Source organism: Leopardus geoffroyi, chromosome A1 (genome assembly GCF_018350155.1).
Source record: "Leopardus geoffroyi isolate Oge1 chromosome A1, O.geoffroyi_Oge1_pat1.0, whole genome shotgun sequence".
Taxonomy (NCBI): domain Eukaryota; kingdom Metazoa; phylum Chordata; class Mammalia; order Carnivora; family Felidae; genus Leopardus; species Leopardus geoffroyi.
The window spans coordinates 188,379,616-188,451,704 of NC_059326.1; the positions used below are offsets into that span (position 1 = coordinate 188,379,616).

The 72,089-nt window shown below is 42.6% G+C and overlaps 1 long non-coding RNA gene across 2 annotated transcripts; it reads right to left on the reverse strand.

Moving 5' to 3' along the window:
- Window positions 1–19,881: 19,881 nt before the first annotated feature.
- Window positions 19,882–31,228, reverse strand: LOC123611375. 2 transcript variants are annotated; one of them, XR_006718632.1, is made up of 2 exons: window positions 30,906–31,228; window positions 19,882–20,297 (listed from the first exon to the last, which is right to left on the reverse strand). It is a non-coding gene; the product is annotated as an uncharacterized LOC123611375 (long non-coding RNA). The 2 variants fall into 2 exon arrangements; XR_006718635.1 differs by lacking the exon at window positions 19,882–20,297 and adding an exon at window positions 22,303–23,220.
- Window positions 31,229–72,089: the final 40,861 nt, after the last annotated feature.

Sequence of the window (72,089 nt, forward strand, 5' to 3'; positions counted from 1 at the left end):
CCTCTCAAAGCTGCACCATCTACTACAATATCTGTGTCTATCTGTAGACGCATGTGGCTACTGAGCCCTCAAAATGTGGTAAGTCCAACTGAGAAGTGCTGATATGTAAAATACAGACTAATATATATAAAAAGGAAGGGATACTATCTCACGGATAAGTTTCCATATTGATTATATACTAAAATTATAGCATCTGGGATATTTTGAGTTAAAAAAAATACTATTAAGATTCATTTTACTTTTTTTTAAAAGAACTTTCGAAAAATACCGCTCTTGGAAAATTTTAAACCACATATATGACTCACGTTTGTGACTTGCATGCTATTTCTATTTCACGGCTCTGTCTTCTCAATGTCTAATCCAATATAGTCAGCAAACTATGGCCCATGGGCTAAATCCCAGCCGACTGTTTTTATAAACAAAGTTGCATTGGAACACAGCTACACCCATTTCTTTACATATCGTCTGAGTATTTTCACACCATAATGGTAGATTTGAGTTGTGGCAAATTCAAATGTATGGGCTGTAAAGCCTGAAATATTTATTATCTGGACCTTTATAGAAAAAGTGTGCTCACTTCTGGTAATCCAACTCTCTGTATCTTGCAAGTAAGGAAGTGAAACCCAGAGAAAGCAAATGACTCACCCAAGGGCACATGAACAAGTGAGTCGGAGGCAGGGCCACACCCATCGCTGTCCTCTGTGCTGCATTGTGCCTGGACTTATTTGTTGGGGGTGAGATGGAGAAAGTTGTTCCATGCGTGAGGGCGGCCTCAGCCTCCACTTGATAGTGAGCCATGCAGCACCATCCCAGGGTTGGCGTAGGGCACAGCAGAGCCCTCAACAAGGAGCAAGGCGTAGGAAAAGTCTCACAGAGAGAAGGCTGGAGCCCATCTAGGGATCAGGGGTTAAGGGGTGAGAGTTCTTATGGCAACCCTCCTGCCGTACTACTTTGTTTCACACGATTCCAGAAATATCTTCATTGGGTCACAACCTAATGCCTTCTCCTCTGCATCTAAGAGAAGTGATACGAAAACTTCATTTAAAAAACACTGCTGAATTCTTTGCAGAATCCTTTTCTAAAATATTGGCCATTATATTACTCAGTGGTCTCCAATAAGGATAAACCACATGAGACATTTCTCCTAGGACTCAGTGACAGGAAAAATGTTGTTCTCCAGATGGACTTGTATAGGTTTTTAAATTATAAAATGAGAACTCTATAACCAAACATGCTGCTCATTTCATGTTGGCTGCCAGGATGATTAGAGCTAAAATCTGTGCTTAATTTCAGTTACCAGCTCATCCAAGGGGGCTTGTGATGGTTAATTTTATATGTCAAATTGACTGGATCACACAGTGTCTAGATATTTGGCTAAACATGATTTCTGGGTGTGTCTGTGAGAGTGTTTCCAGATGAAATTAGCATTTAAATCAGTGGCTTCAGTAAAGCAGATTGCCCTCCCAATGTTATGTGGGCATCATCCAATCCATCCAATCCATCCAATCCATTGAGGGCCTAAATAGAACAAAAGGTGGAGGAAAGGAGAATCCATCCATCTTCTGCCTGACTGCTAAGCTGAGACATCGTCTTTTCCTGCCCTTGGACTGAGACTTACACCATCAGCTCTCATGGTTGTCAGGCCTGTGGGCTTGGACTGAATGACCTCATGGGCTTTCCTGGGTCTCCAGCCTGCAGAGAGCAGATCTTGGGACTTCTCAGCCTCCACAATTGCATAAGCCAGTTTCTCATAATAAACAAACAAATAAATAAACAAATAGGTAGATAGATAGGTGGATAGAAGATAGATAGATAGATAGATACATACATACATACATACATACATACGTACATACATACATACATATAGATGATAGGTAGGTAAGTAGGTAGATAGATAGATAGATAGATCTGTCCCATTGATTGTGTTTCTCTGGAGAGCCCTGACTAATATAGGTCTGTTAGATTATACGGTTCCTTCAGCCTTGCTCAGCTTTAAACTTTTATTTTGTAACTCATGTCTTTACACACTTACAATGTTACCTCCTTTATGGTTTTTCAACAAATATTTATTTAGGGCTCACCAAGAGCCACACCCTTGAGATACAAAAGGAAATAGTTTCTATTCTCAAGGAATTTATAGGATCATGTTGAAGTAAAGAAAAACACTTAGTCACCGGAAATATCAATAGTGGTGGCCAACCTTTTAAACAGGACAGGTGATACTCTGAACAGTGTGATTTCATGAACCCTGACAAGCTTTCCCTACTATCCCATCTACAACTGGGATTGTAGATACATGATTTATATATAGCAACTCTCAATTTCTGTGCCTATGGCAGACATCACCATATATCACGGCATTATTTTTCACAAATCTATTGTATATAAGCTGTGGCATGAGTCAAGTAGCCACTGCCAATTAATTTAAAAAAAAGGCTATATATGCCATCTTCTACAATCGACAAATAGAGGATCACTCGCTGGAATATAATTTCAGCTTCCTATTAAGGAATAAATAACTGTGGGAGGAGTAAAGCTTGGTGGAAAATGATATCAGTCACTAACAATTTAGCATAAATTAAATAACTCTCTCTCTCTCGCTCTCTCTCTCTCTCTCTCCCTTTCAACAGCAGTTTCACATATAGAGTTTTGAATGATCTTGAAAACACTGGCCACCAGAGGCTAGTAAAGAAAAAAAAATTAGAATCTTGAGGATGGTTCAGAACAAACTTTGTATACTCCACCATTTTGTAGATTAATGATATTCTACCTGAATAATAAAGGATCTCCAAATTTTCTCCCTGTTCCTCAAGGGCAAGATTTTTGCCTCAAATTGATACCTTGTTCCTTTTCCCTTTGCTTTCTGTCTTCTTTCTCATTATACATTCTTCCTAACTGTAAAACTCCTGAACACATGTGTATTTAAAGGAGATTAATCATTCAAATACCATAATTAGTTCAAGAATTGTGTCTTTTCGAGATGGAATGAGCTAATTAATTTTTTTTTTTCTCCCAGGGAACCTGCTCTCAGATGTGAGCTAATTAGCGAGCTGCACATCAAAAGAAGTGAAGTGTATCTTGTAAATAGGATTTCATTTAAAACAGATCAAAGAACTATTTGCCCAAATCACTCCCCCATCCTCTGATTTCTACAAGCACCAGGCAGATGGCAAAGAGAACAACAAATCACCAGCATGATAAACGTAACTCCAGAAGGATGACTGTGGTGCCCAAGTCAAATATTAATGAGGAGAGAGAACCAAGTACGTCCAGAGGTGGAATTTCACTTCTTAGAACTTTCGTGGCTGGGTTTCTGATGCAAACCAGCAGGGCAATGATCCATGTTTGTGATCCAGCCTATGTCAAAAACTAGATGAGGATTGGAAATACGGCCTCTAGACTTGGTTCTCTCTGACTGGAAAGCTGTGTGACCTTGGGCAAGTTGTTTAACTTCTCCGGGACTCACTTCCCTCACCTGTAATGTGTGATCCCAGTCCCTTCTCTCCACACCTCTCTAGAGATTTGTAGAGATCAAGTGAGATGATTAATGGGACAAGGGTTTGGAAAAAAATCTAAAATGGCTATACAAATGCGAAACATTTTTGGCATGATTAACAAGGTCTCTATAGGCAGAATAAATTAGAAGAAGGGAAAGTTTCCCAGATGCTTTTGGCCAAAACTATAGATCCTGAGGAAAAAAACATCCCAGGTGGCTGCCCCGGCAGATCAGATTCACAGCGTAATTGCTCAAACCTCCTTTCTCTTGTGATTACAGTTAGAAATTAGCTTCCAAAGAGGAAACAACTCAAACCGAGGAAGGAAAAGCAAAGGTCTTTTTGTTTTGCTTTGAAGTTCCAGATTTCTGAACAAGACAGATTTCATAAGAACGGGCTTACTTGTCCTTCTGAACATTTAGTCATGCATCCATCGGCCTAGAAAGACAAACAGGGCCAAAGTAGCTGGTGACTGATGGTGAGAAGGGCCCTTTACCTTGAATTTAAAATGCAAACTGATGGAAAGGAAATCAATAAATACATATATATATATATATATATATATATATATATATATATCTACTGCTGTAAAAATAGCATCATGTCATTTTTTTGGTGGTGGTCATGGAACACTAAGAATTTCAAGGTAGACAAAGAAGTGGGTGGGGTATTTCCTAAAGAAAAGCCCTGCCCAGGGGCGCCTGGGTGGCGCAGTCGGTTGGGCGTCCGACTTCAGCCAGGTCACGATCTCGCGGTCCGTGAGTTCGAGCCCCGCGTCGGGCTCTGGGCTGATGGCTCGGAGCCTGGAGCCTGTTTCCGATTCTGTGTCTCCCTCTCTCTCTGCCCCTCCCCCGTTCATGCTCTGTCTCTCTCTGTCCCAAAAATAAAAATAAAAAAACGTTGAAAAAAAAAAAAAAAAAAAAAAAAAAAAAAAAAGAAAAGCCCTGCCCAGAGAAACCAGCCAATGAATGCATTCCTGAACACAAGACCGTGAATGCAGGTGGAGAGGTGCACTTCGGTCTGGTGATGAGCAGTGACCCGGGGAGCGCCTGGTGAGCAAGGGATGGCTCAGGGAGGCACTGGAAAGGCCTCAGGTCCCTTTATATATGTCTTATAACTGGCGACAACATAAACCCAGGTTTCCTTTTCCCAACCTCACCAATCTGGGAAGGCACACTTCTTCCTGCAGGGAAGACAACATGTGAGAGCAAAAGAGGCAGGCCTGGAAGCTACCTTCTCGCTGCTTCAGACAAGGCAGAGGTCCTGGTGAAAGGGTTCTCATGGGACGAAGGGCTGCAGGGAGGTGCAGGGAGAATGGTTAGTCCTACTCTGAACAACAGCTTTGCGGACACTATAGCACCTGGCAGGGGCAATCTATTTTCTTAAACTTTTCATTATCTTTTTACTGAGGTGAGATTCAATGACAAAATGTAATATGAAACATAATATAGCATATATAAGAAAACATAATATAAATTGAGTCACGTGAAAGTGCAGGTTGTACTGGCATCTGGTGCATCCGCAATGTGGTGCAACCGTCAGTTCTAACTAGCTCCAAACGTTACCCGCCGAAGCTCGTACCCATCAAGCAGTCACTTACCATTGTATGCTCTTCAGAGGTAATCCTTTCAGTGGGGGGCCTTCTATGCCCCCCCACACCCTCCCAAGTCACGCTCAGAGCTCACTAGTGACTTTTTCAAGCCCAGTTGCAGACCCTCATCTGTGCATCTCTGCAGACACAATCTTTGCATATCTGGGCACAAGGGTGAAGTTGGCTCAGGCAATAAGAGACCGTAAGACCCTGCACTTAGTGCTGCCACAGGCACCTTTACCCAAAGGATGGCATCTCTACTAGAGGCACGCCAGGCCTCTGGAGAGGAGTGTGTAGGTGTTTAGTGAGCAGCATTAACATCACGTCTAAGGATGGCTCTGGATCGAACTCAGGAGTGGGAGCACGTCTTCTGACCATGAACAAACTTCCAGCTGGCTATAAGCCCCTTGCTCCAAATCAGTGCTTGAAATGATGACTAACAGCCTCTTAAAGGACTTGACAGTGTCACATCTCCCATGATGTCCCCACAAGGCCAGCATAGGCAGTAGGAGCTCAGTCAACATTGGTGGAATTACCCACTAGGCAGGAAGGGTGCTGGAAGCTTCTATGCCAGTCAGCAGGGTGTCAAGAGTCTGCACTGGGAGTCATCAGGCCCGTCTTGATTTCTCCTCTCTGCCCCTATGCACTGGTCTCTTGTTATTTCTGAGTCTCAGTGTCCTCATCTGCAAAAAAGTTCAATAATACTTCTCTCTAGGGCCTGGGTGGGTATTATAAATGTTATAATAGAGGTAGAGTGCTTGTTACAGTTTGTCTGATGTTGGAGGTCTCCACACATTGTGGGAAAAATGACTTCTGTTGTAGAACTGAGAAAGAGGGCTAGAAAGTAGATGACATTGTTGGAAAAGTAAGGAAGGGTACCAGCAGGAGAATCAAGACTGCAGGGTTAGCTGGAAGATACAGGGATGGTTTCAGGCCAGTTAACAACAAGTGATGTTGTTCTCCCCTTCTCCCTTCCCAAGTCCCAGCAATGATCATCTGAAGGATCTCATCAAGCAGCTGGGGGCCAAAGGACAGGAATGAGGGGGTCTGTTCAAACAGCCAGCCAGCCCTTGGTCCCATATGCTCTTGCACAACTGAAAAATAAATAATAAATAAATAAATAACCTTTCTCTGTTTACCTCCAATAGGAACCAGGTGTCCCATGGAGGACTTGTCCTTTGGCATCCCAGAGGAAACTCCCAGACTTGGATGTGAGGACAGAGTCTGTGTTAAGCAAAGAGAGACAGATTCCCAAATAGCAAGAGGAGCTTGCATTACAATGTGGAGCTATATTCCCTGCTCCACACACCTGCGTTCCCCTGGGAGGCAGCACGCAGCCCTTCCACTCGATGTCTGCCCTTGAATTCCTCCTACATCAGCCAAACAAACTGTTGACGGGAACCAAACATCCTGCTTTACCCCAGCAGATTGTTTTCCAAAGCCATGGTGTTTCCTACAACTTGCCATGTTGGGAAAAGTAAAATATTTTATTTTGGACCTATGATGGACTTAGTTAAGACGGCTCAAAGTACTTTCTCTTCTTTGTTAAAGAATTGCTTTTATTCTGATGGAACCCTGACTGATAATATAGGTATGACCAATTTATCTTACCAAGTCAGTTGAAGATAGAAAAAAAAATGGAGATGCATTAGCACGTGAATGTATATTGTGTGTAAATTTATATGGCACTAAGACATTTCCCCATTCTAGAAAACCAACTGATTTTGTTGTTCATCATCTAACTGAAATCCACTGGAGAGTGATGCTTTGAGATGTACCAAGAGCCTTTCCTGACTGATGGAGAATATTTCAAGTTTTTTGCTGTGGTAAACCTTCTCTGTCATCTCTCTTGTGAGATCCTCATTTAATTCAACATTGTTCACTAATCCTTTGATGTCAGGAGATTCCTGTGGAGAAGCTCCAGGAAGGTGAAGTGACTATTGATTTTTATGCAAGTCTGTGTGCACATCTACTTTGGCCTGTTAATTACTTGATATGTTTTCTTTACTACCTAGTGTGGCATAGGTCATTTTGTTCAGTAGGTTTCCTAAATATTTGAGGACACTGAGGATACTGTATTATTTTTGAAGGTAGAAAAAAAATATGGCCACCGAGTCTAAGATATTGTGTGGGGGAAAAAAAATAAAACCAAACAACAAAATCCAACAATTTATAGTAATCACCAAAGAGAATTACTTAAGTGAAATTTACCATAACTCTTGAAGGACTGCAAACCAATTCTGAAACTTAGAGAATTATTTTCTAACTTCCTTTAAATTTGTATTTCAACTTTTTGTCCCTTGCTTATTTCATAATACCATTTAATTTAAGTTCCTTCACATTTATCATTTCATTTGCACCTACAGATTAACTCCTGTTTGTGGTGGTGAAGACAACTATTTTTTAAACCTTAATGCTACTTTCCTATCTATTTTCTCATTTGCTCCATCCAACAAATCTCTGAAGTAAGTCAGCAATGCATGTGTTATTATCCCCATTTGACAGATGAGGGCACTAAGCCTGAGAGAGACCAAGTGCCTGCCCAGGAAACAAAGTGGTGGGCAGAGGCCTAAAAATTAAACCTCTGGGCTCAGAGAATTAATAGAAAAAACAGGAAGACCGAGATTTTTAAAATTACCTGCATTTGGGAAAACTCTAGAAAGGAATGCGCAAAAAGAAATGAGTCGTGTGAAAGGACTGTGATCAGGGCAAGTGCTTATTGTTTAAGACATTTTTTTAAATGTTTTTACAATAGTGGTTTCAATATGAATAAAAATTGGGAAAAGGCAATAGAAAACTTTTTGAGTTTGAGTGGAAAATGGTCTTGTATTATATAGGGATGCAAACCAATTTCAGCTTAAGTATTTCTGGAGTTCAAGATCCAGCCCCTGGTTAATTTTATGCATACAAATCTAAATTAAAAAAAAAATCAGTAACTAATATTATTGATTATGTACTGTGCAACAGGCACTGGACCAGGCACACGGATGACTTTATTGTTTTCTCTGTAACAATCTGATGATTTAGATATTGTTATTTATTCTACAGAAGAGGACCCTGTGGCTCAGAGAGGTGAAGTAACGTGTTCACAACTACACAGCTAGGAACCCATAAAACTAGGACTGCATCCCAGCCAGCTTGACATCAGAGCTCATGTTCATAATCACTATATTATATTGCCTTGGAACTGTTCTATTTGTCATTGTTGGGAAAGTCTGAAGACATGAAGCTTACAATATTTTCTCGGAATATAGATTTGTCCCTTCCTCCTCACATTTACTTATATTACTCCTTCTCACATCTGTTTAGTTTTGTCCATGCTCAGAATGAAGAATAAGTGTCATCTCTAGTGCCACCTGCTATCGATTAGCAGTGTCTGTCTGGAGTACGGTATTGACAAGGATTCTAAGGCTATGAGAAAAATTGCTATGATTGATTTGCGATGTCTGCCATGGGCACGGGAGGGGGAAATGTTGGCCAAGAGCAAGCTCTTTGCCTGCCAGCCTTTGAAGTTAGGTGGAAGGAAGCATTCGGATAGCAGGCCTGGGGCGACTTCTTAGGTTTCATAATCCAATCAGGGAAATGGAAGTGATTTTGACTCCAAACCACTTAAAAGTGATGAGGGAGAAATCCCGAGTCCCAGGTGAGAGTAGGAGCCTAGTCTGTAACATGACTTCCACTGTTCCTGCCACTCACTAGCTGCGGGATCTTCCTCTTTTTCCCTCTTGGTTTCATTTACTTATTCAACAAATAAAGAGGGTCTACCATATGCCAGACCTTATTCTACATACTGAGGAACGAGCAGAGAATAAAATGGGCACAATCTCTGCCCTTCTGGGGTTTATGTTCTAGTGAGAAGAGAGGCAACGAACTGGAAAAGAAGCAAATAATTTCTTATAATATTTCAGTGATAAGTGTTATAAAAAAAGCAAAGCAAACAAAAAGACCCAGTGTAATGAGACTGGAGTGGAGTGAGGGGTGGAGACTCCAGGCAGGGGATGACAGGGAGGGCCCACTTCAGTGGCACCGCTCCATTTGTACCTTCAGGCTTTTGGCTGCAATACATTGGATGTAAACATGTATAGCTCAGATGCCTTGGTCCCCAAATCCTCTCACTTCTGCGGTGTGGCCTCTGAATCGCTTTCTACAGCCATACTCCTCCTGTCTCCCTGGGGAATTTTATTTTCTTTATGTATTTTCTAAATTTCTACAACGTTCTAATTATTTTTTTATTGTTGTCTTTGCTTGTGCTTCCATCCTTTCCAGGGTATGTTTCCTACTTCCTTGCCTCATTCTTCAAGATCCAGGTTGAGTTACCCCCATTCACCCAAGCAGAGTTAAGTATCTCTTCCTGAGGTCACCATGATTCTCTGAACACTGCTTTTTAGGTGTTCCGGTGACAACCTCTGGAACTACCAGCCTTCTGACCCCAAAATCTCCTCCAGTCGAGTTCACTCTCAACTACCCCAGCAGTAGTGTTGTAGGGGCCATGTCTAAGGTTCCTTTGCAGCCCCGATGCCTAACCCAAAGCTTGGTACATGGTACAAACTCAACAGCTATGATATCGAGGAGAGAATGGCTGCATCGATGGGTCTGTGGGTCTGACACACGCTCTCTGCCGGACCTTCCATAGGTCGCTAAAAATCTCTGGTATACAATTTTCTCATCAATAGGTAAGAGATAAAAACACTCTGTTCAAAGGATGGTTATGAGGATTACATGAGGTGATTGAAGTAAAGCATTTTTTGCAACACCAAACAGAAAGTTAGCCCTCAGTAAATAATAGTAATTAATAGTAAGTCCAAAATTGAGTTAATGAATAGTTGTAAAGGCTGTAGTATAATTGATAGTGAAATATGCGTGAATGGATGGATGGGTGGATGTGTCTGCTTTTGTGCTTTAACTTGACTTGGAATGACTGCCCTGTTTTGAACCCTGGCTTCATATTCTCCTTGGCTATAGACTACCCAGGGTCCCTTCTGTCTCTAGCCTTTTCCTTAGGTGCCTTTTGGAGCACTTGAAGCCTACCTTCTTAATCACTCCTGCTCATAGCTTGGGGTCACATCCAGAAATTTATCAGATAGGAGACTGACATCTGCATCATACATAGTTGTGCTATTTTTACTCTTTCCATTCATTTTCTCTCATCCACACATCAATAACTAGTCATTTATGTGGCATTTAATGCTTCATAAACGATATGAGCCTTTATACAGCACTAACTGGGAGGGATACAGCGAAAAGAGTTTATTTGATATTTTAAATCTAATTTCTCCACGTTATCCTCGTGTTTCCCCCTGGCGGTTTGCATATTTAGATCCAGCACCTGGGGCTTTGCCAAGCAAATTGTTATTGATGTGTGGAGCTAAAAAGGCAGGAACAAGAGGTTTCTTACTGTGCTAACTGGTAACTCTGCATGCCTTAGAATAAATCACGCCTGGAGCTGCCGAGCCATCCTGGCTTTTTGTTTGCTGATCTGTGACAGAAGCTTGGACCTTTCCGTGTGCATATCTTATTCCCAGCCCACTGACCGCAGAGCCTTCCTGGCTTCTGCTCGTGGGCAGAGGGATGAGTAGCAGCAAATGGCCTCTGCCTCTGACATCTCTGACAGTCACCTTCCTTGGCTGGGAGGCTGAGCTGTAGCGAGGGCTGATGTGGCTTCTAGGGCTGGTCACCAGTGCCCTGAACACTAAGACACAGGCCAAGAAACACAAGCAGAGGCCAAGGCTGTCCTCACAGTCTTTGGTATCCTTCCTGTTCCAGAGCAGAAGGTTAGAGCAGGAATGAAGTCAAGCACTAGGAAGCCTATACAAGTTGGTGGAAAGATACACCCATGCATACATGCAAATTAAGATACCATTAAAATTATGCTTTTGAAAATATTTCACAAGGGAGAATGCACGTGATATAGTGTTAAGTGAAAAAAGAAGGAGAAGAAACATATATATGACCTTCTCTGTGCATATGAGTATATGCAAATGTTTAGAAAAAAAGACTAGAAGAAAACAAAGATAGTGATTCTCTTGAATTGGTTGTATCACATGCAAATTTTATGATAAGCTTCTCATCTCAAAAATTTTATGATTTAAGATAGCTTCTCCTTTAAAGATATCTTCATGATGTCTTTTTATATTCTTCAAATTTTTACAATGTTCTAATATTTAAAAAAATTATTATTCCATAAGATAACTAGTAAGACAAGAGATGAAATGAGAGATGATGGAAGGCAGAGGATTTTAGGCAAGTTGCAAGGGATAGGAATCCAACTCAAACTGGATTAAGTAAAAGAAAGAAAGAAAGAAAGAAAGAAAGAAAGAAAGAAAGAAAGAAAAGAAGGAAATATATTAGGTTACTGCTGAGAATCCAGGAGCCCTGGGTTCAGACATGGCTGGATCCAGGGGCTCCACACTGTCCTGGGGCTGGTGTATCCCTCCCCGTTCTCCTCTTTGGTCAATACTGCTAGAGGCAGCAAAGTAAAATGGTTGAGAGCATGGGCTCAGGAGCCAGGTTGCCCCGCTTAATAGCTTTTTAAACCTTGAGTGATTTAAGCCCTCAGTGTCAGTTTCCTCATCTGTAAAATAAGGATAATAATAGCAATAATAATTGCAATCATGATAATAACAATCATAAGTATAAGGTCTATAAAGATTAAATGAGTTAATACATGTAAAGTATTTAGCACAGATGGTAGCATATGGGTAGCGCTTGATAAATATTGTCACCACCATCACTACCACCACCATTGCCACCACCGTCATCACTTGTCTTGATTGACTGCATTTTGCCGATAAGATCTCACCAATGGCATAATGGTTACCAGCAGCCACACACCTACATCCTCCCAGGTTAGCATCCTCAAAGGAAAGAGGATTTCTCTTTTTCTGTGTTCAGATACCAATCCCAGAGACTCTAATTGGCCTGGCCTGGTTCCATGCCCAGACATGAGCCAGTCTCTGTGGTCCAGGAAGTCGGGAGCACATGGACGGGCCAGTCTGGGTCACAGATAATTTCTATGGTGAGACTGGGACATCCTCACTGACAGTCTCACCAGGACCTCCAAAAAGGAAAGAAGAGTTCTCCTGGGGGTGGGGGGAAGACTGGGAATAGTCAATCAAGAAACTATTGCTACCAAAGAAGGCCTTTCTTAAATTGAGTCTTTAAACCTCTTGCCGTCACAGAAACAAGTGACTGAATCCTTAGAGCATAGTCTCAACTTGGTTCCAAAGGCCCATAATTTGCAGCAGAGAATTCTATCCCAAGATCCTATCCCAAGGTGGATTATGAAATGCAGGCTGGGGTTAAATGGACAGACATGTGAAATACTATCCACCCCCACCAGTAGGGAGATGGGCACATGGCATCTAGATACCTGGAATGGACACAGGCACTTGTTTTTCAGAAGGTGTTACAGGTTGGAGGGAGGGAGGCCAGCTAGCAAGCCTCTGCTACCATCCAGACAAGAGATTTCGGTGATCTGAGCCAAAGGAACTGAGGAGATATGAAAAGAGAGTTGGTAAACTCAACAGGACTTAGGAGTGGCAATGAGAAGAGAGAGGAGTCAAGACGGTGTCCATAGTTTCCTATTTGGTCAAGTGGGTGGATGGGCATCATGCAGTGAGATGGAAATACATGAGGAAGAACAGACTGGGGACAGTGGAAGATGGAGGAGAGATGAAACCACCAAGGTCATCCACCACCATGTGGTAGCTCATGTCCTTTTTCCAAGTGACCCTGGTGGCAGCTCCGCTCAAAGAATGTTAAATGGATCCTGGCAGTTTCTATGTGGAAGACTGAAAACAACTGTTTGGTAAGCAGAACACGCTTCCTCTGGCTTTAAGACCACTGAGCATTTTTTAAAGTGCATTTGCATGCTGGTGAGTCAGTAACAAAGACCCCGGGCCTCACAATGCATTTGCAATATTTCTCAACTCAGGAGAAAACCTGAACAGTGTTTTACTGATCAACATGATTGGCTCAAACAACCAATTTGTCATGGAGTAATCTGTGTAAATTACCGTAGCAAGAATATTTTCTACCATCTGCATGGTTTAGTGGAGAGTATTTTCCTCTATTATTTAATCCCTTGGGCTTCAGGGAATTGCTTTACAGTGATCCAATACAGCGGAAGTCAGGTTTATTTACAAGACTCATTAGAAACGATACCGCCTTGCTTTCTCCTGGCTCGGAGGATAAAACAGTAGGTGAAAGAAGCAAGTTTGGAGATGCTTGAAAAGATTGGAGGACAAGGGAGCCCACATATAGTATTGGGATAATTCGCATTTGCATGGCCTTTTAAGATTCATGTGCTAATTTTAAACACAGGTGTGAAAAAAGAAAGACCCAAAAATATATTCTAAGTTTGTAGGTCTTAATTCCACAGGTCTCAGGCCCTTTTGGGAATCTTATAAAGCTTATAAAACTTACCCCTAGAAGAATCCACATGCATATGCACATATGTCATATATAGCATAGCAAGGATTCATGGGTTCTGAAGTCCATGTTTGTACTCTAAGTCAAGGACACCACCTACTGTGAATTTTCATGGCCTTTCATCTGCATTGTTCTCTATTTTAATTTTTGGGAATGAAGACAAGGAAAAATGTGTTTCTACTTGGTGTGTGCATAATGTGCACTTCCTGATTGTCTAAAGATTGGTATGCAAGAGCCTAAACTACCACAACACAACTGAGAACCCAGAAGGAAGCAAGATATGAGGTGGCAGGAAAGCTCAAGCACTTTACTCGGAGGGAGCACGAAAGCTGAAGCACTTTACTCAGAGGCAGTCACTCCGGTGCCCTCTAGGAACCCACTGACCCTTGTTTTCCCCCAAATTCTAAGAAGCTCAGCAATCTGTTTTCCTAGGCCCCAACAAATTGGAGATGGAAGATGGGCTGCCACAGATAGGCACGATGATCAACCTTGAGAACTCAGTCACTGAAAGCCTGACAGCAAGGCAACAGGGAGGAAAGTTCCTCAATACATTTATCAAGGGCTTAATTTAAGCCTGGATTTGAGCTAAGCACTATGGATAAAGATGAATAGTTTCACAATTTGATTTAGGAAGTGGGGATTGGTGAGAAAGGAACAAATAATCACAATGCAACATGGTAAATGTTTCAGTAAAGATATGTGCAAAGTGCTAGTTTGATATGTGTGAATTGCTAGGAGGAAAATATCATGCTCTACCTCTAGAGCTGAAGGAGACTTTAGAGTGAAGGGAACATCTGAGCTGGATCTGAGTAAAAGCTAACCAGGCACTTATAGGAATGAATAAATTTCAGGCCAAGACATGGAGTTGTGTATTTATGGGAGTTAATGGGCAGATGAATAGATAAGTGTACATGGGTGAATGTGTGTGGACAGGTGTTGATAGACAGTGTAGAGGCGCAGAGGTGACTGAGCAGATGTGAAGGGGCAGGTGTGATGAATAAGCAGGTGTGATTGGGCTGGAGTAGATGGGTAAGAGTGGATGGGCGGGAGTGAATTGGTATCAGGAATGGAAGAAGTCTCGATCGCAAAGAAGATCGGTGTCCCTCTATAGCAGTCATTGAATGTCATGACGAGGGGTATGGACTCTTCTCAACAGGCACTGAGGAACCAAATAGAGGGTTTTCTCACAAAGTAGGAGCTTGAAGGAATCATATTTGTTTAAGAAAGATACCTCCAACAGCAATTTGGAGGATGGACTACAGCTTGTATTGACTGGACTGGCAAAGTGAGCAATTAAGAAACTGTTACTTGATCAGGAAACTAATAGTTTGATTGAAAGTTGCTGAGGACCTGAACCTAGGCAGTGTTGGCAAAGATTCATAGAGGGCATGTGTGTGCACACACCTGCACACCCAGATGGATGTGCATATGCACAAGAAGGAAATAGAAGGAAAGAGAAAGAAAGACATTGTATGTGTATGTGTGAGTGTTGTATATATGTGTGTGTTGGCTGAAGTATTTTTATGAACTAAAATTTTGAGGCCTCAGTGAGGTGTTGAGAAAGAGGAAGCAAGCAAGGACATGATAACTCATGATTCCGTTGTATGCATACACACAATGTTTACATGTTTTTATTTATTTATTTAGAGGGAGAGAGAGAGATAAAGTACAAGGAGGGGTGGGCGGGGGGGGGGGGGGGAGAGAGAGAGAGAGAGAATATCCCAAGCAGGCTCTGGGCTGTCAGCACAGAACCCAACACGGGGTTCGATCTCACAACGGTGAGATCATGACCTGAACTGAAATCAAGACTCAGACGCTCAACCGAATGCATCACCTAGGTGCCCCATAAGTACAATATTTTTATCTTACCCCTAACTCACAAATTCAGATCATTGTCAGTTCAGAATATATGGTTGTTTGAGTGGGGCAATCTCAAGTTTGCCTTTGAAATACCAGAGAAAAGTATGGTTACCATATGCCAAATCATGGGCTTCCCATATCAGAATCTCCTAAAATCCTCATTAAAATAAAGATTCTTAGAACTTTACCCCAGACCTACGAAATCACTCTGGGTGGGAACCCAGGGAATCCATAGTTTTAACCAGCTGGTCAGATAACTCTGCTAGGAAGCTGTGATCAAGAACCATCACTTTAAACAACTCAACTATCAGTTAACTTGGAGAAGGATGTATAAATGCTCAGAAAAGGAAACCATTCAAACAATGCATATGCCACTTGTATTTTGTTTTTATGAAGAGATATAAGGCTCTTCATTTGCTTCCCCTTTGCGGGGGAGATCATCTGAGAGTAGCTGCATATGCATAAGAATAATTCATGGCATTTCTTTAAGCATATTCCTTAATTAAGTCTCTTCAGTAATTTACCCTCAGCCTAGTGCTTTGATAAATACCAATGAGTAACAGGCCAAACTGAAGTTAAGCAGCCTGCATAAAATCATCAGCCATGGGCCCCCTTTCCTTCTCTCTTTACCTCCCACCCTAGGTGAGCTCATCCAGTCCCGTTGCTTGAATACCATCTATATGCCGATGACTCACAAATTTTTATCTTCAGCCCGGGCCTCTCGTCTGCACTTCAGGGTCATATATCCAATGGTGTCCCTGTCATCTCCACTTGGAGTCTCACAAGAATATCAATTTTAAGGAGGATAAAAAGTGCTGACCTCTTAAATCATTCCACCCAGGCTTCTCCTCTCCCAACCTCAGCAAATGGTATCATCCTTTCCCTAGTCCCTCTAGCCAAAATGCTGGGTGGGATCATTCTTGACCTTTCTCCTCTGTCTCCTCTGCCACTTAATTTATTTCTAAACTGTGTCAATTTTACCTCTCAAATGTATTCCAAATCTGCCCATGACTCTCCACCTCCACTTATGTGACCTTGATCCAAGCTGTCACGGTCTCTTGCTTTATCGAATCAAGACAGGGATGGTTTCCTCTTCAAGCCCCTCTGATCAGCGGGGCCAGAAGGTTCTTTAAAAAGTACATCACATTGGGGCGCCTGGATGGCTCAGTCGGTTGAGCGTCCGACTTCGGCTCAAGTCATGATCTCGCTGTCCGTGAGTTCGAGCCCCGCGTCGGGCTCTGTGCTGACAGCTCAGAGCCTGGAGCCTGCTTCGGATTCTGTGTCTCCCTCTCTCTCTGCCCCTCCCCCATTCATGCTCTGTCTCTCTCTGTCTCAAAAATAAATAAACATTAAAAAAAAAATTAAAAAAAAAAAAAAGTACATCACACCCTTGCTTAAAACCCTCTGAGGGCTTTCTGGGGCACTTAGATCCACATTCAAATCCCTTTCCAGGGTCTGAATGGTAAGGTTCAGAGTGAAAGGGCCCTCTCTCCACTTGCAACTCATCCAGGTCCTGTGTTTCCGTCACCACTATAGTCAAACAAACAGACCTTCCTCCAGGTCCTTGAACACACCCAACTCCTCCCTACTGTGGGACCACCCCTGCTGATCTTCCTCCTGTATGGAACTCCTTACCCTGCTAACTTCTCCAGGTCTGAGCTAAATCTCATCTTCTCGAGAGGCCTGCCCTGGCCATCTAAACCAGAGTTGGCACGCATTTTCCATAAGATGCCAGATGATACATATTTTAGGTTGTGCAGGACATAAGGTCTCTGTCACAACTACTCAACTCTGCTTTTGAAGCAAAAGCATTGGCAGACAAAATGCAAATGAATAGGTGTGGCTGCGTTCCAATAAAACTCTATTCATGACAATAAGCATCAGTCAAATTTGGCCCCTCAGCTGGGGTTTGCTGATCCTTGGCCTCATCCAAAGTAAGACTTCTCTGTTATTCCTTCTCAGAGTTTCTCCTAATTCCTAATTATATACCTACTGTCTCTCCCAGTAGTCTGGTAGCTCCAGAAGGGCAGGGAACACGGACCCTTACATACTTGCCATAAAATATACAGTGCCTGGGAGCATGCTTGCTGCAAGGAGCCCTCCAGAAAATTGGCTGGATAAAGGAAAGAAGGGAGAGATGAGGAAAGAAAGGGAGTATTTCTCTCTGAAGCCCAGGCACTGTTTGTAAAAAGGCAGCAGCCATGACCAGCCCATACTTTTTAATTCCTTCTCTTTGTCAGCAGAGTTCCAGGGTGAATCACTTATTCATTAATTGCTTTGTTCATTCCTTCCTTCCTTCAGCGATGCAGTGTTTATGAAAGTCTGGGCAGGCAGGCTGAGGGCTCTTCCCAGATCTCTACCCCGGGGAGGCCTTCTTTAAGGGCTTTTCTGCCCGAGGCTGGTGGAAGATTCTAGCTTTGTGAAGTGTCATTGAGAGGTGCCAGCAATTAGCAAAGAAGGCCAGCAGAGGTTCCTCTCAGGCTGTGGGGAGCCCTGCCCTCTCCTTCCTGACTCATTACTGTGAAACTGCCCTCAACATAATTCTGCACGATTTCTCCACTGTGACAGATGAAAAGGGGATAATTGGGTACCCCCAAAGTTTAGCAGCACCGTTCCTTTGAGAAGAGCTGCCACCCTGTGGATGTACACCCCACTCCTTCCTCTCCCCAGGCCCCTCTCACCTCTCTGCTTCTAGGCTGGCTGGAGCACCAGTGAGGAGGCTGAGTGCTGGGCAGTCATTAAAGACAGTCAACTAAAGAGCTCTTCACCAGGCAGGATTATGTCTAATAGACAGCAAGAGTATTCCTGCCGGCTCCGTTAAGTTTCATCAAAACTGTGCCTAATTAAAATCTTCAATTTAATTATGCTCTTCTGCATTACAAATTTTGATCAAATTGGTTTAATTTGGTGCAAGGAAAGAAAGATGTGCCTCTCACACGCACAGTAAACCCATCCTGAGCGAGGCTCTGTGTCCAGAAGGCCCTCGGGATCCTCTTGTATAATCTGCATTGCCCCTACCTTCGTCCCCAGGTTTGCTAAATCTCCAGAGGCTCAGAGAACTGGCAGTTGTCGCTCTGCCCACATCTGCAAGAACTGTCCTGAAGCCACACTGAAGCTGAAGGCTGCCTTCCCCCACTTCCAGCTTCCCTTTCCTCCTCTGCTTTTGAAACACCCCCATCTCAGGGAAGATCGCACCCAATCTGTTAGTGAAATATGCCGTGGGACGGAAGCTCCAGCAATCTGTTTCCAGTCTGGAGAGAAATCTCAGCCTGTTAGTGGCCCTGCAGAGAACCTTCTAGAGTCCTTGGTTCACATAGCACCAAAGCAAACAGCGTCCTGAAGGCCTAGCCCCGGTCATTCTCCCTCCCCTTCCACTTATGGTCAATAACACTGCCAAGACCCAAGATCCCAACACTTCATTCTCCCTTCTGGCATCCCTCACTCTGTCCAGTAAGGCCCCAAAACGTGATGTAACTCAGGCAATCCCCTCAGCTACATACCCTTTCAGCAACCAGACCTTTCCTGATGGCCTCACCCTCATCAAAACTTCCGTCTGGGGTTCCACTCACTCCCATGCTTGCCCTGCTAATTGGCTAGCCAATCTCATGATCTGATCCCTGCCAAAGAGGGGGAAAAACACAAAAGCAAAAACAAACACTTGGCTCCTTGCTGAATGCGTTGCTTTTCAAGCTGAAGTGTGAACTCCCTCTTATGCCTGGGATAATTTGTCCTATGTGAAGCCACAGGCTAAATGCCACCTGTCATCCATCACAGTCAGTTTTACTCAAAAGTAATTTAAAATAGTATTTGTGTATTGTGGAGTGGAATGGAAAATTCACAGGATGTTTTAAGATAGAACAGGAAAATTCAAAGGTAAGCCCCCCGGGGCTTTAGCCCCAGACCTCTTGGGTCTCAGTCAGTTTTCTCCAATTTGGGCAAAGAAGTCCAAGGAGGCCTGGCGATGTGTTACTCACCCTGGTAAATGTGTGCCCCTTCCTTGGATGTCTGGCACCAAAAGACTTCTGCTTAAAGTGTGGCCATCTCTTCTGGGAAGGATGCCTCTATCCACTTCTGCCCTGTCCTCTCTCCTCAACTCCATTCCCAGACTGCCAGCTGCTTGATTGGACATTTTCACTTGTGTGGCCTACTATGGCCTTGAAATGAACTTGTCTGCAACTTAAACTTACTGTGTCTCACCATCACCATCATACCTGCTCTCCCGTCATCCTCCAGCCTCTCCGAATGGTGGTCCGGTTGCCCCAGGCACCGGGGTTAAAAACACAGGAGACCTCCTCACCATCATCCATGAATTAAACAAACAAACAAATAAATAAGAGTTGCTTTCAGTGTTGTTATTTTAAAACTCTCACACAAGTCTTGTTTTTTACTGGGTAATTGACTAGATGCTGACATTTTTGGTTTTTTGTTTTTTTCTTTTAAACAAATATGCCTTTGGTTCCTGATTCTGTTTGAGCATGCACTCTATAACGGTTTAAAACTAGATGTTTCAACCCAATTTAATAGTCTTTTATCCCTTCAGCAAGACCATTGCTAAGTGCTGTCAGCACATGGTTTGGACTTAGCAAATGTTAGGCATGTGTAGAATCAATAATAAATAAAAATATAGCAGAACACAGTAAAAGATGTCAGGGCTGATGTACAATTAATGGCCAAGTAAAGACAGGGCTGCAAGCGGTCAGGAGAAAGCAATCTGTGTGTTCAGAGACAAACAGGCCGGGGAGACTTGGGGAAGTGCCCAGGAGACTTTGAGGACGGCTTCTAGACAGGCGAACCAGCTTCCCCAGGGCTCATGAGTTGTGTTTCTTTGGCTATATGCTGCAGGCTTGAGGGCAGAGTCCAATGGAAGAAGAGGAGTCGGGTGCTGGGGTGATGGTTGGTGTGTCATGAACCCAGGAGTCCTGAAATAAAAAGTACAAGAGGAACCACGGAGGAGGCACCCAGGTATTTATGGGGCGAATTAATGGAAATTATAATAATATGATCATGGTTAAGACATTTATCGAGAGCTTGCTCTGTGCTGGGCAGCATGCTAGGTGCTGTACAGGCGGTCCCTATTTAATCCCAGCCATCTTCCTGAAAGGGACCTTTTATTTTTCCCACTCGATGAATGGGGAGCCGGAGTTCAGAAAGGTTGAGTAGCTCAAGCATGCTTGCATAGTGAGGGTGTGGCTGAGTGAGGGTCTAAAGCCAGGCTGAGTGTTTCAGCCTCCTATCATTCTTCCTCCTCCTTTCATGTCTGGATTACTATTAAATTTCTCTCTCTCTCCCTCTCTCTCTTTTTTTTTTTCCTCTGAGAATGTTCCAGACCCACACTCAGTAAACTCTTTGAAAATAGAAGCAGAGTTTCAGAGCTCTTGGAATTCTCCTCTAGGCCTCACCCGGTGCCTTCTGTGTAGTAAATAATAAATCTGATTGGTGTATTGATAGAAACATTTGTCAATGGATCAATGTCGAGAAAATCAGGCCCTGTAGTAGAGAGGAGAAAACTTTCTGGAAAGGGCTGTTTAGCGCTTTATCTGGTGAAGCCAGTGTAGTGTCAATGGGCCCTCTGTAACCATCTCTCCTGATACAGACCGCTAGTGTGGTGCTGCTTCCACAGCCTGGAACTCTCTTTTCTTGCCTTCTTTCTTCTCCTGTTTTGTTCCCTCCTGTCCTATAGGTCTCAGAATAGATGCCTCTTTCTCCAGGAAGCCTTCCCCATTTGCCCCTAAATTTGGGTTAGAGGTTCCTTCCCACAGAGGCCCACACTCCTGTCATCACAGCACTTTTCCAGTGTATTGTAATTGTTCACCCTTCAGCCTTCCCCAAGGAAATCATAAGCTTGTTGAGAACAAGGTTGTCCTCAGCACCCAGCAATATATATGTACATATATTTGTTTTATGTGTGTGTGTGTGTGTGTGTTATATTTATCTTATATATACATGTTGAATACAATATACATTTGTTGAATATATCATTGTTGAACAGGTGCGATATGAGCTCTCCTACCTCACCCCACAACAATGTCAACACTCCCCAAGTTTTCAATGAGCAGTGAGGAGCAGTGAACACAAATCCGCCTCCCTCTCTTTTTCACCTAAGCCAAGACTGGTATTTTCTCAAGATGTAGCAAAGGAGAAAGTGTAGTAAAAGAGAAGTTGGAAGGAGCAAGGGAGGTTACTTACCTCATCTGTGGGTTAGCCCCAGCTAGCCAGGCTTTGTGACTTTGGGAAGTTCTGTGTTGTCTCAAAATTTATGTGAGGAAGTAATGAGCCACTCTTCCTCCCTCCTGGGATTACTGTAAACATTCATTAAGTTGGAAAACAGTTAGGGCAGTACCTGGCACATAGTATCTGCTCAGTAAGTGTTGGATGCTGTTATTATTATTTTATTAGCATCATCTGGTATTGGACCGTGATATTTTCCTCTGCTCACATAGAGTAGTTTTGCCAGAACACTTTAATAACGTTGGTATATTATTATGCACTTAATATATACATATTGCAAGTAATATATACAATTAATTTAATGTAAGGAGATGCGGAGGTCTTGGAAGCAAAGTCAGACTGATGGGCAAACCTCAGCCTGGTCTGACCGACCAGGAGTGTGGCATGAAGCAGCCAGGCTTTGCTAAGACCAAAGGATCCCTCAAAAGCCTCAGATCTCTGGCTCAGCAACAGTCTCACTGCTTAGCATCTTTCTAATTCAGTCCACACGGTCGAAAATTTAAGCAAGTTGACAAAACCCATAAAACGTAAATACTGATGAAATGTTCTCAAATTTTACTCAGCCATAAAGCTGTTTATGATAGAGGATAGTGAGTTTGACTCTAGTTTGTTAAGCTGTGAGCTGGAGCATGAAAAATGCAGGCTGTACATTCAAGATGAAAGTTTGGCGTCGTGATCAAATAAACTGACAACAAAGCAAATCTGACATATTTAATGATAAGTCTTCTTATTGTGCTGCATAGTAACTAGACAAAATGAGAAGTTCACATAATGGCTGTAATTCTTTGTTCATATTATCTTCATATTGTCAAAGCAAACTTTTATGGATTTTCTCTATTTTGTTAGTTTTCTGCATTTGGAAAAAAGCCTCTGTGTTGACTAATTTCTCTGGTACAACTTAAGAAATGGACTCCTCATTGCACAAAGGCATAGACACAAGCATGCATAGAAGTTGGAAGACAGAGAACCGGGATTGGAGTTCCTGTGGGCTGAGTTCCTGTACCTATTGGTGCTCCTTCTCTGTCCCAGGGCTTTAGCTCCTGGGACTACCTGTTTCCTGGCCTGCGACATCCGAGCCTCCCCTGCACTGCTCTTTGTCCCCTGAGGTAAGAGGTTCTGGGTGAGAAGATCCATCCACTCTCTTTCCAGGGAAGGACCTTTAACTTCATTTGGTGATACTGGCTGCTGTAACAAGTAGATCCACAGCTGTATAAGGGCTCAAACATAATAGAAACTTATTTCTACCCATCTAACAACCCAAGGCATGTGTCCCTGGTTGGCGTGACACTTTCCTCTGTCCAGTGATTTGAAGACCCAGGGCTCTTTCTATCTTGTGTCTCCACTGTTCCCTAGAGCCTTATCTTCATTGTCCACATTCGGCTGGTAAAAGGAGAGAATGCAGATGAGATCTCTCTACTTCTTAAAAACCTTGACCTTGAAGTTTGTACCCATCAGAACTTGGCCACACAGGCACACACCCAACTTCAAAGGGAGCCCGGAATGAGGACAAGCTCTGTGCTCAGATAGAAGAAACAGGTTTTGATGTACAGCTTGAAACTTCTGCCCTTTCTGAAATCAGAGTGGAAATGAGGAAGTAGAGGCAGCAAACCAGACCTAGAACAGGGGATGGGGGAGGAGCAAAACTGGGTGAAGGGAAACAAAACAAAATAAAACAAGGAGCTATAAATTTCATTACTCAGACAATTGGGAAAATATGAATTTAATCTGCATGATGGTATTCTGTTAATGCTAAATTTCCAAAGTGTGATAATTATGTTGTGGTTATAGAGGAGAATGACCTTATTCTTAGATGCCAGTCGCTGAAATACTCGGCAGCGAAGTGTCACGATGGCTTCAACTTACTCTCAAATCCTCCCCCAAGTACACATATACTCACACATACACATATAGACAGAGAGAGAAAGCAAATGTGCGAAATGTTAACAGTCAGTGAATCTGAGTGAAGTCTGCACAAGGAACAAAGGTATGACATAGGATGATGTGTGCTAAAAACAGGAAGGAGGCTTGGGTTGCAACAGCATAAAGTTCCCAACAGTGAGGCCAAGAGATGAGCCCGGAGAATGGTCAAGATCATGACAGGGCTTGTATGGCATGAGGCTTAACTTTATCCTGCAGCCAATGGGGAATCATTTAAGGGCAAGCCCAGATAAGATCTGGTGTATCTTTCAGGTAGAATGTATTCAGGAGACATTTAAGGGGAACAATTCTACAAAGGGACACAATTTTATTCACTCAATGACTATTTGCACTTTCACGTACCACTTACAGGACATGCAGTGCTGGGGTAGCCACTGGGATAAGTAGGAGAGTAAATTCAGACTTTGTTCCTGCCCACACGGAGATTAGGCTCTAGTAGGAGATATATATCAAGCAATAATTACAAAACCAGGCACAAAAGTATAAGACAAGTGCAAGAGTTAGGAAGGAGACATTCATGGTGCCCCAAAATCCCATGGTGGCTGCATTTGGTTCAGTCAGGGAAAGTAGCATCCCAGAGAAAGTGGTGTTTGGGTTCAGAGTCCCAGGATGAATAAGTGTTATTTAGGGATGGCCATATCAGACAAAGGCAAAGGTTGGATTAAGCCTCTCTGGTTGGAAGAAGCATGGCATGCAGCATGGCTCAGAGGCCGTGAGTGAAGAGAGGTATCCATGATGAGATCAGAGAGACCATAGGAACAAGCCCTTGTACAACCTTGTAAGTAATGTTGATAAACTCTGGCCTTGATGCCATGAGCAGTGGGATGCCACGGAGAGCTTGTAAGTATGTGGGCACTGGGGGAGCAAGGAATGACATAATCCCTCCAGCTGCACAGAGGAGAATGGGCTACGCTCTAGGCTTCAGGAGACCAACTGGGACACTCATCATCCCAAGGGAGTGATAAGAGATGAATAAAGGGGACGGAGTCAAGAAACTCTTAGATTGCTGGGAATGCAAGCTTGTGCAGCCACTCTGGAAAGCAGTATGGAGGTTCCTCAAAAAACTAGAAATAGAACTACCCTATGACCCAGCAATTGCACTACTAGGTATTTATCCAAGGGATACAGGGGTGCTGTTTTGAAGGCACACATGCACCCCTATGCTCATAGCAGCACTATCAACAATAGCCAAAGTATGGAAAGAGCCCAAATGTCCGTCGATGGATGAATGGACAAAAAAGATGTGGTATTTATACACAATGGAGTATTACTTGGCAATCAAAAAGAATGAGATCTTGCCATTTGCAAGTATGTGGATGGAACTGGAGGGTATGATGCTAAGTGAAATTAGTCTGTCAGAGAAAGACAAATATCATATGACTTCACTCGTATAAGGACTTTAGGAGACAAAACAGATGAACATAAGGGAAGGGAAACAAAAATAATATAAAAATAGGGAGGGGAGCAAAGCATAAGAGACTCATAAACATGGAGAACAACAGAGGGTTGCTAGAGGGGGTGTGGGAGGGGGTGGACTAAATGGGTAAGGGGCACTAAGGAATCTACTCCTGAAATCATTGTTGCACTATATGCTAATTTGGATGTAAATTAAAGAAATAAAATTTTAAAAATTTGAATAAATTGAAAGATATTAATAATTCATCATACTTTGCATTTTTGTCACAAAATAATAAACCCATTTCTGTATAATTTATTATACAAAAAATGGTTTTTCTCTTTAAAAAAAAAAAAGAAACTCTTAGATTGCAAAGTGGGCAGAATCTGGTGTTTGCTGTTCTAGTTGAAGCACCCAGGTTGAAGTTGACAAGAAAAGGCCAGGCAATCGTGTCATCAGAGGAAGCAGCTTATGAGAGCCACAGTGAATTCAGATTAGGAAAGTTTGAGTTGGGGGTGCCAGGCGGGGCTGTGTCATAAGGGATTCAATAAATGAGTCCAAAATTTAGGGAGGAGGATACACTTGAAGTTGTGACTTGTAGCACTCGACATTTAGATTTCAGTTGCTGCAATGTCAGTACTTATAGGACACCATCGTTTAGGGGCAGGCAAAATGGAGCCAGTTTCAGAGACAGGGAAGCAAGATCAAAAACAAGCAAAAACAGCCAGGAGGTTGTGGTGTAATGAGAAGCCCAAGGGGCGGGAAGACTCAGAAATTGTCAAATGCCCAAAGGCTCGCCTGAAGGTAGGAGCTCAGTAATGTCCATGGACTGTGGTAGTTAAGAATATCATTGGGGACCTTGGTGACAACAGTTCCAGCAGAGCAATGGGACTAAAGTCAGAAACCAGTAATGAGAATATAGGAAGAGGAGACAGTGGGTACAAATCACTCTTGGGGAGACATTAGATGCCAGGGGGGCAGAAAGAGATTCAAAAGTGACCATGGAGGGTCTTAATTAGAGGCACTTCATTCCATTATTCGTCCTTCATACTTATCTTGAGTGTATTTTCTGTGTCAGTCACTAGATAGACACAAAGAAACCAAGGCAGTACCCTGCCTTCAAGAAGCATATATTGTGCAGTGATTTCTTTACTCTTTTTTTTTTTTTTTGAGTATAGTTGACACACAATGTAACCTTAATTTCAAGTGTACTACATAGTGATTCACTGTGATCTCTGTACCTTCGGCTATGCTCACAAGTGTAGCTACCATCTGCCACCATGCAACGCTATTACAATACCATTCATTATATTTCCTATGCTGTATCTTTTATTCCCAGGACTTATTCATTCCATAACTGGAAACCTGTACCTCCCACTCCCCTTCACCCATTTTTGCCCTTCAGTTTGTTCTCTGTATTTATAGGTCTGACTCTGCTTTTTATCTGTCTGTTTATTAATTTGTTTTGTTTTTCAGATTCCATATGTGAATGAAATCATATGGTATTTGTCTTTCTCAGTCTGACTTATTTTGCCTCGCATGATATCCTCTAGGTCCATCCCTGTTGTCACAAGTGGCAAGATTTTATCTTTTTTTTGGCTTAGTAATATTCCATTTTATACATACCTCCTCTTCTTTATCCATTCATCTATCAATGGACACTTAGGTTGCTTCCATATCTTGGCTATTGTAATAATGCTGCAATAAATATAGGGGTGTATATATCTTTTCAAATTGGTGTATTCATTTTCTTTCACTAAATATCCCAGTAGTGGAAGCATTGGATCATATTAAAAATAGAACTATTTTTAATTTTTTGAGGAACCTCCATACTGTTTTCAATAGTGGCTGCACCGATTCACATTCCCACCAACTGTGCATGAGAGTTCCTTTTTTTTCCACATTCTTGCCAACATCTGTTATCTCTCGTCTTTTTTATTTTAGCCATTCTGACAGGTGTAAGGTGATATCTCAGTGTGGTTTTCATTTGCATTTTCCTGATGATTACTGATGTTAAGCATCTTTTCATGTGTCAGGTGACTATTTGTATGTCTTCTTTGGGAAAATGTCTATTCAGGTCCTCTGTACATTTTAAAATCAGATTGTTTTCTAAGCCTTCAGTTGTATAAGTTCTTTGTATGTTTTGAATATTAACCCCTTATCAGACATAGCATTTGCAAATATCTTCTCCCATTCAGTATGTTGCCTTTTTGTTGTGTTGATGGTTTCCTTTGCTCTGCAAAAGCTTTTTTTTTTTTTTAATGTAGTCTTAACTTTGTCATAGATTAATTGGCCACATAAGTGTGGCTCTATTTCTGGGCTCTCTATTCTGTTTCCATTGATCTATCTGTCTATTTTTGTGCCAGTACCATACTGTTTTGATTACAATAGCTTTGTAGTATATCTTGAAATCTGGAATTGTAATACTTCCAGCTTTCTTCTTCTTGTTCTTCTTTTTTTTTTTTTTAATTTTAGATAGAAAGTATGTGTGAGCAGGGGAGAGGGGCAGAGAGGGAGAGAGAGAGAGAGAGAGAGAGAGAGAGAGAATCCCAAGTCAGGCTCCATGCTCAGCATGGACCCAGATGTGGGGCTCAATCCCACAACTCTGGGATCATGACCTGATCCAAAATTAACAGTCAGACTTTCAACTGACTGAGCCACCCAGGCACCCGGAATATTCTTTGCAAAAAAAAAAAAAAAAAAAAAGCATTCCGTTGCTAAGGGGAAAAGTTTATAAAGTAGTGATCTAGAGGATACAGCATCTAGACCAGATGTGGGCAAGCTCTTTGTAAAGGACAAGACAGCAAATATTTCTGATGTAGTGGAGCATATGATCTGCTATAATCACTTTGTGTAGCATGCATACAGTTGCAGATAGTAGGAATGGGTATGGCTCTATTGCAATAAAACTATAAAAATAGGGGGTGGATGGCAGTTTGTTGATTCCTCCTCTACATGCTGATGGGATGCAGCAGGACTTTTTCAGCCTATTATTCCTGGGAGAATATCTGTAAAAGCTAGGATATCATAAAAGAGTAGTTATGTTCTGGTGCTCTCAGTTTTGCTTACTACCAAGCATTCCCTCACCCGTAGCTGCCTGACTCTGATGCTTTACCAACTGGAGGGTCCATCACCTCTCATCCCCTCTTGGAGGTTGTTAAAATTAGTCTTTTCCTCAAGTTCACCTTACATATTTATCCTTTCTTAATCTACTGTCCATTTTATGTTCTTTTCAATTTAAAAGAAAGAAGTTAAAAAAAACCATCCCTCAAGCCAAGCAAAAACAATCCTTAGAAATGTTGCCTGAAGACTCACTGCCCTCATCAAAACACAGTATTCATGGAAGGAGTTTTCATTAATGGTACTTTGGGGCAACATCAGCCTTGAGAATTTTGACATGATGAGCCCCATGTCACAACTAGAAATCAATAAACAGAAAACCAGGGCTCCATGAGCCAGGCCCTGCCCAGGAGGGAGACTGCCAACCCCTTGGGGGAGGAATTGGAGGCTTTGGGAAATCCGAGGCCGCTGTCTCAGCTCAGAGCCCTGCTGGCTACTCTCTGGAGCTGGGTGATAAAATGACAAAACTCCAAGGAAAGGAGGCCTTCCATATGCAAAGCGGAAACACCTTGTTGCACTGTTTTAAAATAGAGAAAGGGAGTGGGCCAGGGAGAGGATAAGAGCCCAGGAATCAGAGTTTTGGAATCAGGCTGACTGACAGGCATGGAGAGCTGGCTTGGCTTCCTCAGCTATGCAGGCTGAGGGGTGGGGATCCTTGTCCCCAGTATTGTCCTGGCCCATTAGCACCTGACCTGGTGCTAATGACTCATATTCCTCTGCTAGAATTGCTCTAGGAATGTCTTGACAGAATGCTTTGAAAAAATGATAAAATATAAAAAAAAAAAAAATCTGTTTAAAAACAAAAGCTGAGTCTTGGGGGTGCCAGAACCTGTACCACACACCTTCAAGGGAACTGGATTTGGAAACTATTTGCTTGAGAACCAACAGGAAGGGAACAAGTTTTGATAGAGGGAGATGATTTCAGGGCAAAACGGCAAAGGCTGCAGTCATGTATAGCTGGACCCGCCAGGGAGCAGGTAATAAGAGTAGACGGGATAGAGGAGAAGGGCAGGAGATGAAGGAAAAGACTGGGGCACCAAGATGCTTTTTTTTTCCTGGGCCACAGGAAGCAGGAAAGAGGACCTGTGTGTGCAACTCTTAGGCCCCCAGCATCCATTATCCCCTTGCCCAGTGACTCTCCCACTTTTTATAGAAGAATGGTCTCTGGCAATGTTAAAATTCCCACCCACACTCACAGAGCCTCTGATGCAGGATGGAGCCCCAGAATCTTCCCTTTATAGCATGCAGCTGGCTGTTCTAAAAACCACTTCCTTCCGGGTCATGATAACTGCATTTGGAATCAGCTCTTACAATGAACCAGGCTTCCCTTGGTTCATTGAGCAGAGGTGCTTGGGTCTGGGGATGCTGAGTGTGAGTAGGCCATCATTAGACTCAAGAGGGAAAGTACTGCCTCTCTATGAAAATATTGTGACTTCTAACATGTCATTTTTTTACCCAGTTATTTCTAATTTGATCCTCATGACCCAATGAGGTAAGCAAGGCATGAATTATAGGCCCCATTCTATAGATGAGGCACTGAGCCCCCCAGTGACATTTGCCCAAGGTCCCATGGCTAATAAATGACAGGACAAGGACTGGAAACCAGACCTTCTGATCCCTTATCTGTTATCTTTTCTCTCCATGCCAGTGCTTCTCACACCCCCACCCAGAACCCTCATGATTGGTAGATTGGGGCCACAGAGTTAGCAGTTAGCTGACGTGGGTCACAGTTGGCCCCATGACTTTTAAACTTATTAATATCACATTTTAGTGTAGCAGTAGCAGCTTGGAGTCACCTAGGTTTCTCATCCCAAATATAGAATCCCTGGCCCCAGTCTAAACTTTTCCAATCAGAGGGGCTGCTTGGGTGGCTCAGTCGCTTGAGCGTCCGGCTTTGGCTCAGGTCATGATCTCATAATCCGTGAGTTCGAGCCCCGAGTCGGGCTCTGTGCTGACAGCTCAGAGCCTGGAGCCCGCTTTGGATTCTGTGTCTCCCTCTCTCTCTGACCCTCCCCTGTTCATGCTCTCTCTCTCTCTCTCTCTCTCTCTCTCTCTTTCTCTGTCAATAATAAACCAACATTAAAAAAAAAATTAAACTTTCTCAATTAGAACCTCTGAGTGAGGTTCTGACCTGGGAATCTGCAATTTTATAAAAGCTCCCCAGGTGATTTGATGCTGAAATGTTTGTGAACCAGTGCCATAAATGAAGCAAAACAAGTTCAAACTTCAACTCTCACCTGTTCTTAGAGTCATTGAGCAGGAAGTGGATTCTGGGCATTTAGATTCTGCCCCAACTTATTTATTTATTTATTTATTTTTTTTTTTTTTTTTTAACGTTTTATTTATTTTTGAGACAGAGAGAGATAGAGCATGAATGGGGAAGGGTCAGAGAGAGAGGGAGACACAGAATCTGAAACAGGCTCCAGGCTCTGAGCCGTCAGCACAGAGCCCGACGCAGGGTTGCGAACTCACGGAGTGTGAGATCATGACCTGAGCCGAAGTTGGACGTTCAAGCGACCGAGCCACCCAGGCGCCCCAGATTCTGCCCCAAATTCCGTTCCCATCCGCAGTTATGCATTTTCCCACAGTATTGTTCATTTAGCAGCATCTCTTAAGGGAAGAGAGAGGCAGTACAATCTGAGTTCGTTTTTCAACTGGGAAGAGCCTCTGATGGTTTTTGTATAAGATCCAAATTCTTTCTCCTCCTCCCCACCCCAGATCACGGGCAGTCAGTCAGAAACCCTAGAGGGTAAGGGTATGGTTTTGAAGGCTGATTAAAACAAACAAACAAACAAACAAACAAATCTTGACTTTCACAAACTGCAATAGCGCTTCAAGCACCCACCTGGCGTGATTGCTCATTCTGTGAGGGTTCTGCATGGAGAAGATCAACCCGCTCTCAAAATAGAATCTAGAGATACAAAGGAATCTGCAATAGCCTCACGTATTTGTACACAATGCAGTGTAGCTTCTGGTATTTTTATTACCAATCAGAAGAGGCTTGTCACCAACAGCCATCTGCTTGAGTCACTGCTGGGCTGCAGTGGCCGTGGCTTTAGAGAAAGGAACGCTGAAATCAAAGTCCTGGCTCAGGGAACAGGCACAGACCAGGGAGCCGACCATGCCCCACGAGTGACATCCTTCAATGTCCTGAAGGACCCAACCATATCCTACGTCAGGAAAACTCGCCTACTTGCTTGGATCCTTAAAGAGAACAAGCGGCTATGACATCAGGTAGAAGCTATTTGTTCTCATGGAAATGTTCAATATTTCAAAGTGGTCTCCGTAGTCCCATTAAAATTACAGACTTTTTTCTCCTCCTGCTGCTTTTCCACACTCTAATACAGGCTGCTGAAGGAAAAAAAACATGAGGGAGCTAGCATGGGATTTTTCTCCAGAGAGTCAAAGAAATTCTGACTCTGATTATCCAAGGAATCATCTTATTTTTTTTCCTATTCTTTGTTTTTTTTTTTCAAAATCAGTGTACAAAATCCTTTCATGCAGATAGAGTTTTTTGCATCTGAAATGATTGTTTGCCAATCAACTGAATAGAATGTTTCAAACTCTTTATTTCTCATCTAATCCTGACACCAGAGGTTTAGGGAGCAGAGACAAAAAGGCTTGCCAAACCAAGGGCTCACCTTGTACACTCTGTACCGGTGAAGATCTACAGCCTAAAATAAAGGCTGTAAGAAAACAAGATTTTTGAAAAAATTGTAATTCAACCAGCACCAAGGAGAAAGGTGTTTGGAGTTGGGGGTCACCAAAGAAAATATATGAGGAAAAAAGTATTTTGAGACCTGGAAACAATGATGAGTTAACCATTCCCCCACCCTCCAAAAAAGGGGGTGGAGTTTTTATAATGAAGAAAAAGAAGAGGGGTGCACTTGGGTGGCTCAGTGGTTGATTTATGACTTCAGCTCAGGTCATGATCTCAAGGTTCGTGAGTTCAAGCCCCACGTTGGGCTCTCTGCTGTCAGCGCAGACCCTGCTTCGGATCCTCTGTCCCCCTCTGTCTGCCCTTCCCCAGCTTGCACTCTGTCTCTCAAAAATAAATACACATTTAACCCCCTCCCCCAAAAAAATAAAGAAAGAAAAAGAAGAAATGGCTGGTTGTCGACAAGAACGCAGTCAAGCTTTTACAAATGCACAGTCTGCCATGGAGAACAGCGATGATCTCAGAGGGTCCTTAATCCATCGTGTAAGTGTTAACTTGGCATCTATGCCGGGTAAATCAAGGACCAAATAGGTGAGGGAATGTAAAAGCTATTTCTCTAGAAAACTATCCCAGATTTATGGGAGGAGGTCAAAGAACAAGCAGAGGGTAGGCTCACTTTGGGAATGGCTAGCATTGCATTTGAAAACACACCATTGACAGAATTTGTTCTCAGGCCAAACTTGATGGCTGAGCCAACACCAGCAGTTGTGGCTGCTGTTTTCTATGCTTCCCCAGCCATCACAGCTAGAGGCAATCAGGAGTGCTTCACATTTGTGTGGCCATATCCCTGAAAACTTCATACAGCCAGAGAAGTTCTCGAGTTCTCTGTTTTCCTTCAAAAACAAAAAATTTCTGAGTCTATTCTGAGCCAACATCCAGATTTAATCATTTACTATTGCTAGTATTGTTAATTTCTTTGTGGTAAGCACCAAGAAGCAAAAGATTAGAAGTGCGAAATATCAATTGTGCAATCTTAACTGTTTTCAAAGGAAGATAAAATAAATGTCAGGTCCAACAAGGTCATGTGCCCTTCAGCAAATAATTGTCTCCATGAGCCTCTTTTGATGCATTGAAACTGAAGTAAATTGTTAATGCCTTTCACTTACAGAGGGGAGCTCATGCCTCTGCAACTTTATATAGTTTAGAGTCTAAAGTAAGCCCCCCAGGCATTAGTCACTCTTTCTGGGCAATCATCTAAAAATAGGGATGGCCTTTCCAGCTACCCTTTGTAGACCATTGAAAATGGGATGATAAAGGTGCCTTCTAACTGGACTCTGTTGCTTTTTCTTTTCTCCTCCAAACTCTCATGGTTTGGGGAAAGTAAGAACCTTGTATTAAAGATTAAGAAAATTGGGCTATGTTTCCTGGCTTGTCACTTAGTCAAGACTCTTTGGTTCTGTGTACACAGAAACCCACTCAGACCAAAATAAAATAGAGGGAGTCTATGATAGAGGTATAAAAATGAGACCCTGGAAAAGAATGTGTAAGAGAGACACACATGGGCTCAGTGGAACCAGCAGGTGGAAAGCCATTGTTGGAAACCAAAGTTACTGTCAGGGGAATGCCACATTCTCTTGTGTCTGTGCCCACCCACCATGGATTTATCCTCCTCTTCCAATCAGAGTTTTCACATGCCATGGTCAAAGATGGCTGCTCTATAGCTCCCAAGTTCAAGTAACCAGTAGAGACTGAGTATTGCCTTTTAGCAGCAATTCTAAATTCCCTGGAGAAGAAATATGACGGGCTAAGATGAGAACTGGTATCCCCACTTCTGTTCCAGTAACTAGGACAAAGAAGCAGAGTCAAATAGTGCAAATATGGCTGCCAGGACCCACCACTGTAATATGATAGGAGTGGTCAAGAATGGGGGGCCATGGGCTACTTAGTACGCCCCAGTGCACCTACTACAAACTATCATTAACTTCTTTCTTTCAAAAGTTTATGCTGAGATCTGCCAGTGGCCTATATATTCTGAGAAACCCTGATTTCTAGTCAAGAAGCTGACAGTAGAGTGAGGGACCAACACAGACAAGTGAATACAAGATTCAGGTAGTGTTGCAACTGCAGTGACTGAAATCGTAGAGCAGCGTGTCTCAACCTCGGCGCTCAACCTCGGCATTTTAGGCTGGCTAATTCTTGGTTGTGGGGGAGGGAGGGTTTCCTATGCATTATAGGATACTCAGAGTATTCTTACCCTCTACTCACTATATGCCAATAGCACCATACCCCACACCAGCTGTAACAACCAAAAATGTCTCCATACACTGCCAATGTCTCCTGGGGAAAGGGTACTTTTTGCCCACTGTTGGGAATCACTGCATAGAGTAATATGAAATTGTAGAAGGGGACACCAAAATCAGGCCTGGAGATCCAGAAAAGCTACCTGGGAAGATATACTAGAATGAGGTGTTGACGTTTTGAGAGACAGGTAAGAATTAGCTAGAAGATTTAGGGCTTCAGGGTTAGGGAAAGGCAGCGAAAACTCATGTGTGTTACTTAGGGCACTAATAGTTCAGAGCCCTGCTAGATACATGGTGAATAGAGAGTTCTATGGCCCATGATTTAGAGCCTTTTCTGTGTCATTCTAATACATTTTATTTTACACAGTACATTCTAGTAGAGTTAAGGTTCTGAGAAGGCCTCAGGCAAGGCAATCTTTTAAACTTTGTGGTGCTTTTTCATAAGAGTGTGGGTTTGGAAAGACAGTCTCTGGATCTGAATCTTGGTTCTACCACTTACCAGCTGTATGTCATTGAAAAGTTTACTTAACTGGTCAAAATTTGAATTGCTTATAGGAAAAATGAGTTGATCATAACAGGACCTATATCATAAGGTTGCCAAAAGGATTAAATGAGATACCATGTCTAAGTCACCTTGCACACTTCCTGTTTTATAAGAAGTGCTCAGCATGTGCTGTATGTTTTAAACACAGTGTTTCCTCCAAAAGATTTTGACCACAGAATCCAGTTTTCATTCTGATAAACTGTAGAAAGCTCTACAGAGCACTGTGAGCCACTTACCTACCAAAGTCCAACGTTATCTATCTTCAACGCACAGAACCTTCCTAACTTCCTGGAAGGTTGTGAGGGTGAAGCAGGATAGCACAGGAATAGAAAAGGCTAGGGAAAGACTCTTGCATAGTTTTTACTACTGATTGCTCACCGATGGCTCTATTGTTTTCAACAATGCCCTTGGCATAAATTGCCCAGCAGACTAATCCAATCCGATTTGGGTTTCTTTGAAGGAACAACTCCTAAAGTCAGTGTTGGATTGGTGTTCTCACTCTGGGAGGGCTCCACCCAGCTATCTCCCTTCCTAACTCTCCCACAAGTTAGTCAGTCTTTTCACCAGTACTCCACTGCTTCTGAGAGGACCCTGAGGCTTGAACACCACACTGCATTGCAAACAAAGTTGATTCCTTTGGGAAAAGATTACTAGGTGCTGTTTTATGGGCTGTTTCTACCCTAGGCAGAATTTTGGAACTAGCACTCTGGAGCTGGGAGTGGAGACAATATCATGCTTCCTTTGGAATAAAGATCCCACTTTATGATCTGGCACTCAGTGGAGGAGGTGCAGTCACCTGAGGACTTCTCCGCTTGCTTCTCTCGACATGACACCCCAATTTATGATCCAGAGCAAGGGTGACCAAGGTCCCAGGATTCTCAGCACACCAATGTCCAAACTGCAGCCTTATTCCGTGGATAGGGGATGAGTAGAAGGAGGACTCCCCCTCTAGACCACACTCAGCTGGGACTTAGCAGATCACCGGGGACAGGATGAGAAATGTAGATTTCCTGCTCCTCAGGGGAAGAAAGCCCTCCATGTGGAAGCTGGGAGTAGGAGTCCTGTGTTCTTGGCTACACACCTCAGGAGCGAAGGCCCTCTGAATTTGGAATGGGGATAGAGGGAGTGGTTTTGTTACAAATACCACAGATTCTCACTTTTCATACAAAATTTTCATAGAGTTTTTTAACAGATGTTTCTTCCTTTGCTGTATACTCTTAGGACCCCTTCCAGAGGCTTTACACAGCCATTTCTAATAATTTTCACCAGTTCCACTGGGGAGCGTGTTCACAAAACTCCTCACACTATCATTCCAGAAATTGATCTCATTGCCTTTTAGATATTTGTATTTGAGGGGTTTATATGAGAGACACATGGTACATCTGATCATTAGAGAAAGCTTAGGCTGGTTTTCAAAAAAGGACTGATTGTATTCTGTTTTAAATCTAATGTTTCTCAGTAAGAACTAGGAGCCTGAATATTTATTTATTTTTTTGCATGGTTAGTGAGATATTTGGTCTACTCAGTTTATTCATTCATTTAGCAAATTCTTGTCTAATGTCCAGCAATCCCCAACACTGCTCTAAGTGCTTATGATACCGAGTTTAAAAAAAAAAAGGAAATTCTTTTCCTCACTAGTGCTTGAGATCTAGTGGGTGCAGACAGGCAATAAATAAGTAAAGAGACACATAAACAAGGTAAGAGATTATGGTAAGTTCTATGAAGACAGTAGGATCACCTGATAAATGTAAGGCTCTCTAAGGTGGTGCATAGGACCTAAGACTGGAAAGATGAGAAGGAGCCAGTCATGCAAAGCCAATAAGAAGTAGTCCAGGTAGAGGAACCAACGAATGCAAAGGACCTGAATCGGGCACATGTGTGGCATGTTCAAGGAACAGAAACAAGACCAATGTGGCTGGAAGAATACAGGGGAGAATGGAATGAGAAATGAGAAGAGTCCAGGGGAGAAGACAGCAGCCAGATCAGGTAGACATGTAGGCCACGGTACTGAGTTTGAGTTTTGTTCTTGGTGAAGTGGGAGACTAAGAGATTTTAGGCAGAGGAATGGGTACAGTGATGAGAGGGGTGGTGTGGGAAGCAGGCTCCACATGTTTAAAATAAAAATTTCCAACAGCGACCTGTACCTTCAGCCAATATTTCACACAAGTTTTTACTGGTTCGTGACTCTCTTTCCTAAACATCCTTCTCTCTAACAGAAGCTGATCTAACTATTTCACCATTCCACCATTAGGACAAGTGGCACATTTGTCTTCTCCCTGCTAAACCTCCCACCTTACTTCTGCCATAGGCTCCTTTCTACTCTCAGGAAAAAAATGGCAGGTATGCCTCCATTTGTGTGGAAGCCTTCTTGAATTTGTCCTGTGTAATTCAGTTTTCTTTCCCCACTACTTTTCGCACCATAAGTATTCCTGCCTGTGAAGCAATTTCAAAATCTATGATTACACAATGCCTCCCTGCCCCTCTTCTGATAAAGAGATACTTTATCTTAATTTCCCAATGATCACTGGAGGCTAGAAGTTCCCCAACACTCCGGTTGAGTTTCCCTGACTCTGCCAAGACCCTAAGTCAAGTAGTAAATTCTGTGAAAACAAACACTTTAAGTGCTCTCGATAGAGCATTGGATTTAAACCACACTGCGTTCCTTCTGCAAGGAAACACATCTTTATAGCTTCGGATTTTACTTTATGTGGTTTTCTTAAAGAAAGGCATGCCCTGGGCAGCATATTCTTCCTACTCAATCCCATGATGATGGTTCACAGCAATGGAGGCTACAGAGTGTGGTTGAGAGTATAGGCTTGGATTCTTGGGTCTAAGCCCTGGCTTAATGACTTCTCAGTAGGTCTTCTGACAAGCGGCTTATTTAAAATGCCCATGCTTCATCTGTAAAATGGGGATAAAATAGCACTGGCCCCACAGGGTTATTGAGAGCATTAAGTGATATGATGTCTGGTCCATAGTAAGCACTCAATAAATGCTGGAATTATCCTCATGAAAGAAAAAGTGACTAGATCAATTTATTGACATAAAAAAAAACATTGGATGGGGGGAGAGAGAAAAAGAAAGAGAGAGAGAGAGAGAGAGAGAAAGCATAATCACCACACTCCACCTTGATTGATCTCATGGCTCTTTCGGGAACTAGGGCACAGAGTTTGAAGGCAGATGCTGAGGCTGATGAGAACTAAGGATTAGAGAGGCTTCCAGAAGCTTTGAAGTGCAATCTCACCTCAATCCCCTGCAACCATCTAAGCTGAAAAATGTAGCTCATCCACTCTATCTAGAAACCGTCACCCTGGTTGGACTTAACCACCCAGAGAGGTGGGGTGCATGGGTGGGTTAGCTGTCCAGATATAGGCTGATATTTATTTATTCCTTCCAAAGAATATCCTTGATTCTCAAGTTTGATAGTGAAATTTGGAAATTATAATAAAGAAACAGCACAGGGAGGTAGAAAAAGCAGTAGATTTGTGATCAGGAGGCCTGAATCTTAGTCCTGCCTCAGATACTAGCAGGCTGGAAGATTCTGGAAAACTCCTCTCTCCCTGTTTGTTGTTTTTCTCATCTAACTAATGAGTAGGTGAGATAGATGATCTTGAAAGACCCTATGGTAAAAACATAGGTGTCCTTATTTTCCCCAGTTTCCTGGCAGGGGGAGTGGAGGAGGGGATCGGGCCCCCTACAACAGGAAGTGACCAGGAAAAAGCTATGCAAAGTGTTGGCATTAGCACCTCACCACTTGTGTTCACTGCAGAAATAAGCTGACTAAAATCGTAACATAATCTAGAATGGCTAAAATGAAAAAGGAACCAATACCAAGTGCTGGGAAGGATATGGAAAGATTGACAGTCTTGTATACTGTCGGTGGGAGTGTAATTCATACAACCAGTCTGGAAAACTGGCATATCAGCTAAAGCTAAACCACACACTTTCTTTATGACCCAAGAGTTCCATACCTCGGATTATCCCCAACAAAAATGCCCAGTTTTATGCACCAAAAGACACGTACAGGAATGCTCACTGCAGCACTAGAAACTGGAAACCGCCTGAATGCCTGCCTGGAGTGGAGCGGGTACAGCAATCCTGGGGTATTCATAGTCATAGAATGCAATGAACTAGAGTGACATGTGACACCATGGATGACTCTCACAAGCATGTTGAGCAAGAGAAGTCACACACAAAATACCTTGTGATTGATTCCATTTATACAAAATTTAAAGACAGTGTAAACAAATCTGCTCAAAGTCAGGAAAGTCGTTACCCTCTGGGGGGGATTAGTGTGATTGAAAGGGGTTGTGTGAAGTCTTCTTCAATGTTAGTAATGTTCTATTGTTGTGGGTGCTGGTCACACAGGGGATTTGGCCTTGTGAATATTAATTGAACTGCCTATTTTTGATTTGGATATATGTTATACCTCAGGAAGTTTGCCAAAAAAATAAAAAAAACAAAAAGATCACAAATTCAAACCATTCCTAAGTTTATTTCCCCTCTAAGGAAAGAAAAGAGTCATATTCTTGCTGCAAGTATATATCTCTGTGTTCAGTCTTGAAGTATAAAGAGAAAAACAAAGCCTCTTGAAGTTTTCTCTCTTGAACTTGAACTTCATTTGTATTCTGGGTCTCTCTTCTCACCTTGCCCCCCAGTGCATGTCTCATTCTGCTAGCGGTGGAAGCAAGATCAGTCAAGCCTGCATCTCCCTCCTCACTTGGTCTCCCCTGGCTAGTGTCTGAGCTTCAGGGGACTTGCACAAGCCAGAGCGGAGCTGGGGAGGGCTGATCCTGACCCAGGTGATATCCATGGAGAGGGCCCTGTTCTCCTCGGTCTCTGGTTACTTGCCTACACAGATGACTTCTCTGTCCTCTTGCTCCCATCATAAGGCCTCTAGACATCACCCTGTGAACTCGAAGCCAAGACCTACTGTTGCATTCTTTGGAAGCAATGGGAGCTGGCACACCGCTGTCCAGGTGTGAGGAAAAGCCTGGGGAGAAAAGATGGTGGTTACAAAAACACTGAGAGAAACCATAAGTCAATATTTTGAAGGTCCAGTCTCCTCACATTTTCATCTGATAAATATGGTGTTGGTAGCCTATGTAATCTATTTCATGCATAGGTTTCCCAAAGGAGGACAAATAAATGGTGGGATGGGGTGGAAGGAGAAGGTAAGATAAAGGGTCAGTGTGTTCGCTCCTTAGGACTGCCATAACTAATCACCATAAAGTGGGTGGCCTGAAACGAATTTTATGCTCTCACAACTCTGGAGGTTAGAAGTCTGAAATCAAGGTGTTGGTAATACTGGCTCCTTCTAGAGGGCTCTGGAGGACAATTGGTTCCATGCCTCTCTCCTAGCTTTTGGTGATTGCTGGCAATCCTTGGCATTCCTTGGCTTGTAGATGCATAGATGCATCATTATAATCTGTATCTCCATTGTCACATGGCATTGCTCCCTGTGTGTGTGTGTGTGTCTGTCTGTGTGTGTGTTTTCCATTGTCACATGGAATTCTTCCCTCTGTGTATGTGTGTGTGTATGTGTGTGTGTATGTATGTGTGTATGTGTGTGTCTATATGTTTCTCTGTCTGTGTCTCAAATTTCTTCTTCTTATAAGAACACCAGTCATAGATTAGGGTTTACCCTCATTCAGTATGACATCATCTTGACTTAAATACATCTGTCTATTAATTTGCTAAGGCTGCTGTAACAAAGCATCCCACACTGGGTGACTTAAACAACAAAATATATTGTCTTACAGTTCTAGAACTAGAAGTCCAGAATCAAGCAGTAGACAAGGTTGGTTCCTTATAATGGCCATGAGGGTAACATCTGTGGATCTATCTGTTCTAGGTCTCTTTTCCTGGCTTATAAATGGCTGTCTTCTCCCTGTGTCTTCACATCCTCTTCCTTCATGCATGTCTGCCTCTGTGTCCAAATTTCCCCTTTTTATATAGATACCAGTCATATCAGAGTAGGACCTACCCCCTGACCTCATTTTAACTTAATTATCTCTGTAAAAACCCTGTCTTCATTCTGAGGTACTGGGGATTTGCCACTCCCATATATTTTGGGGACAGGGGTGAGGAAACAATTCCCTTCGTAAAAATCTGCAAAACAGTCTAGATCTTATTTCCAAATAAATTCACATTTACAGGTACCAGGAGTTAGGACTTCAACATATGGACACAGTTCAACCTATAACAGTCAGTTTCCATGAATCCTTGGGAACTGCCAGAATGTGGACTTCATCATCCTCATGTCAGGATATATTCCAGGAAACTGTTAACCAAGTCTGTGTCCTGAGCTTCCCTGGCATGCCCCCTGTACTTCTAACATAGTACTTACTACATCATGTTGAAACCTATGTGAAATCCATTTATATGTCTGTCACCAACCCTCCCCACACTGCCCAGGACTGTGAACTCCTCCAGGATGGAGACCAAATCTTATTATTCATTTTTGTATCCTGAGCTCAGTGCCTAGCACAGTATAGGTGCTATGTGAGTGTTGGACAGAAATGATCTGTTTGCCTATCCCTTACAAAAATTGTCTTGTTTCATGCTTTGCCATCAGTCATGAGCAAAGAAGCAAGCCAAATATGTTCTTGGGTGATTAGGGAAATCATACAAGCATAGGCTGTCAGAATCAGGGGATGGCTTAGAGATTGACTAACCTAGGAATAGTAGATGACCAACACATAGCTCACTGTTCCCAGATCTTCTCCAGTGGCATATGTCACTAATCGATGTTGGCATTCTTTCCCACTGGATAAGCTTAGATACAGCTTCAGGACAATTCTCAATATGTAATTCCAAAAGATGAAGTCAATTTGGTATTTCTTGGTAAGTTCAACTCCATTCCTCCCAATAGATGAAAAAATTGAGACCCATAGTAAAAAGATGTATCCAGGAGTGCCTGAGTGGCTCAATCAGTTAAGCATCCAACTCTTGATTTCGGCTCGGGTCATGGTCTCACAGTTTGTGGGATTGAGCCCCATGTCAGGCTCTGTGCTGATAGTGGCAGAGTCTGCTTGGGGTTCTCTCTCTCCCTCTCTCTGCCCCCCTCCCACTTGCCTGCTCTCTCTCTCCCACAAAATAAACTTTTTTAAAAATAAAAAAGAAATTAAAAAAAAAAAAGAAATGTGTCCACGCTGATGGTGGCAGAGCTAAAGCTGGAACACCATCTTCTAACTTTGAGGGCCATGACTGTTCTGCCCTGAGCCTCCCACAAGATTTTCCAGAATGGTCCAGTGAAACATGCATCATTGATATACTGCTGCATTAAACAGCACTGATTCACACAGTGAGAAAAACTATTCCTTTTTTAAACTTTCTGATTATATCAAAGAAGAAGTCCCAGTTTGACTCTGTTATGTCTTTAACACTCTAATTTGTTTAAGAAAGTGTATGCCCAGGGGTGCCTGGGTAGCTCAGTCAGTTAAGCGCCCAACTTTTGATTTCATCTCAGGTCATGATCTCATGGTTCATGGGAGCCTGCTTGGGATTCTCTCTCTCCCTCTCTCTAAAAATAAATAAGTAAACTTACACAAAAATAAAAAAAGAAGGTGTAGGTCCAAACCCAGAATCTTCAATAGGCAATAGTAGCTAGTTAGAATTTGTCACCTGTTGTCCTCCTTCTACTTATAGTTATGATCACTGTCCAATTATGACAAACTTTCCACTTTAAAAAGGCCATTATGACATTTTCCTTTTTAAAAAATATATTTAAGTTTTTCAAGAGTCAGTACAAAGAAAAATATTAACTAAATACAATATAGCTAGTGCATAAATGTAGCCAGAAAACAAAAACCATGAAGAAAAGCTTAGGAAGTACTGTGCAGCACCATGCAAGCATCCTTAATCAGAACTCCTCTATACTCTCCTCTCCAAGACAAATAATGCTTTGCCCCTTTCTTAATCAGAAAAATACTTCTTTTTACATTGTCTCCTGTCCCTCTCTTAGGTTTTCCTTGTCCCCAGGCTCTTGCTTGCCAGTGCCCAGCCTCCCCAGTTGCTAGACTCTGTCATTTTCAGCATAGCTCCCTCCATCTGCCAAAACTCAGTCCCGGCTGCTTCCCTGCAAACCATATGGCCTGGCAGACAAGGCGGGCTCAATGTTGATCCAAGAGTTGAAAGCAAATCCAACTTAACCTCCATCCTTCCTTCTTAGCAGGAGAGGAAGCAAACTTTGTGGTCCTGTCTTTCCTACCCTTAGCTTGAGGGAAGCGGGTCCCCAGCTAGCCCCCTGGTGCCAGGCCCTGCCCATCCTGGATCCTGCTGTCTTCCCTCTCTAGAGGCACTCTTCTTAGACTTTTCTGGGTCCTTTCTTAGAAAGGAGCGTTTTGTGCTCCTCAGTGGTGGAACTTCAAGTTAATAAATCTTGCTTGGGTCAACCAGATTCCCTCGCTGTGGAAGGCAGTGAAGTCTCACAAAGGCTGGCCACAGGTGAAATGGGGCCCTCGGGGTTGTCCAGGAAAGCTTTGAGGTCTGCACACACAGTCGCTAGTGGCACCATGCTGGTAAGCCAGGCAGTTGGTGCTGGAGGTCAACATCACCACGTGTCTTCTCCCAGTGGACAAGCTGAAGTAAAACCATATCAGCCCTTTGGAAAAAAGGAAAAGAAGAAGAAAGAGGAATGAAGGGGCCAAAGAGGAAGATGGAGAGGATCTACCCAAGGCTACTTGTAGAGTTTACTGAGACCAAACCAAATGAAAGGTATCATAAAAGGGCATTCCAAACTATAGTGGATGTGTCTGGCCCATTCACAAAGGCTCTATCCATCCGTGATGGTTGGAAAAAGTGTTGACTGAGTCCTGCTGTGCACTGGCTGGCTTTTATTCAACAGGCATTACTGAGTGCCTACTATGTGTTAGGTTCTGGAGCTCTAGCAGTGCACAAGACAGGCAAGGTCCTTGCCCTCATGGAGCCAACATGGCCGTGCCGGTGAGTCACAGAGTGACAGAACCAGAGTGCCAGAGTTGTAAACCTGCTGCCCTGCATCTTGGCTGTGTGACCTTGGGTACCCTTATCTGCAAAATGGGAATAATAAGAGCCCCACTTAAAGGGTTTTGGCAAAGACTGAAAGATATAATTAATGACAGGGTGAGCTTGTGGTGATACCTCACTCTGACTTTCATTTGCATTTCCTTAATGTCTGATGATGTTAAGCATCTTTCTGTGTACTTACTTGCCATTTCAGTGTGTTTTTTGAGTAATGTGTCCATTCAAATCTTTTGCATTTTTTATGATATATTTTTTGCCATATTACTAAGCTATAAGAGGTTATCGGATAGTCTAGATGCAAGTCCATTATTTCCCCCAAAGGTGGCTTGTCTTTTCATTTTCTTAATGGCGTCTTTCTAAAAGCAAAGGTTCTTAATTTTTATGAAGTCCAATTTATCAACTTTTTCCCTTTAAAGTGCTTCCAATAGCATATCTAAGAAATCTTTGCCTAACTGAGGTTTTATAGTTTTATTGCTTACATTTAGGACTTTGATCCATCTGAAGTTAATTTTTGTGCATGGTGTGAGTTAAAGGTCAAGGTTCAATTTTTTGTACATGAATAATGAAAGTGTGTATAATTCTTTTTTAAAAATGAAAAAAGAGGCCCCAGGAGGCCCAGTAAGGAGTCCCAAATCCCACAGATTATAAAATGCTGAGCCACACTCGAACCCAGGTCTCCTGTTTCCAAACAAAGTGCCGTTTGCGTGCTGCCCCCATTATGCAGGCGTCTACACTTCCTTTAAGGTGGCAGTAAAAGCCAGGCTGGGAGGAAAGCGACCTCATTTGAAGTCCTGGTTCCATCACGTACCTCAAGCAAGTTACTTCGGACTTCTAAGCCTCCCCTTTTTTTATTTACAAAATGAGGCCACCAAGAGTGCCTCCATCATCAGACTGCGAGGACTATTTGAAATAATGTGTGTAAAGTGCTTAGCATTTAGCAGATGCTTCATACAAGTCAGTGCTGGGATGTCTATTCTCACATCCTCAGCCATTGCCCTGACTGGAGCCTGTACTCGGCCTCTTCTGGGTTTTGGCACACTCCAAACAGGTACAGCAGGAGATGTGGGGTAAACTGAGCAAAGACACAGATACTTTCTACCACAATAATCCACTGGGATGGTACCGTATGAGTTGTTTGATCTGAGCAATAGGCCACTATGTTTGCCTAATAGACATTCCACCTCGAAACTGTTTTAGTAACTCCTCTTCACCCCACCTCCAAAGCCTGAGACACACAGGATATAGAGATTAAAAGCTATAGTACTGGGCCCACTCCAGGATGGCCCCAATCCTTGCCTTCTGGAATTCACGCCCTGTGTAATCCCACATGCAACCTGCTTCCAACCAATAGAAATGACGGCAAATGTGATGGGGTGTCACGTTACAATTACACTATGAAAGATTGTGGCACCAGTCTTGCAAAAAAAAAAAAACAAAAAAAACAGACTCTTCTGCAGGCTTTGCTGAAGCAAGTGGCCATGTTCAGAAGGCTCATGCGGTAAAGAATTGAAGGTGACCTTCTTCAAACAAGCAGACAGAAACTGAGGGTGGTTTTCTGCCTGTCAGCCAGCAAGAAACTGAGGCTTTCAGTCCAATAGGCCACAAGGAACTGAATCCTGCCAATAACCGTGTGAGCTTGGAAGCAGTCTTTCTCCAGTAGAGCCTTAGGATGAGATTGCAGTCCCAGCTGACACCGTGATTTAAACCTTGTGAGCCAACCTAGTGCCAGAGGCACAGCTGAGCAGGGCCTGGACTCCTGACCCACAGAAACTATAATAAATAGTTAATAATAACTATATTAATCATTTATAATATAATATTTATAATATAATAACTATATTAATTATAACTATATTAAGTATATATTAGTTAACTATATTAATATCTTAATATAGTTATATTATAACTATATATTAATATATATTAACTATATATAACTATAATTAATTAATTATAAATAATTAATATAGTTATATATAGTTAATAATACATGGATAATAAACAGGTAATAAATGTGTGCTGATTTTTGTTCTTAAATCACTAAATTTGTGGGGCGCCTGGGTGGCGCAGTCGGTTAAGCGTCCGACTTCAGCCAGGTCACGATCTCGCGGTCCGTGAGTTCGAGCCCCGCGTCGGGCTCTGGGCTGATGGCTCAGAGCCTGGAGCCTGTTTCCGATTCTGTGTCTCCCTCTCTCTCTGCCCCTCCCCCGTTCATGCTCTGTCTCTCTCTGTCCCAAAAAAAAATAAAATAAAATAAACATTGAAAAAAATCACTAAATTTGTGGTAATTTGTTACACAGCAATAGATAACTGATATGGAAACCAAGATAAAGAAGCAGCAGAAGCTGGAGAGAAGAGCAAAGGCAGTGAATGGCCTGGGAACTAATAAGAGCCGAACTTCATTTACACCCATCTGGGAAGTCTCCCTTTATGCTTTTGACTATGCTCAGTGACCCAGATGGAAACTCTAGCAGGCTCGTGACTTTCTGGATAACTCTAGGAGGACAGAAGTTTCTACCACACCAGCAAATATGGTCTCATTTTGGTAGTTGTGATGCCTAGTCCTTTGTAACAACCAAAAGTGGAGTACAAATGAGACTTATGGTTTCCCTTTGTCCTTCCCTCAGGTACGACCAGCCACAGGCCAGCCCTCAGCTCCTGAGTGGGGCATGAGTTCAGCTTTTCATCTCTTTCTCTACTTCTCTTTCTTCAGCTTACTGATGACGGCTTCTGTTTTCTTCACCATTGGCGTACAGAAAGGGATGGGATGGGGTAGATGGAAGAAAGTAAGCAAAGGACTTCCTTGTCTGGCACTGTGGTAAGATGACTCCAGGCTCTCGGGGCCAGCATGGGTTTCTATAGGTTCTTTAGTTTTTGAGCATGTTTGGGGTTCTTCTGTGTCTGTCCAGTTGGGTTCCTCTGTTCTGCTATTCCCATGATGCAAACAAAATTTCTTCATCATGTGAATGCTTCTCACTTCCCTCCTCAGCTTCAGTTCATTTTCTGGAGTTCTACATCATGCTACCTCTCTGTTGGAGTAACTTGCCCTCTAGAAAAAGCCCTTGGGGCAAGATTCCTTCTAAGAGAGTTTGTGATAACATACTGAGGATTCTACATGTGGTCCCCAGTAGTCAGGTTCCTTTTACTTACCGACAGAGGAGAGAACAGTTACTCCCCAACATGGTGGCAACTCCATTTCCTTCTGCTTTGCCACCTACAGTAGAAATTCTTCACATTTCTCAAGTGCGTATCAATCATCAGTCTGTCATGCCCACCTCCAGCTCCAAGGGACATATATCAGCATGTGAAGTGGTCTTCTGATAAAGCTCTCTTTTTAAAAATTTTTTTAATGTTTATTCATTTTTGAGAGAGAGGGAGAGCGACAGAGCGTGAGTGGGGGAGGGGCAGAGAGAGGGAGACACATAAATCGAAGCAGGATCCAGGCTCTGAGCTGTCAGCACAGCGCCTCATGTGGTGATCAAACTCACGAACTGTGAGATCATGACCTGAACCAAAGTTAGATACTTAACCGACTGAGCCACCCAGGTGCCCCTGATAAAGCTCTCTTTTCAGACTTCAGGTGCGGGGTAGACCACTCCCCACTTCTCCCACTGGAAGGTGGGGCTCCCTAAGTAGAAGCAGATCAACCCAAAGACAGTTTGTCACCATATCTTCAAAATCCACTCTTGAACATCCGATGCCCTGAAATTGGTTATTTTTAAAGTTTAGTTTATCACCTCACTTTGGAATTTTGTATCTATTGTATTGTGGCGCTTCAGTTGAAACGATTTCAATTTAACACCTTGTCATGTGATATTCTTGGTCTGGTAGCCTCTCCAACAACCATCGTCCCTTCCTCCTTGGCTAATGGGAGTGAACAGACCTGGGGCAGTTTGATTGTGTGGCACAAAGCAAATTCTTTTGTGGGTGTGTTGGTAGCCTCTGGTGGTTAGAGGCAGGAAGAAGTTATGCAGTCCTTTTCTTGCCACCTTGATCCAAGATGGCATCCTGAAGAGGAAGCAAGTCTCAGGAAACATTCACCAAGCATACAGGTACTTATTAGCAAGCAGGCAGACAAGTCTCTTGGAAGAGACTCCTCCTCGCCCTGCCTGCAGGTTGCCTCGCACACCCTTTACAAGAGCAGCTTCCTGCGAAGCAGATTTCCTTCAAGCATAATGGGAGGCCCCGCCACCAGGTCAGGTGGTAGGGTCCTCCATGGGAAGACACAGGGCCACAGGGCTCCCGAACTTCCACTCTGGTACTGACAGCTGAGTGTGCCACGTTCCTCTGCCTCATTCATGCACCAGCGGTGCCTTCTGCTACCCAGTCCTAACTGATCTTAAACACAGCTCATTTCACCAATAAAAACTTATTCCTCACATTCCTTCTGCTAATCAACAAACCAAAGGTATGAATTCAGATAAGGACTCTTCATATACTAATTAACCACTCATTCTTAGAGTGTCGATTGGCATTAACTTGCACACATACCCATCACACCACTTATACTGAAGTAGTTTAAAGTAAATTACTAGGCACACAATATGCCACCAACAGAACCCTGATTTTGTTTGGGTTTCTAAGTATGCAGCCCTGAGAGATGAATTGTGCTTGCGTTTGCTAATTCAATCATGACAAAGTCAGCCTCCTCTTATCAGATAGTCCCTTTGTCAGCCTTTGTTTGTGGTCTTAGGTGACCACTTGATTGAGTACTGGTCTATGAAATAAAAGGGGAAGTATGCTGAGAAATATTTTCTTCTCTGATAAAAAAGAGACACACATGAAGCACTTTCTCAGCACCTTGTCTGCCTTTGTTTCTGCCTTTGTATGTAGTCAGGAGAAAATGTGATTCCTAGTGCTGAGGCAGCTACTTTGCAATCATGAGGCCTCCAGGATGAGGCTGAAAAACTAAAATTCTGAGGACGGTAGAATGGAAAGTCTTGAGTTCTAATGACCTCGCTGAGTTACTGACCATCCCTGAGGCTTCTGCCCTTCTTTTAGTAAGAAATACACCTACCTATGGTTTTAGTTATTGCTAGTTAGGTTTTCTATTATTTTCAGCCCAAAGTATCCCAATTGATACATTTGGTCTGAAATACACATATTTTTAAAATTTTTTTATTGTTTATTTTTGAGAGAGACAGAGATGAAATGTGAGTGGGGGAGGGGCAGGGGGAGAGGGAGACACAGAATCCAAAGCAGGCTCCAGGCTCATAGCTGTCAGCACAGAGCTTGACGCAGGGCTCAAACTCATGAGCTGTGAGATCATGACCTGAGCTGAAGTTGGATGCTTAACCGACTGAGCCACCCAAGCGCCCTTGGCCTGAAATAAACATATAAGGGAGGGACATTTTCTACACATCTAATGCTCTAAGGTAACACACACACACACACACACACACACATTTCCCTGCCACACCAAGACTGAAGAAGACCTATCCTTCTCAAAGAATTAGTACAAGTACAAGTCCATTTTTCAGAGTGTTCTGACCAGTTCTAGCCTCAGTTTCTTCATCTCTAAAATAAGAAGAATAGCATCTTCCCTAAAGATCTCATGGGCTTACGACAAAAATTAAATAAGATAATTTAAATGAGAGATGATTTAGGACAGTGCTTGAAGGCATATACCCTGGGTTAAAACCACAGTTCTACTACTGGTAAATTGAATGAGCATATTATTTCTCTGTGCTCTAATTTCTTCATCTGCAAAATGAGGATAAAAATAATACCTGTTTCAAAGGGCTTTTATTAGGCTTTAATGACTTAATACATGTAAGGCACTTATAATAGCAACCAACAAAAGTTAGCACTATATAAGTATTAGGTATCATCTTTATCATTATCATTATTATTACATATGAAAGGGTTTTGGAAAATGTAAGCGCACTATGTGAAAGCATAAAAGGGTGATGATAACACTGATCACCCCCAGTTAGTAATAAAGGAATATTAGTGAAACCAACAGAACTGATGATTTTAGGGAGAGAAGAGAATAGAAGAGATAAGAAAACCAAAGAGAGGGAAGAGAAGGAAATGGGAGGGGTTAGGAAGTGAGGGAGGAAAGAAGAGAGGAGAGGAAAGGAAACATGGCAGGTGGAATTGTGCAGAGTGGAAATAAGGGCTAAGTGACAAGAACAGGGAGGAACTGTTCATTTTCTTTTCAGCAGGCATCACTGTGACTTTGGGAGAACATTGTTCAAAATGTGCCATTTCCCACAGAGAGTAATGTGGCTTACCCACAATTTCATCAGTTGTGCCCCAGCTGCATTAAAAGCATTGAATCTAGCCCTTTACCTTAGGATACTGCCATGTGGTGTCATTGTTTCCATGACAAACAAAAAGCATTCCTAGGAAACAGAGCAGGGAAAGTAACTGAAATGTCCATAGCATAGTGAGAAATTCAGAGCTGCTCTTCCACATTTGTGAGATTGCCCTGTGTTCGAGATTCCCACCCTGGTGGTTGGTCCCTAAGGGCCCTATTTTTTTATTTTCTTTCTTATTTTTTTAAATTTTTTAAATGTTTATTTATTTTTTGAAAGAGAGAGACAGAGTGCAAGTAGGGGAGGGGCAGAGAGAGAGAGGAAGACACAGAATCTGAAGCAGGTTCCAGGCTCCAAGCTGTCAGCACAGAGCCTGATGAGGGGCTTGAACTCATGAGCTGTGAGATCATGACCCAAGCTGAAGTTGGACGCTCAACCGACTGAGCCACCCAGGCACCCCATGAGGGTCCTATTTTTGAACAGAGAACTAAGCATGAGCGTTGACCGCCCACTCATGGGGGTTCAGATGCCTCCCCTCCTGGTTCCTAGTACACACTAAATCAGGAACCTGTGAATTAATTCCCAAGTCCAAAACCTTAGCTGCTCAGCTCCCCTCCTCCCTCAGAAAGACCTATTCCTCATCTCTGTTTACATTCCCTGGCTGGGATCTTGACCTCATGGTTCCCGCACAACCTTCATCTCTACCGATTCCCTTCACCTCATTGTAAATGCCCTATAAACATTTTTGACTTTAAAATATAAAGTGATTACTAAAGAACCAAGAAGAGCTATTGGGGATGTACTAAAACCTAGCACTTAATAAATATTAGTTGCTCTTCATTTCCCTCCTATAAATTAGATCGTTCATATAATCCCTATCTCAATCTTTCATGGAGGCAGTGAAGTCCAATCTTGAAGGCTAGTGGCTTTGAGTGCTATAGATGTGAAAGATCATCTGCAAGCAGATTATGTTTTCATAAATCATTAATCACCTTATTTTATTTTATTATTTTTTATTTTCTTAATTTTTTATTAAAAATTTTTTGTAATGTTTATTTGTTTTTGAGAGAGAAAGAGTGTGAGCATGGGAGGAGCAGAAAGAGAAGGAGACACAGGGTCTGAAGCAGGCTCCAGGCTCTGAACTGTCAGCACAGAGTCCAATGAGGGGCTTGAGCCCAAGAACTGTGAGATCATGACCTGAACTGAAGTTGGACACTTAAACCTACTGAGCCACCCGGGTGCCCCAATTACTTTATTTTAAAAATAAAATGGGTTGTTGAAGGAATCTACTATTTAACTTATAGAATCAAATTTAATACTACAACTATGAGGATATAAAGATCCATAAAAGACCATCACTCCCTAACAACAGAAAACCATGTAAACAAACAAACAACAAAAGAGGGAGCTGAGCTTTTTTAGATAAGCACAGGCCAGAGACCATATTAATCTCTATAAGCTGCAGAGTCTGGGGGAGAAGCAAGCCTGCTGAGGGCAGAACAGTTTAGTGGGAACAAGGAGAAATCAGCCAAGCTTTTAAAGGCCCTGCATAGGTTGTCATGGAAGATTAGAATCTGGAAGAGTCGCAAAGTCAGAGTTAGCCCTCCCCATCTACCAATTTCCCCCACAGGCATTTTATTCAATAAATGAAATCCTCAGAAAGCCTGGAACAGGTATGGAAAACACAGAGAGATGGCCAAGTCTTGTGGTGCTTAAGTCCCAAAACCCTGCTGAAGAGAGGGGCCTGATCTCCCTTAAGACTTTTAAACCAGAGGATAAAGGAAACTAATTCTGCTGGCCATGCAGCCCCTATTCAGCTCAACTGCTAATTAGCTTGATGAGTTCGGCCCCTAATAAGAGCTGCATGTCAAACAAAAGGGTGAGTCCTTTCTGGAATCTGTGACAATCTCCTTCAGTCTCTGCTGGTCTTTTACACACTGTGTCTGAAATATAATAAAAAATTATGACATGTGAAGAAGCAGAAGGGGCACTTGGGTGGTTCAGTGGGTTAGGCATCCAACTCTTGATTTCCGCTCAGGTAATGATCTCCCCAGTTTGCGAGTTCGAGTCCTGCATCCAGCTCTGTGCTGACAGCGCGGGGCCTGCTTGGTATTCTTTCTCTCTCCCTCTCTCTCTGCCCTTCCCCTGCTCTCACTGTCTCAAGATAAATAAACTTAAAAACATTATTTTGAAGAAGCAGGAATATGTGACCCATAGTAAAGAGACATAAAACCCGAATATCAGTAGACTCAGACCCACAGGTGATTCATATGATGAAATTTTCAGAAAAGAACTTATTTATAATTACTATAACTATGAATGAATTCAGAAGAAAGGTTTAAATGTTGTTAGAGATGGAGAATTTTATCATATAAATGAAAAATATACAAAAGAACCAAATAGAAATTGTGTAACTGAAATATATATATGTAATATATATATATGTAATATATATATGTGTAATGTGTAATGTGTAATATGTAATATATATATATATATATATATATATATGAACTATTGGATGGGTTTAATAGTAGACTACACAAAGCATAACAAAGGATTAGTGACCTGTAAGTGAGTCAATAGAAATTATTCAATTAAAGCAGAGAGAAAAACTGAAAAAAATAACAATATCAAAGACCTGTGGAAAGGTATAAACTTAACTAACACAAGTGCAATTGGAATCTCAGAAATAAAGAAGAGAAAATCGAAAAGAAAAAATATATGAAGAGATGATGGCCCCCAAATTTCCAAAACAGATGAAACACTCTAACCCACACATTTTAAAAGCAGAATAAATACAAAAAACAAACAACAATAAACCCCATATATTTTATCTCCCCTATTGTTTTTTTTTTCCTCAGAGAGGTGGAAGGTCTTATACTTTCTTTTAAAAAAATAAAATAAGGTGGATTTTTACTCTGTGACCCTTCATTAATTTTTCATGTGAGTCATACTGATCTTTGCTCTGAGATTACACACTTAACTAATTGTTTCTTTTCTGAGTGAACTTGAGAGAGTGTGTATATATATTTTGAACAAGATCAAGTTCCAAGCTCTGTAGTACAGAAAATAAATTTGCAAACTGCTCTAGCTTCACCTCTGAGTTCGGTATATTCTGAAGTGGCTGGGAGGATGTAAAAGGACTTGGACACAGAGTGCTTGGGTAAAGGGGTGAAATATTATATTTCTTCAGGGGAGGAACTTGAGATATATTTCAAATGGAAGTCCCCTATAATTTGTAAGTTACAATTGACTGCTCATTTCAAACAAGAGGTACCTGCCCATGTGTGGGGACACACCATGCGCGCGCACACACACACACACGCACACACACTGCAAGACCTTTCAAGGTAAACCATCAAATATGTCTTATGACAAATTCTTTCTCATAAATCAGAACCATTATCAACTTGCAGTTCCTGAAGAGAATTAACTTTCCCTGTCAATCACGTTTTCCATAAACCCAAGGCTGTCCACCCTGGTGTTCTCTGCAGTCAAGAAAGGAGTAGATCTGAGAATGAGGTGACCCGCCATTTGGGCAATGCATTGGCTGTTGGAATGTGCTTCTTATCTTCCTGGCAAATCCACTGGAGAAACATTTCACCTTGGCTGCTCCACAGCACACTGCTGTCACTCCAGTGTGTGTGTGGAAGGATCCAAGTGTGCTACGTATTTGCCTGAAAACTTGCCCACAGTTCATTACCAGAGAGGCCAGTCTATTTGATCTCAACCAAACTGAGGTTCTGGAAGCATTTATTTTGCAAGTTTACATTTTCTGTGCCATTGACCCTACTCCTCTCAGACAACCAAAGTGGAGAAAGATTAGCTGTTTATAAATATAGCGTATAAGTTAATCAAGATTTAGGTCCTGTGTTTTGTTTTTTTTTTCCAATAGTAAAAAGGTCAAATTAAATGCCATGATGCAGCCTGTCTTTCTATAATGAACAGCTGGTTCCCTAAAAAAAGTTGCACTAACAAAATTCACCTTATAATAATTTCCATCATTTATTGACCACTTACTGTGTGCTAGGCATTGTACTAAGGCCTCACAAGATTACTTCATTGACTTTTCATAATCTTATGAGATAAGCATTATTATTATCTTCATTTTACAAATGAAGAAATTGAAGCTGAGAGCTTAAGTCATTTTTTTTTAAGTTTATTTATTTTGAGATAGAGACAGTGGAAGTGGGGGAGGGTCAGAGAGAGAGAGAGGAGAGAGAATCTCAAGCAGGCTCTACACTGTCAGTGCAGAGCCCAATGTGGGGTGTCAAACCCACAAAGCTGTGAGGTCATGACCTGAGCACAAATCAGGAGTCAGATGCTCGACCGACTGAGCCAGCCAGGTGCCCCTGAGAGCTTAAGTCATTTTTATACTAATCTTAATGGGGCCTGAATTCAAAGTCTAATTCAAAGAACTCTAATTCATAGGGCTTTTTTTGTAACCATGATTTTTGATTGCTTCCCACTGAAAACAAACCAACGAGCCAGTTGTAGCATTGGAGAAAAAGAGATTAGGAGTTAAAGAGTTTCTTTTACACAATTTTATCATCTTTGCTGTACATTGTTAACACAAATGAAAGAGGTTGTGACAGAATTTGCAACTACAAATGGACAACAACCCATACTGAGAAACTCACCACGCTGACAGGTAGCAATGTGCTTCCCTGCCTGGGGAGACCAGCTTTTCTCATCCAAGTGGTGCAGGTTTCTCTGGGATTATATCAGAACTCTAATGTTCTGCACAGGTAAAATTATGTACTCTACTTGATCAATGCCACTGCATTTAGTTTGCATTATGAAAACTTGAGGTGTGGGGAAAATATCTGTAAATATAAAGTAAATTTTCAAGTATGAATAGTTCACATGCTTTTAGGGAGCCCCGTGTTTATATTTCTTGCCATGTCTGGATCCCAATCTTCACGGTGCAGGGAATAAAGCACTGAGTTCACTGTAATGAATTTTTCTTTAATAGTCTGCAAACAGCAGAGAATTTGGGGCATTTTGTGTCCTGGGAAATAGCCACAGCCATGTAGCCTTTTCCTTGGTCTCATACCCCACTAAAGTAGTTAGATGGAGACTCAGTGTATCAGTCAGATTTCTGCAGTGATAATGCTGTGTAACAAACATCCAACTCCTTGCATCTCATTGACTTACAACAAGACTCTGTTTTGTGTTCACAGGAATGTAGGTTGCCTGTGAATTGGCTTGGCTCAGCAACACTAGGGTGAACTCCACTCCATGGTTTGTTTAAATCTGTTCTATGGTTTGTTTAAATCTGTGTCTAGAACTCAGGCTGAGAGACCAATGACTACCTGAGACATGGCCTTATGGTCAAAGGAAAAAGTCTGAGGTGTCTGACAGAAATTTGCTATGCCACTTAAAGTATTTGTTCAGAACCGGCTCATTGTCACTTTACTTCTGCCTAAATTAATTGGTCAAAGCAGGTCACATAGTCAAGTCCCAAGCGAACGGGATGGGAATATATGCTCTGCCTACTCTTGTGACAGTCACTAGGAGGTATGTGGCAGAGAGCATGGGTGTATACTTCTTTATAGAAAGGTACAATAATCCAATCTACCACACTTAGTATTTCCAGGGACTTTGCTCATATTTTCTTTTAAAGTTTATTCATTCACTTTGAGAGAGAGAGAGAGAGACAGAGAGAGAGAACAAGTGAGCACACACAAGTGGGAGAGAGGCAGAGAGAGAGAGAGAGAGTGAGAATCCCAAGAAGGCTCTGCACTGTCAGCACGGAGCCCGATGCAGGGCTCAATACCACAAACTGTGAGATCATGACCTGAGCCAAAATCAAGAGTTGGACACTTAACTGAGCCACTCAGGTGCCCCCCATGGTCATATGTTTTTTAAAAGGACCTATGATATTTTACTACAACTGTATTCATATATATGATTCTCCCAGTAGACTGACTGGGTCACCACTCATCTCCAGCCCCAGAGACCAGAGCAATGTTGTGACATTAGCAGATATTCAGTAAATATATAATGAATGTATGAATGAATATACTTGTAAGCCAAGTATTATGAGCATACATAAGTTATTTAATTCTCAAAATTAGATTATACCAGAGCATCATCTATAGGAAAGTTGGTAATTACTGGTTCAGAAAGTAATTATTCAGAAGTTTTATTTTGAAATGCTCTAATTTTGAACCATTTCACCCATTAAATCAGTATATATTTATGGAGTTTCAACTATGTGCCAGGTGCAAGGACATAAAAATGAATAAGATAGATACAATTACTGCTGTCACAAGCTAGTGGGCAAGAGACACAAATAGGAAATTATCACACTGTGTGATAAGTGGCGGGGTTATGGAAGGGTACAACCCAGGTTTCAGATTTGGGCAGCTGGGTGGATGGTGATGTGATGACATTTACTAAGAAGAAATACAAGAGGAAGAAGAATCTGTTGGATGGTGTGGTGGGATGAGGATAGGGGTTTATTTGCAGACATTGATGGATTAGAGGTACCATGGTATCTCCTAAAAAAGCTACCCAGATAGCAGTTGAATCTGAGGGTCTTAATTTCAGAGGAGGTATATGAGCTGAAGCAATAAATTTGTGATTCATCTGTGCATATGTGCATGATATAATAAAAATATATATCTGGTCTTTGTCCCCAGTTCCTGGCACAAAGCTTCAAAAACCTTAGAATTTCTTAGTGACAAGAGTGTTTTTGTTATGCTAATGAATTTACCCTTGGTGGGCCCTAGATAGTTTTGCAATGAGAGTTGGCCACCAGAAAGACCAACCACATGATTAGAGGGTTAAAACTTTGGGCCAGTCCAACCCCCAGTGAGGAAGGTGCTGGACATTGAGTTCAATCACATGACCAATGATGCCTAGATAATGAAACCCCAATAAAAACTCTGGACACCAAGGCTCAGAGGACCTTCCTAATTGGCGAGCATATTGATATGATGGGAGGGTGGTGTGTCTAGATCCCATGAAGAGAGGCCATAGAAGCTGTGTCCACCATATCCCCAGATCTTGCCGTATGCATCTCTTGGCTGTTCCTGAGTTTGTATCCTTTATAATAAAACTATAATCATAGGTATGGCATTTTCAGTGAGTTCTATGTGTTGTGCTAACTAATTATTGAAACTGAGGGGGTCACAGGAACCCCTAAATTTATAGAAGTCAGAAGTGTGGGTATTTCCTGAGACTTGTGACTGGTATCTGAAGTGGAAGCAATCTTGTGAAAGACATTTCTCTTAACTTGTAGGGTTTGCACTAACTCCAGCTAGTTGATGCCAGATTTGAATTACATTATAAGATATCCATTTTGTGCCAGGAGATTTTTGTCAGAACAATGTGTAAACTGAGACAATTTGCTGCTAATGAGTGGTTATAGACAAGACCATCTACTACAAAACCTCAGGGAATATGGACATTAATGCAATGTTCCCCAAAATGTCATTTTAATGCCATTGGTACTAAATTGAGCTTGAGTGCTCTAGAAATAAACTTCTGTTATCTAATAACTATGTATTTCTTATAAATGTGTTGAGGCATAACTTTTATTTATAGAAAGAAATACTGGTTTTCCATTAATAAGAGTGCTATAAAGTTTCCTTGTAAGGAAATTCATTTGAGTTTAAAAGGTGAGCCAATTAAAATAAAAATATTGGCAAAAAACTGTAGATGTGATACTCAAATGACTAAGTTCATTCATTCAACAAATATGTATTAAGTGCCCAGTATGTGCCAGGTCTGGGAATCTATTAGTAAGAAAAGATTAAAAAAAAAAATGCCTGCCCTCATGTGGTTTATATTCTGATGGGGGGAGAAAGAGAACAATGAAGATAAGTAAGTAATATATATATATATATATACACACACACACACACACACACACACACACACACTCCAGCAGATGGTAATAAAAAGGCAGGATGTGGATAATAAGTTTGGGGAAGGAGGGCAGAAAGTTCAGATTTCAAGGCCATCAAGGCCAAGAAAGATTTCATCAGGAAGATGACAACTGAGCAAAGTCTTGAAGGAAGAAAGGAAGCTTGTGAATATTTGGGAGAAAAGCATTCTAGCAAGAAGCAGCGGGAAGTGCAAGGGACCTGGAGCAGGAGCAGGCCTGGAAGCCAGGAGGCCAGTGTGGCCTGAGAGGAATGAACAAAGGGACAGCAGATGGATGAGAAGAGCCTCTAATCTTCCATGCAGATGGAAGAGGCTGAAACTAGACAGGAGGAGTGACAGTTACTGGCAATCAATTGATCCAAGATGAGGAGGGGAGGAAGGTGCGCAGAACACAAGTGGAACTGTATGTCTCATATAAGAAGGGTGTGGATTCCATCGCAACAGGTAACAACAACAAAATGCCTGCCACAAAGTTAGATGCTGCTGAGCTGTCCCAGGGAGAAGATCATCTTCAGGATTCAGGACCTATTTCTTTCCAGCCTAAACGGCCCAGCAGGCAGGTATCCAATAGCTATCCCAGGCCTCCCACCTCCATTGACCTCATCCCAGTGAATCCCCATTATCTCTCTCACTTCTCTTGTTTGTTTGGGGCCTGGTGCCCTGCAGTCTAATTAGTAAAATAGCTCTACTCATTTGCATTACTTAAGCAGCATTTACCTGGAAAGTACTGAAGGTGATATGCAAATCACAAGGACAGTCTAGAAATCCCATAACTGAGGGTAAAGAACCATAAGCTAATTAAACTTCATCTGGTTTGTGGCACCATGAGTGCAATCCTGCTTCCCTAAGTAAAAGAAAACAAAATCTGCAGAGTGTTATTGCCAGAGGGGGGTTTGGGGACCTTCTTCTACAGCCTGTCTCATCTGTCCCCTCCCACCTCTAATTCTTTTAGCCCAGGGGAGCTACTCAAGTATTCCAAGGCCACAGAGCTTCTTGATAGGCAATGCTCAAGAACTCCAGGTACCTCCAGACTTTTTAAACTTCTTCCTCCAAGTTTCATCAGGACAGCAGGGTTTGAATTTGTGTGGGGAAGAGGACTGGAGTTCCAGGCCCAAAAGCTCAAATTTCTTTATCTTTCAAATTGTACTTTTATTTTGAAGGTCATCTAAATTTTGTATTATCCTCCATAATGTATCTGTGTTGTGTTTTGGTTTTAATGGACTCCCCTCCCCCCGCCCAGTTTTGAGTAAAACTGAGACTCCAAGAGAAAGGATCGTGTTTTTTGTTTTTTGTTTTAATTTTGATTCCAGTGTACTTACCATACAGTGCTATATTAGTTTCAGGTGTACAACAGACTGATTCAACACTTCCATACAACACTGTCAGTGTGTTCTCTATAGTTAAGAGTGTTTCTTGATTTGTCTCTCTTTTTTTCCCTTTGCTCATTTGTTTTGTTTCTTAAATTCCACATATGAGTGAAATCATACGGTATTTGTCTTTCTCTGACTGACTTATTTCCCTTAGCATTACTCTCTACCTCCATCTATGTCATTGCAAAATTTGAGAATTCATTCTTTTTTATGGCTGAGTAATATTCCACATAATATACATACATATATATACACATTATGAATATATATTTATATATATTCCATATATTCTTTATCCATTTATCAGTCAATGGACACTTGGGCTACTTCCATACCTTGGCTATTGTAAATAACGCTGCAATAAACATTGGGGTGCATGTATCCCTTTGAATTAGTAGCTTTGTATTCTTTTGGCAAATAACCAGTAGTGGGATTACTGGATCATAGGGTAGTTCTATTTTTAATGAGGACTCTCTATACCATTTTCCACAGTGGCTGCTCCAGTTTGCATTCCCACCAACAGTGCAAGAGGGCTCCCCTTTCTCCACATCCTCCCCAACACTTGTTGTTTCTTTTGTTTTTGATTTTAGCCATTCTGACAGGTGTGAGGTGGCATTTTATCATGGTTTTGATCTGCATTTCCCTGATGATGAGTGATATTGAGCATCTTTTCATGTGTCTGTGGGCCATCTGGACATCTTCCTTGGAGAAAGGATTGTGTTTCATTCAGGTTCTTTCTACCTCACTACCCACTCTGGGAAGCCCAGTATGTGTGGTGTCATCCTCTATAATACCAGCCCTCTTGGCAGCTTCCTCTGAATAATCAGTGACACATCAATAACACATCAGTGACCTGCAGTCTTTCATCACCACTCCTCTATATTTAGATCTTAAGTGCCCATTTCATTGTGATATCCTGTGGGCAGATGTGCTAGATGCAGTGTTTACTCTGTTATGGACTGAATATTTGTGTTCCCCTCCCCCAAATTTGTATGTTGACACCATAACCCCCAATGTAATAGTATTTGGAGATAGGGAGTTTAGGAGGCAATTAATGTTGGATGAGGTCATGTGGTTGGGGCCCTTGTGATGGGATTAGTGTCCTTAGGTTGGGGCCCTCATGATGGGATTAGTGTCCTTAGAATAAGACATAGCAGAGAGTTGGTGCTCTCTCTCTCCTTGCTCATGCACCAAAGAGAGCTCATGTGAGGACACAGTGAGAAGGTGGCTATCTGCAAGCCAGGAAGAAAGATCTCACCAGAATCCAACCATTCTGGCACCCTGGACTTCTAGCCTCCACAATTGTAAGAAATAAATGTCTGTTGTTTAAACCACCCAGTCCATGGTATTTTGTTATGGCAGCACGAGCAGATTAAGACAGCTTTTCTAGGCCTCCTTTCTTCCTTTATTGGGACTGCCCTCTTCACATTCTCTCCCTTCCATAAGAGGAAGCTGTCCTCTTAAAATAACTGAAGCTGCCCAGGTCACAGCTGTTTGGTCCACACTGGGTAAGTACCTCTCTCCCTCCCCACCCATGCCATGGCTGATTGGTCCAATCAGAGAATTTCCATAAACTTCCACAATATGAAAGTCATTCTCTCTCCAGGGGTATGAGCAGAAAGGGTAAAATCAGGGGACGTTCATGGACATTGTCCTACCATGTAAAGAATGAGGCCAACACCAAGGCATAGTGCATGTGAGAACCAAGTGGAGGCCTCATACTGCTGAGTCTGCATCCAGTTTTCCTGAGCCCTGGCTATGGCCCTGCCCTTCCTGTGACTTGATATTTATGCTTGCATTCTGGGGCCAATAAATTCCCCTTTACTTAAGCAACTTTGGCAGGGATGTCTGTCACTTGTTCTAAGAGGAATTAAATGTAATACTTCTTCAGAAAGCTACACAAAGATTAGGAGAGTAATAAGTACTTGTTGATTGCCTGTTTACCATTTATTGGCTTAAGTCTTGCTGAGAGATACCATCCTGGGAAAATATTGACTGCTAGAGACTTCAACCAGAAGACATAACCCCAGGCAGCTCACACTTGCAGTACTTGTGAAATTCATTACTACAGACTAGTCTAGCCCAGAGGGTAAAAACAAATGAAGGAGCCTCTGGCTAGGAAGGGGAGAAACAGACACAGCCATGGCTTTGCCCCAGGACAACACACTCAAAATGGTGACAAAAGATGAAGGAGAAGGTAAATAGTCTGGACCATGGATCAGAAGACCTGGATCTTCACCCTGGATCTACTACTGACTAGGTGTGGGACCCTGGAATAATCACAGGGCTTGTGTTTTCTCATTTATAGAATGAGAAGGTTAGATGAGACAACTTTTGAGATGTAAAAGGTGAGGCTTCCCTTTCCCTTTACTCACAGTGGGGTGGGAGGGGGTGCTCTTAACCCATACCCTCATTTGAAGGGAGTTATGGGCTCTCCTCTCTCAATCTGAGGAGGTCATCACATTCTGCCTAAGGTGTGCCAATCCCTGCAGGTGGCAGTCACCATTACAGATCTGTCTGGAGAGGAAAGAGGTGGTCCTTGGGAAGGTCTTTCCTTAGATGGAGAGTTGGACATCCTCAGTGTGGATGGACACTATAGAGATGGATTTAAGGGCCATCAAATTTACCAAGGAGGAGAACGTGGTCTTCCAAATCAAGGTGGCGGAGTGACAAGCTTGCAGGGACAGAGAACTGTGCCAGGCAGAAACAGGAGCCAAATAGAGAGCAAATGGCTGTTCCTGTTTGGCAGATGATAATGAGGACCTAGGGAAGCTAGATCTTGTGAGAAAAGAAATAAACCAAAACAGAAATCAGATTGCAGTGTGAAATCTTACTGTTTTAAAATGGGAGCATCCAAACAACAACAACAACAAATACTATCAGGGGAAAAATAATGCAACAACAATAAAAACCATGCCGGTAGACTCAATCTGAACCATGGCCTTGGCACAGTATGGTGTATATGTTAAATTATGATTCCAAGATCCATAATACCTTATCATACCAACTCACTGGAGCTTCCAACATCCCAGGGAGAGTCACCAAGTACAGGCAACACATTAAAGTTGCTTGATTTTCATGCATGTAAAGTCTACAGTTTTATAGCCTGACAAGTGGAGGTAGTAGGCCAGCACGTGCAGTAGTCAAACTAGTAGGTTTCATTAAGGATGAGATGTTGAGCTTCCACGGCACCATGATGCTTGCTTTCACTTCATGCTCATGCTATGCTGATGCTCTCCTGGTGCTTGAGGGTCCCATCTCGGGCTGGGAACTCTAGACCTCACCCTAGATCCAATCCCCACTGCTAGGTTAGGTGGCTTCTGGAGGAGAGAGCACCCAGCGCTTTAAACTATGTGAACCATCACAATCCCCTGTGATGTAGGGAAAGGTTGGGGTACTGTGGCCTCTTCCATCTCAAAGGAATGTGTATATGTCTATGTGGTATTGTATCTTAATAAGAAGGTTTGGCTTAAAAAGGTCAGATCGTTTTATATTGGATAAGGTTTGGTATGTTCAATAATTTTTATGATCAATAGCAGTCATTTGGGAAGCCTATCTCTGGTGGGTTTCTACCTATTATACTAAATCCAAGGAGCAAATGTAACAGGATTTGCTGAAGGCCTTAGATCTTCAAACCTGAGCCCCCCAAAAACAACAAAGAGAAGCAAATTTAGAGTATCTGTTTCCATGGACACTTTGATTCTCAGTCTCTTGCTCTTTTCTTCTTTCCATCCTTCTATCTTGAACTCAACTTTTCTTCTCTGGCTAGCAAAGGTTAGAAGACCCAAATGAGCCCAAAGTCATTAGCGTAAGTCTTTCTTGTGCAAAGAAAGGAACCATAAGGAAACCAAAGAGAGAAAACAAGGAAGAGGTAGAAAGTTGAGAGGTGGGCATTCTAAAACAAGGTCATTCATCTATATTTAATTCTGTTCATTTTTTATGCTATTTGACATTTACTTTCCATTTACCTCTGTTTGTTTTGCTGATAAGGAAGCAAAATTCAGGCATTTTAAGTGCCCAAAAGGGAAGGATATTCCAGCCACCATTGTAGATAAGCCTCCCAGACATGCAGACACATCTCTCAAACTTGGTTCAGTGGAAACAGATTGGGGATTTTCACCACCTAAGTCCCCAGTGTTAGGGGCTGTCAGCTCTGATCATCTATCTTGTTGATTATCCAGGTGCTTTGTTGTTTTGTTCCATCCTGCCTACTGCCTGAGTAAGCTCAATGTCAAATTATCAGTCTGGAATGAGGAAGTATGGGAAAGGGCATGTATGGAAAAGAGTGGGAATGTTCTCCAGCATGTTGGAAGGAATCTTCTAAAAACTTACCCATGATCCCTAAAGTAGAGTCACTCCTGTCTCTGCAGTCCAGTCATACCTAAGAACATTAGCCTAGGCAGTTAGTGAGCAGTATAACCAGTGGTCCCAACATCCTACTTGAACAGAGTTCTAGACCCTTCTTCTCAATCCAGGGCTGCAGGTCATCTAACAGATGTAGACATGTATCAGATGGAAAAGTGAGTTAGGGAACTCAAAATTGTCTAGACTGCTTGGAGGGTAAAAGGGAGTGCTGTTCATAGGTACACAAGGACACCAGACATACAATCACATGGACTGGTATCATTACTCTTCTCATGAATCATGAAGACAAGCAGTCTCAAACTTTTTCTTGTCCTGGGTCCCTTTGAGAATGGGATGAAATTTATGTACTTTCACCCTGCATACATGTACATTGTTTTGCATAAAAATTCTGGAGTATCAGAAGCCCTCTTCATCCCATCCATTGATCCCAAGCTAGCAACCTTTTATAGCAAAGATAATAATAATTGCCTGTAAAACCACTCCTCCCCCAGTGTTCACTCACTAATATGAGGGAAAAAGAGGGGGCCTCAGAATTCTGTGTGGTCCTGAAAGAACCCCACCATGATCTCACCCCAAAAACTCTGCCTTAACACTATCAGGTCAGCATTAATCTCCCTATGCCTCTCATTCCGGATTTGTCTAGTCATCAGGTCCCCCATGCCAGTCCTTACATCCCACACCTCAATCTTCATTCAGCTCAGGGAGTGGTTGGGGAAAACAATGCGTGTGCAATCTGCTACTCCCCAGTACCATGGCACTTATCACTGTCTAAATATCATTTTACCTGTCTGACTCCTTTAGGCATGAGGTGTCAGGGGCTTGGTGCATAAAAGACTCTTTGTATACATATTTTGAATGAAAACCTAATTAATAGAAAGCTAACATTTATGGAGCACCTACTACATACCTGGCATGTAAACACTTTTGCATATAGTGTTTCATTTCATCTTTGCAACAACCCAATGAGAGAAGTACTTATAACTTTATTTTATAGATGAGGAGACGGAGACTTACCAAGGTTATGGAAGGCATCCAAAGTCACAGAGCTAGTGAGCAGTGGAGCCAACTTTCATTCCAGCAGCTGTGCTCCTAAGTACTAGGGTCTGATGAGGTTTAAGTCATTACATGAAATATCCTAAGCTACAGGTTATTCTGGGTCACAGATGGGATATCTTGACCTGTTTTCTGTCTTTGTCTCAGCTGTGTTTTCTGTTATTCTAACAGATGGCGAGATAAACTCGATCTGTTCTACCCATACATGCACACACACACACACACACACACACACACACACACCATTTCTTCCCATAGCACATACCATAAGGAGATTTGGAACACTGGACCTAGAAATATTTGATTAGAACAAGTATCTTCATGAAACTACACAGTATTACTCACTTTCCACCACCCCTGGGTAAACCGTATCCACCAGATGAGAAGTCAGGTTGGTCCCAATTGAGCATTCACGGCATGCTTGGAGTGTGAGCTGAGGAGCCTGGCATACGCTCAGGATGATACATTGCACCTGCAAGACTGCAATGGCGCATTCATTTCTCATTCATGGGAAGAGTGGGACACCTCTGGAAAGAACAGGTCTGGAGCAGATGACTGAGGATTGACCAAAAAGCAAGCACGTTGTCTGCTTGAAAGGACAGGACCATCTTCCAAAATAGAGCCCTCACTGCCTCCGCTAAGACGGTGCTGCAAAGGGAGAGGTGGGGGTGCCCGATCACCACACAGAGAAAATCATGTGCAGAATCTGCATTAACCTCCACATTCCCATAAAGGCCAATTTTTCTCATGCTAAATAGAGTCATCACTTATCTGTATTAGTGATATTACAGAAGGTTCAAATTCAGATGGTCCCCTTTCTTTCCCCTTCAAAGCCCCAGTGGGGTTAGAAATGTCCACATTAAGACATTAAAGGTTTCTGATAAATTCACTCATTTGGTATGCATGGACATGCCAGGAATTGGGCTGAAGGACACAGGAATGGAAAAAGAAGGAAAAAAAAAAAGCAGGGCTCTTGTCTCCCATTCTCCTCAGACTAGACTTCACACGGGGCAGTCACACTTTCCAAGGAGCATATTCTTAGGTCATCATCGGCCTTGTGTCAGCAAGAGCTGCGGTACCTCTGAGTCACCTGCAGGACCAGAGCCCAGAGGTGGGCATTCTAAGGCATCTTAGTTACATCAATTCTGATTGCAGGGTTTTCCAGTAGGATCTCAGAAGTTGTGGTGGGTCCCACTGGTCCCAGAACATTTACACCAGAATCACCTTGGGTGCTATTCTAAATGCAGATCGCTATGTCTATGTAATCAAAATCTCAGGGTGGTGGGCCAAAAATGTGCAAAAGGAGTGTTTGATGTGTGCCCTACCCATGACCACTGGCCTAGTGCCCATGGCTCTAGATCCCTAAGCCCACATTTAGGAGCAAGAGATACAACACATTACTCTGTTCTTTTCCCTTTGGTGACTTTTCTCATTGTGCTAGCTTAAGACCATCTATTTGGGAGCTAGTAGAGAATTTGTTAAGAGCTTGAGCTTTATAAATCAGGACAGCCAGGTCGAAATCACTAAGTAGTCACAGTTACCTGGGACAAGTTACTTAGCTTTTTGAGCCCCAGTCAACTCACATGTTAGGTGGGGAGTACTACCTACCTCTTGGTATTGGTATGGAAGGTATTAGATGTGATAATGCCTGTGAGACATCTGTCTGGTGCAGTGCTTGGAAAGGAGCAGGATAATGGCAGTGCTGGAGATGGTGGCGGTGGTGGTGATAGTGACATTGAGGCCTAGGGCCAGGAGGAAGGGGTGCTGACGGACATATGAGGAGTCTTAGGTTTAAAATCTGAGAACTTGGCAAAGTGAAGTAAGAAAAAGGATGGGTGAGTTATGAGAGGGTCACTGTCAGGGATACAGGAAGCACCCTAACCAGGGGTTCTGCAAACTACATCCCTTGGGTCAAATTCAGTCTGGCATCTGTTTGTAAATAAAGTTATATTGGAACACAGCCAGGCCCTGTGTTTACATACTCTCTATGGATGCTTTCAAGCCACAATGGCAGAGTTGAGTAGTTGTGACAGAGACCATATGGCCCACAGAGCTTAAAATATTTACTAATGGGTCCTTTTCAGAAAAAGTTTACCAATCCCTATTCCAGCAGGCTGGAGGAGGGACTTTTATATAGGAAAAGGGGGCCCAAGAGAAGATACTGAATAATACGGAAGACAAAGGTGCCAGCTGAGCTGACCTGTGCTGCCCAACAACATCCACACACACAACAGGACACACACACACACACACACACACACACACACACATACGAAACATCCCCCACACTTAGTACACATGCATGACACACATAGCCCCACTACATAACCACTGCATCCACAAACACTCCCCACAACCCCAGACACTCCTACATATCCCACTAACCCACACACATCCCACACAAAACACTCCCAACACCCACATGTATCCATATTGCCCCTCATGCCTTACATAACTGCCCTCCCCCACACTACATTCTTCCACATAGACACTGCTTCCCATCAGGAGACTGGAAGGATTTGTTCTCCTTCTAAGGGTTTCTCAGCACACCCATCCCCCAGCCTGGCCAAGGTAAAGGAGCGTGAAGCTAGGGGCTAGGATACTTGGACCAAGTCCTGGTCCTGCCACTGACCAGCTCTGTGACCTTGCGCAGGTCGTTTTATCTTTCTGAGCCTCAGGGTCCTCATCTGTGCAATGAGGAGGCTGGACTTGCTGGACCATTTACTGATAATACCTGAAGGGCAGGCATCTCATGCAGGGACCACTAGTCTTTCTGTGTCTGTTAGGACAACATTGCTGGGAGTGAGGAGCTGACTGGATAACTGGATATCCTTTTGGTCCTTAGCACCAGGTTTCAGGCTCATGCCCTGGGAATGGCATGAGTACCCTCCACATGACTTTGGACATAATGGTCAATAAACAAGTGTTGATTAGTGTTATAGAATGAATTGTGCCGCCCCCACCCTCGGCTCTGACCCCTGCCAAATTCATAGTTGAAGCCCTAACCTCCAATGTGATGGTGTTTCGAGACAGGACTTTTAAAAGGGAAGTTATTAAGGTTAAGCAAGATCATTAGGGTGATGCCCTAATCCAATGGGATTGGTGCCTTTGTAGGAGACTGTCTCCATGCCTACACAGAGAAAAGACCATGGGAGGACACAGTGAGAAGGGGGTTGTCTACAAGTCAGGAAGAGAGATCTCACCAGAAACTGACCTGACTGCACCGTAAGCTCAGAGTTCTGGTCTCCAGAACCATGGGAAAATAAATTTCTGTTGTTTAAGCTGTCCAGTCTGTGGTATTTTGTTATGGCCGCCCTCACTGACTAATACAGCTAGATTCCTGACTTGGAGATTCTGTGAGGGATAACAACGACACAGGACTTAGCTCAAAGGGCTTCTTCTGCAGGTGCAGATTAGGAAGGAGGAGTAGAGACACAGGACATCGCTTCAGCTTGGCCAGGCTGGGGGATGGGTGTTCACACCCACTCTTGCTCAGTTTCATCTCAACATTCTTTTGCCTGTGGGTGGATGGACTTAGTGGGTTTTGTTTTTTGGGTTTTTTTTGTGTGGTTTTTTTTTTGTTCGTTTGTTTTTTGTTTTGTTGTTTTTGACAAACAGGGAGGAGAAATGGGCTTTGAAGTCAGGAAGTCTACATTCCAATCTGAGTTCCACAGTATTATACAAGTCAGGTCCAGCTTGGCTTTGGGGTTGAACAGATCTGAAGTTAAAAACCTGTTATACCTCTAGTTGTGTGACCTTGGGCAATTTACCCAACACCTCTGATGGATATTCGCTTTATCTATAAAAGGGGAACAATATTAGTAATTTGCTGGGTCATTGTGAAGATTAAACACCAATAGAGCATATAAAGAATTTGGTTCATATTAGGTAATGCCATGCACTATAACAAATGCAGCTCACAAGAAGGCAGTTGCATTAATTACTTTTTGTTATGTAACAAATTACCCCAAAACTTAATGGCTTAAAACAACAAATATTTATTATCTCACAGTTTCTTTAGGGTAAGAATCTACACATGGCTTAGCTTGCTGCCTCCATTCTTTAAAAAAATTTTTTTTAATGTTTATTTATTTTTTAGAGAGAGAGAGTGAGCGAGGGAGGGTCAGAATGGGGGAGACAAAGGATCTGAAGCAGACTCCAGCACAGTGAGCGCAGAGCCTGATGCAGCCTTCAAACTCACAAACCGTGAGGTCATGACCTGAGCTGAAACCAAGAGTCGGACGCTTAACCAACTGAGCCACCCAGGTGCCCCTTGCTGCCTCCATCCTAAGGTTTCATACAAGGCTCCAACTAATGAATTGGTCAGGATTGTCAGCTCATCTGAACCTGACTGGGGAAGCATCTGCTCACTCACGTGGTGGTTCAGGAACTGGTTCCTTGCTGTATTGAGAGCCTCCTTTCCTTGCTGGCTCTATCAGTTCCTTGCTATGTTGGCCTCCTTATAGGGCAGCTCACACCATGGCATCTGGCTTCCCACACAGTAAATAAGAAAGCATAATAGAGTGTCCAATATGAAAGTTATAGTCTTTTTGCAACTAAATCTTAAAAGTAACATCTTATTACCTTAAGTCACATTCTATTCATTAGAAATCAATCATGAGGTCCAGAACATACTCAAGGGAAGGGGATTACTAAGGACATGAAGGCCAGGAGGTGGGGATCACTGGAGGCCATTGTAGAGGCTGCTGATCACAGTACCAATTGTGAAGAAATGCACAAACACGATCTGGAATGAGACTACAGCCAGTCCTCATTATTTGCAAATTTGTAAATTGGCCTGCCTGCTAAAATTTACTTATAAGTCCAAAATCAATAGTTATGGCACTTTCATGGTCATTTGCTGACATGTCCAAAGCAGTGCAGAATTTGAGTCACCTAATTCAGACATCTGCAGCTGATACGGGACAACAAAAGGAACCTAACCTTGCATTTCCCTTAGAAACAATGGTTCAGTATTCACTAATTCAGTGTTTATGCTGACTTTATAGAACATAGTCACTATGAATAGCACGAATTGATTGTACTTGGGTTTGAAATCCAGTGTCACCTCTTGTGCCGCTGTGCCATCCTGAGCAAGCTTCTTAACCTCTCTGTGTTTTATTTTCACTGAATAGAATGAGAATAACAACAGGACACATCGCTCAAGGTCTTTGGGGAGGATGAATTGTAATGTAGGCGGTGGCACATAGCAAGTGCTTAATAAATAGGAGATATTTTTATAATTATTATTGTCTGAGCTCAGTTTCATCTGAATTACACTAAATTTTTGGAGACTTCCCTCATATTCCTGGACAGTGCTGGGCACAGAGTAGGTACTCCTTAACCACATACTGAATAAAATAAAGATTCTCTGATTCTATCAGAGATCTAGAGCTGGAGGAGAGAGAGGACTTCTGTGCCTGGCTTCTGGGTTTGAGATCATAATTGTGGCTGATGGGGGTGGGAAGATAGGACGCATTATAAAACCTCTCACACCAGAGCCCACATGAAGACACTAAATCCATAGTATTGACAGACTGTTAACTCACTTCCCCCAGGCACCCAGAGAACACCCAGCAGATGGAAATGTACCCAAGAGACAGCAGCCATGGTATTTTCCCCACATCACCAGGCATGAGGCCAGAAGTGGATTTGGCCACAGCACACAAAGGGATCAATCATCTGTAAATAAGTCGTCTACGTAGTCTCAGAGATGATTCTTCATCTCTAAACGCTGAGTCATCGCCACAGGAGCTGACGTGCAAAATCTCTATGGCTTCTGGGTTTGGGATCCAACCTTGCTTTTGCGAGTTGCTCTCCAACCCAAAGGCCCTGTCTTCCTCCAAGTTGGACAGCATTTGGGAGCTCTCCATCACCGACCGTCTTCAGGAGGGGGCACGGGTGGATTTCAAGAGCTACTGTCATTCACCTTCTCTTGGGAAGGCAGAAAAATTATTTGAGAGGGTTATCATGGCCGCGGCAGACGGGGAGGGTGGGGGGTTATGGAGGATGGCTTGTTTCTTGAGGGCATCCTGACGGAGCTGTGTGACTCAGGCTCAATTAATCTCTCTGAGACTTAGTTGCCCTCATCAGTGAAATAGGAATGGTAAACAGTGCCTATTTTATAAACCTATGGAGATTCACCCATGTAAGGTGAAAGTAACTTAATTTGTTCCCAGTGGAATCATATCACCACGCACCCCTCCTTCTCAGCATTTAGTAATAGCTCCTTACAATAGCTAACTTTTATTGAGTACGACGTCCCACACATGCTCTCATTCACTCCCCCACAAACCCTATTACTATTCCCATGAGACGACAGAACTGAGACGCAGAGACGTGAAGTTACTTGCCTAAGGTCACGAAGCTAAGAACTGGCAGAGCTGGGATTTACCCCTGGATCATCTGACTGCAGAGCTTGGGCTAATGCCTTGCACCTCTTCTAGAAAATACCTATATTTTAACAAAGATAACGTTTTCACCTAAATAAACAGTGGACATTTCAGATTGTACATCCAACTGGTGAGAGAGACAGCTGGGGACGACAGGGTCTGCACTACACCTCACCCATGATTCTCCTACCTCGGTTTGAGAGCTGACTACCTAAAACAGGGAACGGAAAATTAACCTCGCTCATCATTTCTCCCTTCCCAGACATCCTTCCTCAATCTTAAATGAGGAGCTGTAATCTATTTGGTCTGTTAAGAGACTTTTCAGGGTCTCAGAGCTTAGGGAACTGAGACAAAAAGGGCAAGAGGCCCCCAACTCCACAGACACCATCACCCGTGCTTTGTTTTTTAAGAAAGCACTATGTATCCCACCCCTACTCGGTACCAGGGCCTGGTCTCAGTACGTGGCACGCTTTATCACTACTCCTCACACAAATTTATGAACTAGCAACTAAAACCCATTTCACAGACGAGCAAGTGAAGTCAGAGCAGTCACGTGGGCTCTCAAGACAGACCACCGGTAAGAGATAGGTGGGGGGGTCTGGTCCGGGGCTGCCTGGCTCCAAAGCCAGGACTCCCACGTCACCACACTGTGACCCCAGAAAGCTTCCTTGGGTCTACAAACCTGCTCCTTGCTCCAGAAGGTTTCATTAGTCTGTCTGTTACCGGGTGGCAGCTGAAACTGCCAGGCTGGATAAGAGGCTGTCGAGCTTGGCAGGAGATGGAAGTGGCACATAAAACAAAAGCCTCTTTGGAGACAGAAAGGAGATGCGACCCAGGACGCCAGCTAACATATATTAGGGGTATAATGCGACTCAGGTGGTAAGCGAACTTTTATCACACCCAGGAGGAGTGGAACTAAAAAGGTTCACGGGCCAGGATTCCTACCTCAAATGTCCACCGCAGTTTTGAAGAATGTTCTTATACCACCCCTCGGAAAGGTCACCTCACAGGCCAGCACCGCAGAAACCCTTTCACACATGGAAGATTTTGACGTAGTAGTATCTTGAGCTAGAAGCCATGGAGATTTAAAAGAAAAAAAGTCCGGGAACAGATTCTGACACCTAACTCTGAGGCAATTTGGGGCCTATTGAACCAAAATTGGCCTCAGCATCACATACTGGG